The sequence below is a fragment of the Pagrus pagrus genome, assembly GCF_965226575.1.
Source record: "Pagrus pagrus genome assembly, chromosome: 18".
Classification (NCBI taxonomy): Eukaryota; Metazoa; Chordata; class Actinopteri; order Spariformes; family Sparidae; genus Pagrus; species Pagrus pagrus.
In genome coordinates this window covers 8,818,654-8,884,182 of record NC_140202.1, presented here as the reverse complement: position 1 = coordinate 8,884,182, position 65,529 = coordinate 8,818,654, and the positions used below count along the sequence as shown (strand labels likewise).

General features: G+C 40.3%; 1 protein-coding gene across 1 annotated transcript; it reads right to left on the bottom strand.

Moving 5' to 3' along the window:
* Positions 1–12,478: 12,478 nt before the first annotated feature.
* On the bottom strand, positions 12,479–55,774 carry lingo2b (leucine rich repeat and Ig domain containing 2b). The gene is made up of 2 exons (XM_084381583.1): positions 55,470–55,774; positions 12,479–16,034 (listed from the first exon to the last, which is right to left on the bottom strand). The coding sequence occupies exon 2, from the start codon at positions 15,989–15,991 to the stop codon at positions 14,123–14,125; it is 1,869 nt and encodes a 622-aa protein (XP_084237709.1). The 5' UTR covers positions 15,992–16,034; positions 55,470–55,774; the 3' UTR covers positions 12,479–14,122.
* Between the last annotated feature and the right edge of the window lie 9,755 nt (positions 55,775–65,529).

Genomic DNA, 65,529 nt, shown 5'->3' with positions numbered 1-65,529 from the left:
CCACCACCTGCTGCTCCACATTCATTCCCATACCTGCTAGGTATTTTGGTGAGTTAGGTCAGTGTGAGCAATTCTTACATCAATGTTCCTTAGTTTTTGACCAGCAGCCCAGCACTTATGCCACTGACAGAGCTAAGATCGCTTTTGTTATGAGTTTTGTTGTGTGATAGGCAGTGGCAGTTCCAGCTTGCATGACGCCCTGGGCAAACCTCACCTTCGCCCCCCCAATTGACTTTAGCCTACTAATTGCATTAGTTGTGCACTATTAGATGAATCTAATATGAATGTATACATAACTCATTTTGTATTTTGGTTTGCACTAACTGGGGGAATTTTCGTACTCATATTTATTATTTATTAATGACAATACACTGCCCACACTGTCCATAATTACACTGTTTATTTGTATGTATTATGTATATACAATTCTATTTCTATTTGTTACTGTTTTTATTATATTGTTTATTTTTTACTATTATTATTGTTTATTGTTGTATTGAACTTTCCTTTGGCTGCTGTGACGCACAAATTTCCCTGTTTGCCAGAGGTGAACCTTTCCCCCGCCCCCCTCCCCCTTCTTCCTCAACCTCTGTATATGAGACTTTCTCAGCAGCAGCAGACACGCCTTTACAAAACAGAGGGTGCCCAGCCGCCCACTCCCCAGCAACACGACATAATTGACTTGACGTGTAAATGATCAATACAAAAACCGGATGAAATTAATGCAAACAAATTTAAGGCAGCCGGTACGGGTCGGCATTGGGATCGATTCCGCTGAGATGACGAGATAAGCTCAGAGGTGGCTGCTACAGAGCGTTTTTTTTTTTTGCCGGCGCTCACACTGCCCCTCCACAAATGCCGGGGTGGCTGCCCATATTGCCCATATGAGGAACCGCCACTGGTGATAGGGCTCAGTGGGCTGTAGCTGCTTCCAAGTCTCAGGCCCCTTTTTGTCACCCATTCCCTCTGTTTTCTGCTGAATTGCTTAAAATATTCGACCACCCAGTGCAGGGTAAAGAGCTCTCCCTAAAGCAAGAGTCAGATTCCGTAGCTAATTTTGCTATACAGTTCAGAATTTTAGTGGCAGAGACTGGATGGGATGAGGCTGCGCTTCAGGGGGTGTTTTCAGAACATCCAGGATGAGTTAGCCGCCTGTGACGACACCTTCTCGCTTGAAGAACTAATTTCCTTATCCATTCGTCTGGACAATAGACTGAGAGACACGTAGGGAGAGGGCCCTTAGAGTTCCTCCTGTCATCCCTCAGTCCAGACCTCCCTCGATTGTGACCCCCAACCCAGCTGCTACGCCTCCACCCTCGTCCCCGCCTGCTGAGGAGCCTATGCAGCTTGGCCGGATGCACCTCTCCCCAGCCCAACGGCAGCGCAGATTCAAGAATGGACTCTCTCACTCCAACTGCCTTCACTCTGCTGCCCCCTCCTGTACTCAAGTTACTCCTGCCTGTCCAACACCTACTGACCTCACCTCTGTCCCCTCTCCATGACTTAGGTGACGTTTTCAGTAAGGACCGCACACACTCACTACCACCCCACCGACCTTACGACTGTGCTATAGACCTGCTTCCTGGTGCCACTCTCCTCTCAAGTCGTCTCTACAACCTCACCTATCCAGAATGGACGCCATGGAGATCTACATCTGGGACTCTCTCGCTGCAGGCCTAATCCGTCAGTCCTCCTCGCCTGTGGGGGTGGGCTTTTTCTTTGTGGGGAAGAAGGATGGATCACTCCGCCCCTGCATCGACTACAGAGGTTTGAATGACATCGCCATTAAAAACAAATACCTGTTACCCCTCATTGACTCTGCTTTTGGCCCCCTTCACCAAGCCATCATCTTCTCCAAACTGGACCTACAAAATTTGTACCATCTGGTACGCATACGCAAGAAAGATGAGTGGGTTAACGATGTTCTCCGCAACATGCTGAATCGTTTTGTTTTTGTATATTTTGACGATATTCTTATTTTTTCCCGGACCCTCAAAGAACACATTCAGCATGTCCGGACGGTACAAAGACTCTTTGAGAACAAACTGTTTGTCAAGGCTGAGAAATGTCTCTTCCATTCAACATCTGTGGAGTTCCTGGGATTCGTCATCGAGCAGGGGCAGGTGAGGGCGGATCCCTCCAAGGTGCAGGCGGGGACAGACTGACCGGCTCCAGATAGCCAAAAACAACTCTTCCTGGGATTTGCAAACTTCTATCGCCGCTTCATTCAGGACTACAGGTGCGTGGCTGCTCCACTCACTTAGCTCACCTCCATCAAACTCCCTTTCCTCTGGACACCTGAAGCGGAGGAGGCATTCGCTCACTTAAAGGAGCTGTTGGAGAAGTGCTGTCTCGATCCCCAACTAACCAACTAACCAGCTTCACCCCTGTGCCTTTTTCTCTCGTCAACTCTCCCTTGCTGAAAGGAATTATGATGTGGGGAATCGGGAGCTGTTAGCCGTTGTCCTCGCCCTCCAAGAATGGAGACACTGGCTAGAAGGAGCAGCTCTTCCTTTCCTTGTCTGGACCAATCACCGCAATCTCACCTATCTTCGTTCAAGCTAGGTCAAGCGTTCCTGGGATGCTTTTAATACACCATCACCTACCGACCAGGCTCCTGGAACACCAAGCCCGATGCCCTCTCTCGCCAGTTTTCCCTCTCTGATGAGGAGGGTGCATCATACCCCCTCAGTGTGTGGTTGCTGCAGCCAGGTGGGACATTGAGCGCTCCATCAGGGTGGTGCAGTGCACACATTCTCCCCTGAATGACTGTCCACCCAGCCGGATGTTTGTCCCGGACTCTATCAGGTCCTAGGTCCTCCAATGGGGCCATTCATCTAAACTGGCGTGTCACCTGGGTTTCCTGAGAACCTTATAACTCATACGTCAGCGTTTTGGTGGCCCACAGTATGCGCTGCCTGCTCTGTCTGTGCCTGCAGCAAAACCTCCCATCGTGCTCCCGCCGGCCTACTACGGCCACTGCCTGTTCCCCACCGACCCTGGTCACACACCACCTTGGATTTCGTCACGGGACTGCCTCCCTCCAAAGGTAACCCTTCAGCTTTAGAGACTGCTAACCATCTTGTCCTCCATGTGTTTAAACTCCACTGGATCCGAATGGACATTGTGTCGGATCGGGGTCCGCAATTTATCTCACAGGTCTGGAGGGCCTTCTGCTCGGCTATCGGTGCGTCGGTCAGCCTCACATCTGGCTATCACCCGCAGTCCAACGGACAGACGGAGTGGGTGGATCAAGATTTGGAGCCTGCCCTGTGCTGTGTTTCTGCCAGACACCCTGTCTCCTGGTCCACTCATCTCCCCTGGGTGGAATATGCGCATAACTCTCTGGTCAGCTCCACCACAGATATGTCACCATTCATGGCTGCGAACAGTTTTCAGCCCCCCTTGTTTCCCGAGGGGGAGGCTGCTGTGGTGGTCCCGTCCATCCAGAAACACGTGAGACGGTGTCGCCAGGTTTGGCAGGCTGCCTGCGCTGCCCTCCTCCGCTCTGCTGCACGGAACCAGCGCCTGGCGGACAGACACTGCTCACCTGCCCCTACCTACACCCCGGGTCAGAGGTGTGGCTCTCATCTAAAGATCTTCCCCTCCAGACAGACTCCCATAAGCTGGCACCCAGGTATATTGGCCCATATGAGATCGATAGGATGATTGATCCTGCGGTGGCCTGCCTCAAACTCCTGTCTGCCCTTAAGGTGCACCCCTTGTTTCATGTGTCCCTGCATAAGCCTGTCTCTTACAGCCCATTGAGCCCAGCTGAACCCCCTCCACCCCCCGGCTTTGGATGGCCATCCTGTCTACTCGGTTCATTGCCTTTTGGATGTTATGTCAGGGCAGGGGTTTCCAATACCTGGTAGGTAGGGGGGGACTGTCTAACTGCCTGCCTGCTCGCCCTCCGGCCTGTCTACCTGCCTAACTGCCAACCTGGTCATCCCACCCACATTACCACTTGAACCCACTATTACAAATAAGCCTTTTACTCCCTTAAGTCTGTCTCTGGTCTCTGCATTTGGGTCTCCGGAAAAAACTCCAACGTGACAATATTGACAATATTAATGAGATAATAAATCAAACTCAGAAATATTTATCTTTTCCATAACTGAATAAACAGCTGTTCTTGGAGAAAAACAGGTCCCCAATCACTGTTTGAAGCTAGACAGGTGGCAGGGTCCACCAACTAGAAACAAACAAAACAGTATGAAATTGTGTTGTCCTTTAAGGTCAATTTGTTTATTCAGTTGATTCAGTCATGAACACAACGATGGTTTGTTCATGTAGTTTGTTTAGGCGTAAAGAATCAGTCAATGATCTTTCCCTTCTGATTAAGATTTCTTCCCCAAAACTACACAGTGCACCTTTAATGAAAGTTGGCTGCATGTAGGTCACATCTTCATGTTTAAACAGACTTGTAGTACATGCGATTGGTATTAAACTAACTGCCATTGGCCAGCCCCTCAGAATAAACCAAATTAATTGGTGACTCAGTGCCATGAAAAGACGTCTGTGTCTTGTGAGAGCAAATTTCAGTTGAACAATGGGCCTATTTAAAGCTGACTGGAAGGCTTGTTGTACGGAGAATTAATGTTTGAATTAATCAGCACCTAGCTTTGCTTTTCTCCCTCTGTGATTTAGTATCTGCGGGAGCAAACGGGGCAGGGAGTCATAACTCACAAATTAATCATTTAAAATCACTCATCGCGCTGGCTAGCCAACTGTAAAGAACAAGACGATAAGATGCACCGATATGTAAATGACATGTTTCTCTCCATCCCTTATCCTTCATAACAGAGCAACACTGCAGTTCAGCAGAGTAGAAGTCAGTTCCAACACTTGTGTGTGGGCTTCACTTCCACTTGTTGGAAGTGAAGGGGGGGGAGTGTCTTAATTTTTTTTAAATAAACAAAAAAGAAAATTTATTAGGTAATGCAACATAAGACAAGTAAGGCGCATGACAGGAACAACAAGCTAAAATACAAGAGACAGTGTAAACAATGGGAATAGCAAGACAAAACTGGACTAGACAAAAAAATAAATAAGTTGGTGAATTGCATCGTATGTTGAGGGTGTTGAAAAGCAGTTTGTGTGTGCATGTGTATGTAGAAAAGGGGAGTAGGGATTGGAAGTAATAGGGACGACTGAAAGGAAAGGTGTAACAATAATAAGTAGATTACGGTTATATATATATATATATATATATATATATATATAACTATACCAGTATCTGCAATAATATTATCGTTATCATTACATCACCATTTCCAACACCGTCAACATTTCAATTGTATTATGCCATATGTAAAATTAACTACAATATTATGATATACTAAAAACTTAAGTGAGAATATAACAATGATAATAATAATAATAATAATAATAATAATAATAATAATAACAAAAATATCACAACACCAATAATAATGATAATACTGAAGAAAAAAAGGCAGAGGAGAAAGAAAAAATAATAATTATAATTTAAAATATATATACAAAAATAAATAAATATAATAATAACTATAACACAGGTGTGTGTGTTTCTGAGAAAAAAAACCAAAAACAAAAACAGAATAAATGGATAAAAATAAAATTATGAGAGGTGAAAGTGGATAAGAAGATGGGGTAGATGCAGAAATTAAGGATTTATGTTTGTTAGTAATAGGTGGGATACGTTTCTTCTGTTATTGCTCTCATCTTTCATGCACTGACACATTTGCCACAAGCACTGTTTTAAAGGGGCAGTTCCACAGATATGAGTGGTGCTCAACTGTGATGAGAACAGGGATAAATGGTAAGCTGACGGTGTGGTTTCACCTTCACTGACAAATGAGATTTGAATTCAGTGCGCTCTAGCTTGAGGCATTATTACATCTGCACAGAAAAGGAAATTGCTGCACTAATGTCACTGTGTTTCAATCCAACTGTTTTTATATACATTTTAAATTAGATGATGAAATGAGATGTGGATGAACAGCATTAAATGTGGCTACACAAAACTATTGTAGAATAATAGTACATGCTTAAATGTATAGAGCAAAAACCAAATGTTAGGTTGTGCTTTTACATATGCAAGTATGCAAGTAAATAGATGGATGCGAGTGGAGGCAATTTCATCCTAAACAACGCAATATGAAAGTGTCTCATTTTAAAAGGAGCCCTGTGGAACTTTATGTCGTTTATGTTAGCGGACTCCATTTCTACACTAACAACTGTTAAGCAACTGTTGCTATCTGTTAGCGAAGCGGCGAGTGGAACTGAGATGAGGCACTCGAGAAGTCACATCCTTTGGACTGTAGTGGAGAATCCAACCCAAATCCTTCCCAAATAAATCCACAGTCCAGCAGCATTTAAGGTACAACATGTAAGGATTGCTTACCTGTTGGACTCAGGGGGCAGAGGAACAGCTAACTACTGACTGGCTTGTACCTGTATACTAGCCTTGTACTGAGAGAGACGGGGAAGGCCTAATTTTTCATGTCACATTACAATCCGCTCACATATAGCCAATAAAAAAAGTGATCGTGATCACGTAGATTACTACAAATTGTTACACTGAGCCCATTTAATAAAAGTGTGCACTAATGCACAGATGATTCTTCATAATCATAGAGTGACTTGAGTAAATAGGACTAAAAACACAAAGACACACACCACACAAACACAATTCATGCATACATTGTTAGCTATCTTACAGCTAACGTCTGTACAGTCGGTACATAGCCTTTGGGTTGGGGCAAATAAACATGGACTAAAGTCAGTCAGTTTTGAGAACAACATGGCAAAACTCGCTTTGTGTTTGGTTTGAATAAATGTGAACACTTACACAAGTAGGGAAAGTCAAAAAGTTGGCCGACTGCAGTAAGTAATGTCAGTTACACAGCAATATCTAGGTCTACTTAAAGTTAGTTAAAATTAGCTACTGAGTTACTGGTCATACCAAGTAGGCTAGTTGTAGTAGCAAAGTCCTCAAGTGTATTGAGCCAGTGTGTGTTGTATTGCTCATTAATTTAAAATTAGATTTAAAAGAGGAATGTGTTATTTCTTAGTCTTTCAAAACTATCATAAAAGCCTCCTGAATGCTTTTAATCTTCTTCATTAAATCAGATACTCGCTTCCCGTCTGGTGTCTTTTTTATATGCTACAGAGAAATATCTGTGGTTGCTTCAGATGAAAACATTCCCAGCACTGTGAAAGATGCCAAGCTGCAACTTTAGGAGCTGTAAACACAATTATAAATCTGGGGCTCCATCTGTTTTACTTGTCTAAGTTTTTACACCATTAAGTGTATGCTTACTTCTGGGCTGAATATGGGCCTTCTATTTTTTAAAATATGGCAGTGAAAACTATCAGTGATGTTACTTTCTAAATGCTTCTCCTCCTTATTTCTAGGTTGTGAATCAGGTGGCCAGTAACCTGAGTATTTAATCTCTTAGTTTTTGATGAGAAGAATAATTAAAGTACTGGATGCATTTGCAGTAATGTACTATACATGATGTACTGTAAAAAGACTGCTCTTCTTCATTGATGAATGGTTGAGGAAATTAATTCAACAGAGTGGCTACAGTGCGGCAGCCTCTATTACAACGTTACAACACCAGCCCCGTCATAACCAACAGGCTGTAACATTACGACATTACAGCTACTTACCGAGGGCCCATGGGGTCCTGTATGGCATGAACCTGCCGTCTCTGCGGGTCTGCTCGATTAGCAACTGACTTTTCATTATTGTCTGTACATTATCAGCGAGACCCAGGGTGTTGGGAAGGGCCAATATGGCAAACTACAATATTTTTTATCGGTTCAGGTCACTTTGAAGCATGCCTCAAAACAGTACAGATGTCTGGAGCATCCAGACAGTGAAATGTAGCAATGATAATGATTGGTGACACAAGTGAGATGGTGGAATATTCGAAAAAGATTTGTATTTATTTTAAATTTGGTTACAGGACAGTGTAATTATTGATAAATTACAAGGCCTGGTGGTAAATGAACTAAGTCTAAAATATTAGGTTTTATAACTGCAGATACACATTGTCAGTTGTCAGTGACAGTGCCCCAGCAAATTGGTTTTGGGGGGGAACTTGTTTTGCATGTCGATAGGCAAAACATGTCCAACCAAAAGAAAACGCTGCTAGCTTCGATGTAACCTTAGCGACCAGGTTAGGTTTAGGATAACTTGCAATTTTCAGCGTTTGGGTTTCTAACTTGGAGGTTCTTCTTGTTCTTTCGTATAGAAATAGGAGTTTTGAAAAAACAAATAGATAGCAGAAGGGAGGAGAATGCCGCCCAAAATAGACGGCCAACGAGAGGCTTATACCATCACTCTTGGGTGAGTCAGAATAGAAAACAGTCAAATTTAAGTTAATCATTAATCACAGTATCTCCATCACGGTTTGTGATAGGATTTCATAAAGTGAATCCTGGGGGTACACCAAAATGCACATCACCTTTTTCCAGTTGTGCCCTGCCTACTTATAACTTTTCAGAAGAGCACAGAAAAAAACGTAAAAATAGAAATCTCTCATGTATATTAGCCAATACTGCTCTAACTTCGCCATAAAATGTTGCGCTCTTCTAGGATCCAAAAAGTGGATTGAACAAAAAAGTTCTCAGGACCTTTTAAAGGTGTAATTTGTAAGAAATGGCCAGAATTCGATGGTAGCTCCAAAACTAAAGTGGGCAGCATAGGGGGATAAACACTATTTGCTGCTCATTGTAATGGACTTCTTTGCGTAGCTATCTTTGGCTGTAGCTATAGCTGCCATGCTTGTTGCTTTTAGCAAGTAACTCAGTTAGCCAAGGAGCTAAGTGGCCCTTTAAGCTGACAGGAGTCTGCCCGCACCGCAAACTCAGATGACGCCACCGCAGTCAACGGGCCTCAGTCAATCGGCTTCTCAGTGAACACAACTGGACAGCAGACAAGGAGTGAAACAGCCTCCGAGACCGACAGATGCCAGTATGAAGACAGGGGATACAAAGTTGATTTACAGCAGCTCTGACCAGGAGGATGACTGGGGTGACGAGAAGACACAGCAGGCGGGGACAGGAGAGGCATGAAGGGCCAGAAGACTGAGAGAGAGTCGGGTATCAGCACTGGATGAAAATGGTATGTAGATCCGGAATATCTTTACATTTTACATGGTAAATTGAGGATTTTGTCCTACCAAACCAGAGGATATTGTTAAAAGATGAACTTTAACTATTTTGGTGAGTTTTATTTTGTTTATGTCAAGTGTGTTTTACGATGACTTAATGAGGCAATTAAGCTTGTCTTTCTTTGGTAAGTTAAAAGTACTAAAGTCAAGTTGGCTGTTGAAGAAATGATCTCATGAGAAAAAATGAGCTTATGAATGAGAAATTTTTTTCATTCCAATCACTGGCAGACAGGTCAAAGATCCCGCATTAAGAAAGGCTTGTCCATCTCTGGAAACCTGGATTTCTGGTGTGATGAAGCTTCTCTTAAACAACCAAGCTAAACTCCCACTGATGCAGCACCCAGGCTCGCAAAGTCTGGTCCACTTTGATTCATGCTCTTTGATGCGGTTACTAGGTTGTGACAGATTCTTTATGAAGATCCTTTATGATGTGTGAAATTATTCATTTAGAGGTGCATGGCCATGAGCATGAACACCTCTACTTGAGCACAACCAAACACTCCCTTAGTGCTGGCATCGTATATTTAGATGATGGTATAATAGATGTTTCGGGTTATGATCACAGGCATAAAACAAAGATAATAATGTCATGTTTTTACTCAGCAGGGTGATCTTTTAAATTTAAATCTAAATTACACACTGTCAACTGCTTGTGTGAGCTAGAATCGTTAAAGAACCGATTTTGAAATCATCCACCTACTAGACAGTAACTGATTCATGACATTACTTCTCCATTGTTTACAGCACTCTCTCAGTAAAAGGGAAGCCGTATCAAAAATAATAAAAGCCTATTGGAGGGACTTTGATCTTGTCTTCACAGCGCCACAGCAGCACCCTGAATATTCCCAGTGAGCTTTCACACACAAAAGACAGAGAGTCTTATTACCATTAGCATGATAGCATCAAGCACTGTCTAAAAAAGACACTTTACGTTCCAGCAGGATGGCAAATTAGCATTTCCTTTTATCTGATTTTCAGGTTAGGCAGCAAAGGCCACACAGGTTTTCTCCTTGACTAGGAGTCAGGTGATGTGATGTTGTATGTTTCACTTGCTTATGCAGGCTATTTAGGCTACATACTTACTGCAGCTCAAAGTGTCCTAATTCTGATGTTTTTCCTTCATGTGTCCCAGTTATGATGTTTTGATGAATAGCAAAAAGCTGCATGGAGACGCAGTTTTCCAATTCCCATCTGGACAACATGGATTTGTGGTGCACAATCACAGCCAGGGTGTGTCATCTCTAGCAGCATGAATATTATGCAATACAGAATTTGTCAGCACTGCTATGTCTTTGTAACCGTGTGAGAAGATGTGCAATGTCCAAACTAGAGGATGTACACTATGTGAATTGTGTGAAAAACAAGCAGGAGAGACTTGGGTTAAAGAAAGGAGGTCTTTTTGTGGCTAGAGTCTAACACACTAGCAGCTTATCGTTACCTGATGTGAGTAGCTGCCCGGTCTGAGTGATGCATGCGCAAGCATGTACGCCATCTTGAATAGCTAGCTTCAACAAGACCACTTGGACAAACCACATGCTGAACTTCATTAATACCCCAAATTTGTCAAGTTCCTAAATCTGCTAATGATTATTTTCATAGCATGGCATATTTTTCGATGTTCATATTGCTGTTATTTGTATTTTTTTTACTCTAAGGCAAGCGCACACCACTTGTTTCTCGTTTTGTGGTTCAGGGAATTTGGGAAATTTTAGAGAAATTGTACTTTTATGCTTTGGCTTTCGACTAAATGTTAATGATTTCCATGAATAAAAAAAAGAGCTATGCTATGCACCATCCTCTTAAGCAAATATAATCATAATCATAAATTAACTTAACAAATGTTATTGTTTTACTGCATTTCTATGTGTGGTTTGTCCGAGGTGTTGCCGTACCAATTGTCCAAGATGGCTAATTACAACAGATAATGTTAGCATGCTGATGGTTAGTAGGTGTAATTTACCATGTCCACCATCTTAGTTCAGTGTGTTAACATGCTAATGTTTGCTTAATAGCACTACACACAAAGTACAGGTGAGGCTGATTAGAATGTCATATTATTTTCACAGACGTGGTCATTTTTGACAAATTCAAATTTTAAACTGTTAAGCAACCAACTAAACATAGCACACAAAGTAAGGAAATTTGTGTTTGGTAGATTATTTCTTTGTTGTAACAATGCTTCTTGGCAATAAATCTTATATCGTTGGAAAGCCTGTTTAGTTCCCTTTTAAATAGTGCCACGTTTGTAAGGAACATGCATTTGTGGGATGAGCAGCAGAGCTGAGTATGTGGGATTCGCCCATGAAAAATTTGCCAAATCTTCCCTGCCAAACAGCTAATTCTGCTATTGGCTCTTGTTTGGTGTTGTTTGGTGGATTGGATGATTGACATATTGGCAATTTAACAATTTATTAATTTAACAAACAGGAGCCTCAGTAGCATGTGGAAGAACCATACAAAGCCACAACAGCCTGGAACCTCCTCATGCTGGTCATCAGCCTGGTCACACACAGAGCAGGGTTTCTCAGAGACTACCTACAGAATTTGGGAGTGGAGAGGATGGAATGGCCTGCCAGCAGTCCTGACCTTGACCCTATTGAACACTTAGGCATGCTGTTTGTGCCAGAGTGACCAACACAACCACGTTGGCTGACTTGCGACAAGTGCTGGTTGAAGAATGGGATGCCATCCTACAGCAGTGTGTGACCAGGCTGGTGCATGGTTCTTCCACATGCCACTGAGGCTCCTGTTTGTTAAATTAATAAATTGTTAAATTGCCAATATGTCTTGTTTCTTCAGACTTCAATCATCCAATCCACCAAACAAGAGTCAATAGCAGAATAAGCTGTTTGGCAGATTTTTCATGGGCGCAACCAACATACTCAGCTCTGCTGCTCATCCCACAAATGCATTACAAACGTGGCACCATTTACAAGGGAACTAAACAGGCTTTCCAACGGTATAAGATTTATTGCCAAGAAGCATTGTTACAACAAAGAAATAATCTACCAAACACAAATTTCCTTACTTTTGTGCTATGTTTATGTTGTTTACATTCAATGTGAGGGGGATATTATTTACCCAAGTCCAACTTATCTTCTGGGTATTGTTTGTTTGTTTATTAAGATCCCCATTAGCTTCTGTATTAACACAGACCCCAGGTCTCTATTATTTTCTTTAACAATATGTCATTAATAAAATTAAAATCAATTAAAGTTTATTGTATTATCATTGATAAATAATGATTGATAAACTATCAGCTATGAGTTACAACACAATGTTTACTATATAAATTATAAATAGTAAAAAAAAGTTGGATAAAGTCAGGACTGTAATACAGTATTGAGTGACAGAAAAATATGAGTTACAGGAACATCTTAGGGTTAGATTTTTATAATTATAACATATTATAATTTAGACAAAATAATTCATAGGAAAAGATTTCAAAAGAAATGTTAACATCTGTAAAGGCAGTAAATACACTTTTTAACCGATGTAACTCCAATTTTATGATGTTGTATGATTAAGATTTATTTCCTTTTGAAAATATACCCATAAATTTGCCATATGAAAACAATTTTACAACCTTGAACATTTTATCACAACAGGATCACACAAGTTAACACCCACGTCCCTGCATTACAAAGAATTGCCCTTAATTGTTTACTGTTTTTTTCTAAACATTTAAAACATTTGCAGCAAAAAAACAAACAAAACAAACAAACAAACAAACAAAAAAAATAACGAAACAATACAAGATTCCACTACAACTTTCAAATTGCCATCTAATAAATACCCAGTGCCCCAGGGAGGAATCCGGACACGCTAGCTTGAATTGGTGCGATCAAAGAAAAATGAGAGAGGGGGGAAATTCAACCCAAAAAACTGTTAAGCTCAACTTTGTCTGCCCAAAGAGGGCATTGGCCATTAAATCTTTGTCATTGTGTCTGGCCACCAACTCTTTTATTTCAAGGGATTTGTCTGGCAGGAAAATCTGCCCATGATTTATGATGTTATAAAATAGGTTTACAATGCCATTTCTATAGCTAAAAGCTTTTCCAGAGTAATAACAATACTGACCACTGCTATTTCTCAGGAGAAGTGTTGCTAGAAAGTGAACTCTAAGACAAAGCTCAGACTTCACATTGTAACTACTGTGTGTGTTTAACATATCCTTGAGTTTAGAAAAATCCTCATTGAATGTTGGAGTCATTCCAAGGAGGATCCACTTCAAAATGTATGCAGCATTTCTCTTGAATATAATAATTGTGATTTTGCATACAAACATAGATAATTCTCTGTTTTACTCAACAGTGACAATACTGTCATTACAATGACCAAACAAGAACAAAGGCCTGGAAAAATGCTTTGGACCCTATCATTCATTTTAATTGTTCCATCCAACAAGAAAGGCAATGCGTGCACATGCACAAAGAAATGCACGAATGCAACATGCACTCACACATACACGCACGCGCGCACACATGAACACACCTTTCGCACTGCAGCTAATATGGGTATTAGACAATTTAGTCCCGACATGTTGCAGTGATGATGCCTCTACTGCCATGCGAAGATGTCCCCTGTCACTCCCGGTGGCTCCCTCCGTCACCTTGTTGTCACGGTGAGCCGACAACATCATTACTCATCACATCACCATTGAAACACATGCCTAGTGCAGCACTACATCACTCCCATATTGATATGTTGGTTATAGTATTATACTCTATGTACTATATGAGAACATTATTTCATATGAACACGTCCACGGTTTCACTTTTATATTCACATGCCCACTTTTTCACTAGATCACTGTCATATTGACACCCACTATATTAGTACATCACTTTCATTTGTCACAAATCCACTGTGTCATAGAAAAAAAAAAATTCAGCTGATATGTGGGCATTTTGTTGTTTTTACTTTGCTATCGTATGCATTAGTCTGCATTATTTTCAAATCATTTTCATGTTGACCCGTCGTGGGCCACTGCTTTCTGTTGCCTCTGCTGATGCCCCGTTGGATTTGCGAGGGACATACTCAATATCAAAGTTGCTCTTATGGCGTCCTTTCCCTCTGCTCCAGGCAAACAGAAGCAGGAAGCAGAAGATGACCACGCCCAAGAAGGACAGGCAGCCCATGGCTGTAGATATAATGATAGTCTTAATGTCTATAGGGACTGTCATGTTGTACAGTACTGTCCCATTCCCCCATGTGCTGTTAGAGTCTGTCAGATAGTTTGTGCTCCTGTTGATATAGTGTGATCTGTCCCCAATGCCCAGGCTCTTTACAGCTAAAGAGGCTGATAGACTTGCGTTGCCAGCAGGGTTACTGGCAATACACAAGTAAACCCCACTGTCATGTAACTCTGCTGCCTTGATCTCCAGGGTACCATCTGGTTGGACTTCAACCCTACCACTGCTCTTGGCTGTGATGTAGCGTCTGTGGGGTGTAATCCAGACCACTGAGGGCCGAGGAGCTCCCTCTGCCATGCAGCTCAGGTGGGCGGGCTGACCCTCATCAGCCATCAGCAGCTGGGTAGTGTTGGGTCCAATCCTTGGTTTGGTGCAGGTCATGTACCTTGAGACCAGTGGTTCCTTGAGGTCACGGAGAGTTTTCCCCAAGAGGTGTTCAGGGGCGCTGCACTCTGGCTGGTCATCCACAACCTGCAAAGAAGGCGGCTTGTGGCTATTGAGCAGCCAAAGCAATCTGCAGTCGCACACTAATGGGTTTGCACCCAGACAGAGCCTTTGGAGGCTGTCTGGTGAGGCAAACACTCCCCTCTCCAGAGATTCCAGACGATTGTGTGACACATCCAGGAGTTGCAAGGATTTGAGGCCTAGAAATGCAAAGGGCTCAATAGAAACCAGATGAGCCCCTTGGAGGCGGAGCTCCACCAGGTGTGGGAGTTGACCCAGCTCTCCCTGATGGATGTGCTGGATGCGGCAGTAGGACAAGTTGAGATGTGTGAGGTAGAGCAGGTTGCGCAGTGCTGCACCTGGGAACACAGACAGGTTAGTGTTGGTTATGAACAACGTTGTGAGGTTGAGGCCGTGCAATGAGTGGGGAGGCAGTGTGTCCAGCCAGGGCCAGTAATCAATGTCTAGTCGGCAAAGACGTGATAACCTCTTAAAGGAGAATGGCTTTAAGAAACCAATGCTCAAGTAGCGCATGTGCAGTTCAACCAGGCTGTGCAGATGTCCTAGAGCATCAGTTGGGACCACAGTCAGATTGGAACATTCCAGGGTTAGACTTTGGAGTCCAAGTAATCCTGTAAAGGCCCGCTGTGAGATGAAAACCAGCTCATTATCACCCACCTCTAGGGATGACAATTTGCGCAGATCTTGAAAGGCATGATCCAGGAGAACCACCAGTCGGTTGTGGCTGAGGTCAAGGCGGGTGAGATTGGACAGGCCTGACAGCACGCCAGCAGGAACCAGCTGAAGCAAGTTACTGCGAAAGTTGAGGGAGCGGAGAGCAAGCTGAGAACGAAATGAGCCTGGCTCAACCACACTGATGAGGTTGTCGCTAAGGTCCAGGTCCTCCAGCTGCAGGAATGAGGAGAAGTTGTCTGGTGTGATGATACGTAGCTTGTTCTTGCTGAGGTCCAGGACGCGCGTCTCAATGGGGATGCCTTCAGGGATGGTGGGCAGGCGCTTGCGGTGGCAACTGACTGACTTGCTTTGGGCAGAGCACTCACATCGGGCGGGGCAGCCCAGAGCCGGGCTGACCAGGAGAAGCAGCAAGGCCCCGCCCATGAAGAAGTGGCAGTGGTGCAGGGCTGGGTGTCGCATGTCTCTTTTACCCACGTTGCCCTCTATCATGGCATAGCTTCTTTTCCATACAGAGCACCATCACGAACAAGCCCTGCAAGACACAATACATGGACAAGAAAGGTTAGAACAATCCGCACTCCACTCAGCTCAATTTGCACCTCTCTGACCCCCGCCTTACATTTTTCAACCTTTTACACTTTATGTCTCCTTAAACTGCCAGGTCTTTTCTCCCTTAATGAACTGTCCCTTTTCCTGGCAGAGATGAGAATTAAACTCACAGCATGGAGAGAGAAATACCAGCTGCAGAGAAATGTGAACGTTCATCATCACTGTGTTATCACAAAAGGTTGCAGGCTAACTGGGGATGTTTCACAAGGATGTCTCAGTCCAATGGCGAGAAATGACCCTCGCTAGAGTGCAGCGTTGCTAAATGCCCATGTGGATTTGTTGTTGCTGCATGTGTGGAACTCTGTGTTTTGCATCAGCGATAATGATGTGTATGTGCCTGTGTTTGAGTGGGTGGGGTGCTGAATGGACTAAGTGGCAAGTGTTCAAAATTAAAATACAAACTCAATATGAAATGAGTTTGCTTCTATAAGTGAATCCACAGAGTTTACAGCCGTGTTTGCCAGGTGCAAAAACCCAGTGGGATGAATGTAAACTTGATAATGCTTAATAAGTAATCATCATAGTGACTCATCTCACTGGCTCATTGTTTGCTTTCGGACTGAATAGACTGTGTTTCTATATTTATCACGAACCTGCTTTGTGCATTTTTATATAGAGGGTGCATCTATTGCATAGTTTATAAACATTAGCAGTTTATGTTTGCTTCATTGCTCCATTTGTGCTTGTTACTGCAAATAACAAATTGTATTTTCTATTTTGCTATATTACTTTTGTTCCTGAAATGACCTGGCTTTTCGAAATCAATGAGTACATTTTTATCTCATGTTGAAGCCATTAAGTGTTTAATGTTTGCACGCTAAATCCCAGTCTGTACAGTATAGCAAAGGCACATTACTGCAGTCTCTGTGGCAAACAGTTACAGCTCATGATGATAAAAACCATGCTGGCACTTTTTGCGTTATGTAACAGGATAACTGCAACTTTCCAATAACACTGAATAACACTGAAAATTACACTAAGGGACATTAATCCTTATAGGTTTATATATATATATTTATATACATATATGTTTACATGAGGAAATTAATCTGTAAATTTTTTTAGGTTTGCTTGATTGAGTTTTGTTTTCCTTTTGCGTATTTATTTCACATTTTATTAATTTACTCAGTTAAGAGTAGCACCAGTTCCCAGCCCTAAAGGGTAGTTCTATGGGAAAGGAAGATAACGACGAGGGTAATGAGTGGAAGGATGCAGAGTTCAACTGTAAAACATTGTGTTCTCTGAGAGCCATGCCTCTGCACACAGGACAGAAAAACACCTTCCAGAAGCCACAGGTTGTTGAATTGACGGATGGCTAAGTAGACAGAGAGGCTGACCATAATTGCCTCACTACCAGCAGTATCTGCATTCTGCCGTGGCTCTCTTTGCAAATTAGGTGTGCAAACGTATGATATGTCAGTGGTGAAAATTTGAATGCGCTATCATAAAGGTATAATGCGAGAAAAAAGAAAGGTGCCTTTAAGAAAGCGTTTGACTGCCTGCAGAGTTCTTGTCAATCACGGCAAAATCCTGCCAAGGTAAGCAGATGATGAGCACACAGACAGTAACGTACCTTACTTTGATAGTGAAGTGAGTGACATTCAGAAAATAGCCTAGATGAGGCAGAAGGAGCCGGAGAGCAGACACACATGCACTCACTCCTTCTCTAGCACTCACCCCGGCTCAGCAGCTGCACTGCTCACATCTCCACATCTCTCCCTCTCTCCCTCTCTCCCTCTTCTTTCTATCACTGTTTTATCTCCCCGTCCTCCTGTTCACACATATTCCACCTAACTCCTTCCCTCTCCCCAGTCCTGCCTGGCCTGGCAAAAGCCCCGGTCCGTTCATCAGTCCCTGCAGGCTGGCTTTTTTATTGATCGCAGCGCAGAAACATCAGATGCCAGGAATGTAGCCTTTAACAAAGAGCAGGCTGTTGCCACAGCAACTACAAACCCTTACTCCCATCCGCTCTGTTTGGTCTGCCATCAAATTAATGAAAGAAGGAAGAAATAGAATAAGGAGGCTGACATTTTTTCATATTCCTTTAGTCCTCGTGTTGAGAGAACACACAAATTGAATACATTGCTGGAAATTCCATTTCAGTGGTATAGCGGAGCCTAGTTTAAGGTGTTTCCAATCTGTCATTCTGGCCGCCTTGCTATTTGTCGACCTGTCTTGTTGCCCATCCATCTGGTGCTCTTGTAACCATCTCTGTCTGTCTACCTTATTATCCGTCCACAAGCCTGTCTCTGTTTTTGTGTATTTATCAGTCTGCCTTTACCTATCAGCCCCTCTTCCTCGCTGTCTCTCTGTTTAATAATTACAGTCCAGTTGTGTGTTGCTGCAGTGGGGGAACTGGTCTGGTGTGATCTACTGGAGAGGTGTGTGTCAGGCAGCGCGCAGTCTCACTGCGGAGCCGCTCAGAGAGTTGGCTCATACACAAAAACACGGCAGCCTTGTAAGATATTTAAGCACTAATCAGATGATGCAGACCTGATTTTGCTTCCACTGGAGTGACAAAAACAAACAAATTCAGCTTCTCTGAAAGGGAACTGATAAAAGGCTGATTTTTCAACTATGAATATATTGGATTTTAAAGAAAATTCTCTGCATTTTAAAGCTGTAATCTTTTTATAAAATCTGCCACGTTTACAGTAAATGTCATAAATCAAAATCTGTCCAGATCCAGGTTTCACCGTACACTTTGACAAAATAAAGGTGATTCCTCAAAGACTGTAAATCATTTCCTTGAATTAAAAACTAATTCAGTACTTGTACGAGTGCATAACCTTGAAAAATGATGTAGCTTTGATTCTGCTGACGACCCGTAGTCTGTTTGATGTCTCAATCATGTCTAAGCCCTCTGTCCTGTAACTGCTTTTTATTGCCTTTCAGACGTGTTTCTTCCACCACAGAGTGACTGAATAGATAGTTCAGATATTTGTTTATATGGCAGAATGTGGTTTCTAAGAATATAAAATTATGGAGAAACAAATATCCAAGAAAAAGCAGCTCTACAATGGCAGAAAATCCCTACACTGAGTCTTTTTTTGTATTAATTAGAATCACCAAATCACTTTTTCAAACAGTGGCAGGATTCAAAGAAATAAGCGAGGTCATTACTGAAATCGTGGCTTCTGCAGGTCAGATTTTCTTTTCTACTGCATGGCACCTGTTCAGAATTAGCTGGAGCTTATAAACTAGTTTAGTAGCTTGTTTGGATGAGGACACAGCTTTTCCAGCAAAATAAAGCTCAAGCTTTTCAGATTTTCTGGCAATGGCAGATGGTGGAGGGAGTGAAAGGCAGATGGGGTAAAGAATCACTTCCAACATGTTAAGGAGGAAAAACTGGAGGCTTCTGGCTTCATGGGAAATGTGGTCCCAAATTTAAGAAATGTACAAGTAACAAGAAACATTTAAATTATAGTTAAATTGTGATCAGTAATTTCATTGATGTGGGCTCATTAAACTATACTGTCACATCTAAATTGAACATATATGAACTTTTCCAGCTGCACCAGTATTTTAATATTAATAAGGAAGAACATGAGTGTAATGTGAAAAGTGTTGCTCATAGTGTTAACCTACAGATAGCTGTCACCTTCTCTGACTCATCAGATGTAGACTGTAGGTATAAGCCTGCCAATGGATGCCTATTTCAGGAGGCATTTTCCTTCCATCTGTTATTTGTGTGTTATTTTTTAAGTTCACATCTCTACAGCAAACAACAACCCCCAAACTAACAACCAACACACTGAAAATAGCAAGTTACTCTGACACTCCTCTTTGGTTCCCCTCATAGTTCATTAACATTTTTTCCCTGCCCAGTCGCTTCAATCCGCATACAAATAACATGACTGTAGACTTTCAAACGGCATGCAGTGCATACGCCAAAGTCCAATTTTGCATGCAGGTGATAAGCCCATCCTTCCCATTAAGTTCTGTGGAAAATGGATTCTTCCAAATACCATGCATAACAAATGTCAGGAGGCATAGAAGATAAAGAGCAAGACAGTTCAAGCAGAGCGGTGGCTAGGGTTGATGGATTGGTCAAACAAACAGAAAACTTTCACCCAGGAGTCACAAGTCAGCATGACTTGTTTTAACTTGCATCATTAAGACATTTAACTTATGTTATACATGTAACATAATCTTTTCCTAAACATAACCAAACCCCTACCTTTGCATGTTTATTTTTGATAGCATTTGAATGATTATGGTTCTGCTTCCTACAGAGGTTAAAGATATAGTATGTAAAGCCTCTGCATTAAAATGTCTAAAATATTTTTGTTGAGCTGTGTATGTACATTATCCTTAATGTTTCAAAAATTGTTGAAACCCAGAGAAATTCACAAATTTACTTGAGGTAACATTACATTTGGTTGCCTGTCACTTGGCACTTGGCTTAAAACTTAAAAAGCTTTCCTCGCCCATGAATATTTCTGCCTGAGTTACGTAGATAGATTTGGTGGTTGTTTGATAAAGAAGACACCAACTCCCATGTATTTAAAAGGAAGGCTTTGCGTATCAACGGCAAGCAAAATTGGACTTTGGTGTATGCACGTCACCCAATTTGAAAGTGTTATGTGCAATGTTATTTGTATGCTGATTATTGAGACCAGGATGTTGTTTCCATTCACAGCAGGCAGCTGTTTTAGTGAACAATTTCTGATGAACCCACTATAAACTACCTGCCCGGCACCAAAAAGCAAGCCACTAAAGCGCCAGATATTTCCATCTTGAGGTGGTGGAGACCAAAACAGAGATAGGGGAAGAGTAATTATTGTACTTTTTTATTGCCAGTTATATGGAAACACAACTCCAAATAAATGCTAATGTTCGCATATTGACTTTACAAGGTTATCATATAATTTCTGTATATATTATGTAAAAAGATTAATGCAAATTCAGATAAAGAGTTGAAGGTTTATATGGCACATCACTGGCATATGAGTCAATACCCCCTGTGGCCTCCTTATGTACATCTATATCTCTTGATAGCCTGACCCAGGCTGACCGAGGTGGCAAACATTCAGTACTCTAGTGGCCATTACTTGACTCCCTTAGAGCCCAGTCATATTTATAGAAACTCTTGGGCTCAACTGTGTCACTGGCAGAATTGAAAACATACAAGATCCCTAAGAATTCTGGGTAAATGTTAATGGTGAGGGGGGTCATTGCGAAGGGCAGCCTACAGGGTTGAACGTTTTGGGATTTGGTTCTGAATTAGATTAGAGTCAGTGAAACTGTAGAAAATCTGACAGCCGAAAAGGAGCTGTAGGGTGATGCATGAGTCACTGTGAGGATGAGAGCGAAAGAGAGAAGAGGGAAAAATAAAGAGAGAGCAGAGGATAAGATAAAGCAGTAAAACAAGAAGAAATGAGGAATGCCTTGCTTATGAGATTAGATAAAAAACCTTGTTTGCTTGAATTAACTGTGATTTCTAATGTGATTCTAACCTAGTAAAGCTCGAGAAACTGATTACAGCTCTTCCAGGAGATCTCCGTTATGCTCAAGCAATGCTCGTCGCACATGTTGATTTTAATCTGTGGGCTGATCTGTCAAGACGAGCACCATTAAATCCCTGTTCATTATCACACAACTTCCGAAATATGTGTTATTTGGATCAGGGCAAACATGTTTTAGACTGTGAAGGACTTAATTGGACTGTACCGATGAATATTTAAACTACTCTGAATTACAGTATTGATTGACACAAAATTATTTATGAGTTCACAATGTGTGTTATTGATGGAATGTGTGCCAGACACTTTTCTTTTTGCCTTTAGGTGTCCATTAGATCAATGCATTGTGATGCATCTTTTTGAGAGGTACAATCCATTATACTGTGTAATGTAGTTTTGGGTAGGAAATTTTAATTGGAATAGATCTTCATTGAACGATTTTTATGCGGTAACAAACTAATTAAACAAACTCTCTTCGTTTTCATGACTGAATAAACTGAATAATCAAACTGGCCTTAAACAACAACACATTAGATCTTTCATATTTCTAAATTTGTATTATTACATCATTAATATTGTAAATATAAAAATTCTGGATTTGAATTTCTTCTCCAAAACTACATAGTGTCCGTTTCAGCTAAAGTTATTAGCACAGTTATCTCAATATGTGTGTTTAAAGGGGTATTACATTAAAGGTATGGGTCGTTTATGGTTGCTGTATGTAATAATCTTGTCTTTAAATCCTTTCTCTTTTGCTCACAGCCTTGCAAACATGAGGCTTTGAATTCTTTTACACGGCTGCAATTATGTGGAAAGAAGCCATTATTACTTCCCCTCAACGTAAATCTAATTCGGTTTACTCCCTAGACAACCTCTGCAAAGAACTTTAACGGACATTTTACCCCAGTTTTCTCATTTTAAAGAAACATGTATTTCTTAAAATGTTTCAACTGTCACTTTGGATTACCAGTCACAAAACTTTCTGGTAATCACTCTTCCTATTGTTTTCCCATGAAATATTAAACATTCGCCTGACTGTTCCTTCCATGCTCGTTTCCAGATATAATAGTCGCATGAATAATGGAATTATTTCACATGAGAGAGTTCACATGTAGGCGATTACTGCCGCGCTGTGAGCACATAACATGACACACCCTGCATGATAATTGACCTGAAAGGACACGCCATTAAACCCATCGGCCTTTTTGTGACATCATGTTGATGCAATAACAAACGTGCGTGCAAATCATGTTTTTTACGACACGCTGGCAGTGTTTTACACGGAGTCGTATGCTGATTATATGAAGGAACTTGTTGTGATGCGGTGAATTAACAAAACATGAGGGACGCATCTTGTAATCGTCAAGCTGTCTGATAAAACAAACAAGCAAAAAATCCAGAGGATGTAGAGGAAGAGAAGCAGTGGAGCTGCAGGACTTTGAGACAATTTAGATGTGGCTTGTGTAAAAGCCACATAGCACCCTAATACTTTGTACTGTCAGTGCAGTCCCAGCTCAGCTTGATGATACAGTAATTCACTGTGCATTCATCACAAATACAAACAAGCCAAATGCACTTTCTATTCTGGGAAGTGTGGCACTCTGCACACCCACTGACCACCCTGCAGAGTGCAAAATCTCAGCAGAGTTTTCAGGATGCAGTTGGGATTCGGAAGTCGAACCATGTTCTTCTTGGCTAATTAGTGCTTGTGCATTCAAACTCTACTAATTAAACAGCTCCTTTCTGCACCACTGGCCATGTTTCCTCTGAAGCGGTGCCTTGTTGAGCCATCAACAGCGTATCCTGCCATCCACCATGTGGCTTGTTGTATGTCTGCTGTGCTGTAGGCTCACGAATAATGTTGCTTTACCCTTCAGTCTCTGGTTTTAGTAAAGTCCAGTTAATACTTAGTCACTGTTTGCTCATACTGATAGACGACTGCAGTTGAAAATTAACCTGTATGGCTAAATCTGGCACATTTACATGATGGACTTTGGTGTTCATGTTAATTAATGTGCATTGTCCCTTTTTTAAATAAAATAAACAAAAATGAATAAAAAATAAAAAAACAGAGAGAGGGACGGCCTAGTACCTCTAAACTACAGCCCCCTGAGCTGAAACAAAGCGCACAAACACTGTGTAACAGAAGAGTCCATGCTGTGGATATATATAATGTGAATGTTACGCTCCTTTCAGATATGCTCCTTGTTACCTAGATATGATGGTAACATATTGGTCTAATGTCTGAATAAGCACTCTGGTCGCTTCAACTTAAAGATAATCAATCTTTATAGATCGGACCTGCTAACATTTCTGCATCACTTTTAACACAGCACAAGTCTGGGTAAATGCTGTCAGATTAACCATGCAGCATTACAGTTAAGGTTAAAAATGGACAGAGAGAAATGAATCCATATCGTATTTGCCTTGTTAGGATCACTGTAAAACAAACAAACAAATGTAAAATAACAATAATAATCAGATTTCCATCTACTTTCCAACCACATGCACACACAGTACATTAAAAAGAGCATTAGCAAATGCTAGCAGTAGCAAATTAAAGGTGATTAATTTTTTTTGTTATTAAACGTGATATTAAACGTGATTAAGTGATATTTTCTCATTAAAATTAGTTTTAAATAGCTCTGTAGTCCAACAGTAATCACTGTTATAGAATGTTTGTCCAGTAACCCATGTCTCTCCCCCGTTTTTGCAGTACAAGAGAAAAGACGTTTTTTGGTATCCCTGCCCATTTTATCAAATCAGGACAGAGAACTCAATAAAAGGTGATCCTGAATGCCTAAGCAACGCACAGAGTGCTCTGCGGTAATGTGGTGACATAGTGAGGAGGGAGGGGATTGCTCACTGCAAAAAGGACAGGAAGTTAGCTAAAATAATGACAGCAGAGGGACACCTTACGTATCTTACTTAAGTAATTGTAACAACAAAATCTACTTAATTTTTTGGTGGTTTTGGCTCAAGGTTTCTGTTGAATTGACTTTAGTTGGGATTTTAATTTTATCTACTCAATTTTAAATATGCCATGGTACTATTTTTTATTTATTTTTTACTGATGTTGATCCATTCAAGCATATTTGAAAGATTTCACAGCTTTTAAATGTACTCAGTATTTTAACGTGTAAAAATGTTTCGCCAAAAAGAATGAGCATGTTAGTTTAAGTTTGTCCATTGTGCAGTAGGCAGCAGTTTTCATCGAAACAAATCTAAAAACCCACAGTGCACTACCTGCCGAGAACAAAATCTGAACAAAGTGTAATATTTTACAGCTAAAGCTATCTCCCTTAAGAGTAAGGAGAGACAGAAACAGAGCTAAAATGAGAGTCAACATCAGTTGATTCAATCACAACTCCAAATGAATGCCAATGTTGTTCTGCTATATGTGTAAATGACCCCCTAACTATGAGGTGATAATGTGCTGATGTTGGGTTTAGAGCTTGTTGATCAGGACACAGGTGGCCGAAGGAAAAGAAAAAGCAGGTTTATCATTTTAACAGCGGAATGTGTTGAGATCCAACTGCAATGCAGCCTTTGAGAGAGCAGAAAACATGCATCAAGCACCAAATAGCGCACAAGCACTGTGGCTTTTTCTTTAACGATCAAACATTTCTGGAAGTGACACCTATTTCTCGATGACAAAAAGCCTTTAGTTCCTGCTTTTGACAACAACAAAAACTTCAGAGAAAGGTTAAGGCTAGTTTTTGAGTTACAAATTTACAGTATGAACAAAATAGCTTCAATTAAAACCCATAAGAACAATCGTGAGAATGGTGAATGAGCATTCTCACTAATTGATAAGCCATTGAACCTGCACTTTTAAAAACAGTTTTTTGCTACAGATGTTCTGCAGCATTCCTCCTGGTGCTAAAGGACCAACAAAGTAAATTAAAGCTCCCCATAAACACTACCATGCACTTACTCAAATCTGTAGCTCATGGCTCTGACAAATTGTGTATCAATATTCATTGTAATCACAGTAATCATATTGTGTGAAATGATTGCCTGAAAAGACACCATTGCTTCATTTCAATGGCTGCTTAGGTTTCCCGCAAAAGGAATAATCAGATTCTCCACGGTGTGTCGACTGGCATTTCATTTCCCTACCTATCTTGGCAAGTGTTTCATAGAATAGCAGATTTTTCTCAGCTGCTGTCTCTTGTTGTTCCTTATAAATCAGTGTGTTACTTGAAGGACACTCTCCATATTAGGTTCCTGTCTAATTTTAGTCTCCGGAGGTAGAGCTCATCCATTTTTCATGGTATATGCATACCACCGACTCACAGGCCCTTTCCCCATTCACCAAAATGAGATTTGTTATAGCATATTACACCAGTTTTTCCTGCACCCATTCTAATAATGTTATCTCTTGCAAACAAGTTCGATATAATGGGTTTTTCAAACTGCATTATTGTTCAGTTTCAAGTTGCAGCAGTTTTTAGTGTGTGCCATCGAGGAGGCTTACTGCAGCTGGGATAGGGGTTAGCCCACATACAAGGTGTTACTTAGCTGGAATTAAACTGCACACAATGTAACACACAATTTTCTCTCTGAATAGGTGAGAGAACTCCAGTGGCTGCCTTCGAAACTTTCTCTTTTAATTTAAACCAAACCAAACCACAATGTTAGAGTGGCATCGCCACTTTAAAAGGTCACGTGTAACTTATATATATTCCTTAGCTCTACAAATAAAGAGGTAAAAGGAGCCCTGGTGTAAGACAGTCTCTTGTTGTCAACATTTTTATGTATGCCACAGAACTCAGGGGAGGCATTTGTACTGTCCTAGTAGGGGCCTGTTGCAATTATATGGTGCCTGCATCGATCCCATGTATTGATTAAAGTCTGTCCTTGATTTTAAGATTCAACAGATGCTTCTCTGGATTTAAGAGGAAATGAGAACAATGGACAGTACTTTCATTTGAAAACAGCAAGTAACCTCATAAATAAGGCAATTTTACTTACTTTAGTAAGTGGAAGGTAAATGACTCACCAAATCTTGTGTCTGTGTTGTGTTCGTAAGAATGGAAGCTTTCATAAGAGTCAGTGCGACTGGATTAAATTATTGAGAAAAATGAGGAATGAGAATAATATTATAGCGTTTTTTAAATTCACATTTATCATCCACATAGTATATTGAAAGGAATCAAATTGTAATCCATCATAGCACTAAAACTTGATTCAAGCCAATATGTATTGCCACAACCCAATTGCCAGAAGTAATGTTTGTTTCTGCAAACCACAGATATGTTGAAACTTTTTTCTGTTGCAACTTTACATTTCTTTAGGTTAACATTTCAGTTTTATCATGTGACAAACTCAGTTTAAGAAAAGATCATATTCTGGCTTCCTGGTTTTGGTCGCCTCAAACATGGCTGGAGATGTCCCAAGTTCCAACTAAAAATATCCAGTTTTTGTCGCCACAAAAAATGTCCCAAGGTCTCCTTAAAAAGATCCACTGGTGTCAGTTTTACAAATGTTGAAATGCTGTGGTCCCTTGTCAAAAATATCAGGTGGTTTCCTACTTACAAATTTTGAAACACAGTCTTGAAGTGCAGTCACTGGCTTGGCAGCCTTCTCGCCTTAAACTCCACCACCATCCCCTCCACCTCCAGATATGAATGTCAGGTCATTAACATGTGACACGTATTGTAGAAATGTCATTATGTACGTATTCGGTACGTAGGCCTACGTCATGTACAAATGTGAACGTATTTATGATTTATATACGGTTTGCAGAAATGTTAACTGCCAAACAGTCATTAATTTTCACATTAATTAAAGGACTGGTAGAACATTTGGCTAAAAACACTATATCACTTTGTTACTGAGAGTTAGATGAGACGAGTGATGCCACTTATCTATCCAGGAGCCAGGAGACGTTAAAAAAGCTACTTAGCTTAGCATGAGGAATGAGAGCAGAACAGCTAGCTTTGATCTGTCTATAGTTTAAAAACTAAATAGCGTAACAGCTCCTCTAAGTGTTCACCAATTAACACCATTTATCTTGTTCGTTTACATTAATCATGGGAGGTTATGTGCCAAACTATTTCTGTTGGTGATTCCTGAAGTCTTGGTGTCAGCAATTGGTTCCTGTGGCAGTCATACTTGAGGGACACAAGTAAGTCACTGCTTTCAGCCAAAAAATGGTCCCGTACAGAATCAATAGTTGTTTTTACACTTCAGTTTTTGTATGAATCAAACCAACAAGATATAATGTGTTAATTATTGAGCTTTGGAGGTGAAGGTAGGTGGATTCTAGTGGATTTTCACCTGATTGTAAACATTAGATCTAGCTACATTAGGTGAGTCATTTTCTATTAGCTGTCAAAGCTTTCGTAATTATAATATGCTCTCATACCCAATTTCTCTCTCTGAGAACCTAATCTCCTCTCAATCCCTGGAAAGTCCCCTCCACTTACGAACTATGTCAGCATGGGACCTGATATTTTCACTGTGTCCGGCTCCACATTTCTAGAAGTAATTTTGCCTGTTAGCAATTATTAATAGCAAGAATCTGATGAGAGCTCGAATGCTAGGTGGATCAGTAGAGCAGCTAGCTTCCCAGCTTCCCAGACAGATGTTTTAACTCCTATGCCAAAGCAGCAACATGTTCACACTGGCTTCAGATCAGATTGTATTTAGACGGGGAGTGAGAGAAACGAGCTGCAGCAGCTTCACTGCCATTTTAGTAACTTTATTTTGAAATGTAAACCAAGTAAACATTTTGTGAGAGAAAAATCTATTTAGACAAATCCAGTTGAGTTTAGCTTTTAATCAAAATTTAGTTAATCACATATGAGTGACATTTTCAAGTTATGTTTATTCAGGGTTGAAATCATATTTGAAAATTTAATCAGTTTCTCCGCTGAAAAAATACAAATTTAACCCTAAAATTTTTCTTTTAATTCCTTTCAGGTTCCTGTGCATTTTAACCAGAAGAAACTCCTTTCTGCACTACTCCTAAACACGTCACCATGTCATACATTTGCATAATTAATGACTAATGGGTAGTTTTGCTCATAAGAATTGATTTAGCGCAGCTGCTCTGTTATTGTTAGTGGTGTTGGCTCAGACGTGTGTGAGCTGACCAGTCAGAGCAGACTGAGTATTCACAAGGGGGGCCTTAAAGAGAGGATTTTAGACAGAGGTGGAATAGAATGCAGTTGCACTGGACCGTATGAGAGAACTCATGTTTTGTGAGCATTAAAGGTGCAATACATACATGATGCAACGAGAATTTTAGTTCAAAAATATTTTCAATAGAATGTTAAGAAATAAAAGTTTTGACACTATGTCAAAGATCTTTTGTGATGAAGATATATAACTGAAATATGGTTATATCTCACCTGAAAAGCTCTTTCTCCCTGTGGTCCAGATCTCTAGTGCTAGTGGTGTAAACACCAACACTCCCCTGGTAGTCTGGCTACCTGCATGGCTTACTGAGCTAACAAGCTAACAGTAGCTGCAGTCATGGATGTATAAAACAAATAGGGTTAGCTGCAATTAGCAGTTGAGGATATGCTGCCCCTATTTGTTGGGAGTATGAATTCAAGGTGACCAATTTTTTACCTATTGCACCTTTAACGCAACAAATGAACCAAAATAAAATTTTGAACCTGAGAATTAGCATAATATGTCTCCTTTAAGACACTTATCCGAAAGGTTTTTAGATCCCACATAAGCCAATGTTTTCTCCACAGTCATGATTCCTATTTACCTGAGGAACAAATTATTTTCTCTCTGCTGTCAGTCATCACACGAAGTTTTTGGCTTTGCATCAAAAGATATTTACAACAAAGCACATAGAGCAGCAGTAAATATTGGCTGTGCTAATATGAGTGTAGTGGAAACGTGCGCTTTTCTCCCAGTTCCTCTTGTCATCTTCCTAGAGAGTCGTTTCGTCATCTCTTTTTACATCAGACCCTCAGCGAGGGATTAGGCAGTCCTCACTGGCACTGAATGACATGGGAGGATTAGCACTTTCGCCTGTCACCAAATCATTCTCACGGATTAGCAATCTCCACTGTCACTCCCGAAAATTCACTCCAGCTCAAAAACTAATTCAAGTTGGCGTGACAGCCAAGGTGACATTGGAGTGAAAGGGAAAGAAAGAGTCATTTTCATCAAGCCTTTGTGACAGAGAGTCTGGTACCTCATGCTTAGCATGGACTATGTTGGCATGACATGACATTTAGTGGGAGTTATTCGTCAGCAGCCAGTTGGGTTTACATGTTGTTGAATGAGCGAATTAAGAGTTACTTTTGTCAGCTGCACAAGTTCACATTCAAATAAAAATCCTGTATCTGTTTCTGTGAGGGTTGTTGTAACTCACTGATTACTTCTCACATTCACTTCCTGAAGCAATCAATTCTAGCACAAATGCTCCCTCCTCAGTGGTGTGTCATCATTCTCTAGCCCCCACTAAACTACTCTCCTGTATTTTTAGAAGCTCTACCAGCTGGGCAAAACAGACAACTGCCTCAGGGCCCAAGAGCCTCTGGGACCCAAACAACCCCTGCTTCAACTTGTTTCAATTGGTTGTACATAATTTGAGTAATTCCAAAACAACCTGGAAATTTGTACTACTTAAATACAATATCGACTTAAGTTGGTCCTGCATTATTACCTCATTTATTTTACCCTGTGTCAAAATCTTTAGTTTATTTGGTTTCAGCATGGTGCTTATTTCTAAATAAAGTTGTGTGAAATCACAGTGCCTCAAACCAAGTGACACGATAAGTGACGACAAGATAAGGCCATTAAGTGCTTCATCATACAAGTATTTCTTATGTTTTTGGACTGTACTTGATGGGAACTCGGAGGTGACAGGTGATGGAGGGATTAAAAGCAGGCCGATAAAACATTTTTGCCCCAGGCCCTAGTTAATCCGACCAAGGCTTGGCACAACACAAACACATTTCACTCCAACAAGCTTAAAAGCTTTGTTCTCTAGCCAATAAACAAAAGGTAAATCATTTTTTTTTTCTATTTTAAGTATTTTTCAAGGTGATAACTTCTCAGGTACTCTTTACTACATGTTTCTGTTCGCCATACAGTCACAGAGGATTGTGTGATGTCTTTCAGAAAGTACATATTTTGAATCATGCTCTTATAGAGTTGCAAAATGGGAGGAACTGCTGGTTCCAAAAGAGTTTTTCCTCATTCTGTATTCCCATATCAAATTAAAAATCTGATCTAAGCTGCAGTTAATAAAAGCAGGCTCTCCTTACTGTAACGTTCGGAGCCATTGGTGATGTGCATGATTTTAAGCCTGGTGACTGGATGTTTCCTAATGTACTGCACCTTGGGTCATAGTTAATTTCTGTTGGAAATGTTAATGTACACAGGCTGTAGTTTTTAATATTTAATATTTAGGATATTAATGAAGTAAAACTACAAACTCAGAAATATATTTATTACCATAATTGAATAAACAAGCTGTTCTCAGAGGAAAATAAGGTCCCAAAAAAACTAGCCCGATTCACACTGCCCTTTCAGTGTGGGAATCATGCGCCGATTCTCCGCATCGTTGTCTGTGTGAAAGTTACAGATGCGGAGAGGGGGGTACAGTTTCGTTGCAGCACTGATGCGCCTCCGGAGGTAGTATCAGAGCCGTATCAAAGGCGAGCCGGCGTCTTTGTGAATGGAAAAGTCAGAGGCACGGATCAGGGGTGTGTCGATCTGATGGTGTTCACAGTCTGACAACTAAACAGATCCTTCACTCATCAAATAAAAGAGAGCTGTCCCACACTTCAACCCACAAAGCAACGTTACAGGACCAAACAACAGTAACAGGGTAATTGGTAGTGTCTTTGGCAACTTATATGAGGAAAAAAATATCGCAGTTATACATGGTAAAGCCTCTGTCATCCTGTCTGTCCTTTCGACTCTAATAACTTAAATGCAGCAACAAGCTGCATTTAAGTAATTAGAGGTCAAAAACTATTCACCTTCCGGGAGGAAACACCTGCCCCCACAAAGGTGGGTTCCTACTTATAACATTTGGTGCTAATTACAATAGTACCACCCGATTACATAATTCACATTATAGCAACAACATTATATACAAACATACAAACACTTCAATACAAAACATTCAAGGAGCCAAATGTGCATCCCTAATTAACATGGAAATGCAACTTAACCTTTCAAGTTACACCTCTTGTACCAAACAAGTTTAGTTACAGGTCTCTCAATAGTATTGCTTTTGGTCTGCACCTTGACTGAACGTACCAAGCCGCTTTTGTCAGGAAAAACCTCTAATACTTAGGCGAGAGGCCAGGAACCATGTGGAGCTGAAGAATCCATGATGACAACCAAATCTCCAGCCTCCTTTTCCTTTGGTTCCACTTCTGTCTCTCTTGCAGCATTGGCAGGTACTCCCGAACCCATCGCTTCCAAAACAAATCAGAAATGTATTGAACTTGGCACCATCAACATTTCACATACATGTCAGAAGGTTCAAAAAGTCCAGGTGGCAAGGCTGGTTTTCCCTTTAACAGCAGAAGATGATTTGGTGTGAGAGATTCCAAATCATTTGGATTGTCTAACGGCTTGGTGATTGGACGATCATTAAGAATGGCTTCTACTTCACACATGACTGTGTGGAGTCCATCATCATCCAACATCTGCTGGTGCAAGACTGAATTGAGAACATGCCTTACTATGCGTATCAGGCGCTCCCAAACACCTCCATGATGTGATCCCACTGGTGGATTGAAACTCCATTGAACTCCAGATGACCTAAGAGCTCCTTGAATCCGCTCCTGGTTCAATGCAATGAGAGCCTCCTTCAGCTCTCTCCTTGCTCCGACGAAGTTGTTTCCATTATCTGATGGACAACCTGACCTCTCCTGCTGATTAAACAACGTAGAGCATTTATGCATGCGTCAATCTCCAGTGAGTTTGCCACCTCCAAATGAACTGCTCTACTTGCCAAGCAAGTAAATATCACTCCATAACATTTGCAAGTTGTTCTGCCTCTCTTTATTTCCACAGGTCCAAAATAATCCACCCCAACATTGGTAAATTGAGGTAGATCTGGAATGATTCTCTCCCTTGGAAGATCTGCCATCTTTTGCTCCATAGCTCTTCCATTATATCGTCTGTAAAAGCTGCATTCAGATATGATCTTCCTCACAGCACAGTTGGCCTTGGTAATCCAATACTTCCTCCTCAGTGCAGATAGTGTATGGTTTTGACCACTGTGACCCAAAAGTTGGTGAATTTATTTAAGAATAAGCATAGAAACACGCTGATCCTTGGAGAGGATGAGGGGATGTTTTACCTCCAAAGGCATTGCTCCCTTGCTTAATCTTCATCCAACTCTTAGAAATCCATCTTCCCAAATAGGATCCAGCTTGTAGAGGGAACTTTGTTTGCTTACTGTTCCCTTTTCAGCTAACAGGGCAGAAATTTCATCCTGAAACCTTTGCTGCTGACAATAGTGAATGACAGCCAATTCAGCTTCTGATAGATATTTTGGTGTCAAGATGTTAGTCCTTGGTGTGATTGTGGCCTTTAACCTTCCGACTTGACCAGCTTGTGCATTGTCGGCGGCCTTCAAACAATTTCACATCCAGCTGTACCAACAAAACAGTTTTCAGCCTGAGAAACCAGGCAACTGACACTTTGAGCCGTTTCCAGTCAGAGAAGTAGCCTACAAGATGGTCAGTGTCACTGAGTGGATGGTAAGAGACAAGATTCACAGAGGTGTCCTTTCTGACCTCTAGATCATCAAAGTCCACTTTAACATCAACAACGTAATTTTCAATCTTTCTCAAACTTCCAAAGAAAACTGGGACCCTCAAGCCAGCTGTGGTTCTTTAGGAAGTCAGGCACTTTTGTTCCTCTGAAAGCAGCATCAGCGGGGTTGTCTTTGGAACCAATGTGCCTCCATTGGGAAGGGCTTGGAACATCTCTAATGGCAGAGATCTGATTTGCCACAAACATGTGGAAACGCTTGTCCTCATTGTTGATGTACTTCAAAACTGAAGTACTGTCTGTCCAAAACACCAAGTCATCCAACTGAAGTTACAGCTCTGTCTTAAGCTTCACATCCACTCTAGAAGCCAGGACAGCAGCAGTTAGTTCGAGTCGTGGAATGGTTTTAGACTTAAGTGGCGTGACTCTGGCTTTACCCAATAAGAATGCAATGTGAATGTGGTTTCTGCAGTTCATCAGCCTGATGTAAGTCACAGTCCCATAGCCATCTTTACTAGCATCTGCAAAGTGATGTAGTTGGCTATGTATGGGCTCACCAAAGTCCTTTAACTTTATGCATCTGTCCACCTTGAATTGTGCCAACAACTCAATCTCGTCCAACCACCTTTTTCCACTGTTGTAAGACATCTGGTGGTATGGCATCATCCCAGTGCAGAGCTCTTGCTGCATCATCTTTGCAGACAAAGTGACTGGTGCCACTATACCTAAGGGATAATACACTGAGCTGGTTGTTGACAACATGCTGCATCTGGTTAGAGACTGCTGTTTCACTTCCATCTTGAACTTAAAGGGGTCTGACTCGACATACCAAAGCAGACCTAAAGCTCGATAGACACTGTGGTGTGGAATGTACCACACTTTTACACTTTTACACTGCAACTGCTGCTGAGGTACTGGTTCTACATAACCTTTATCAATGACCCCAGTGAGATAACTTGAATATTCCTTGTGAACCTGTGGGTTATTCACAAATTTTCTCCTTAATCCAAGTATCCTTTGTTTGGCCATTGCAAAGTTGTTTGGTTGGCAGATATCAAGTTTTGATATTTGATATTAAAGGACAACTTCAGACAATACCTCTTGTCCTGTAGCGTTGCAGAGGATTCCATGATTTCCATGAATCTGATGTCTTCTCTAGACATCCCTTTGTCCTCTAAGGTCTTTTCATTAAAGCCATGGTTATACTGATTTTTCAGCATGAGCTCCAGTTCGGAGACAGATATCCTATTCACCACAACAGACGGAAGCTCCAAATCAAAACTGCTGCTATTTCCAGTTAAAGGACCATTGACGACCCATCCTAACACTGTTCTTATAGCGTAGGGCCCTTTTTACAACTGTAGACAACTTCCCAAGGTTCCAATATCTTTGGAGCGTTGGTTCCTATCAACATGTCAACGTTGGCACTTATGTTGGGAATATGAATCTTGCAAATAAGGCCACCTTTCCACATCTGAAGCGGTAACAATGTCACCTGTAGAGACTGGCATTTGCTTCTGTGTGAAGACTTCTGGCAAAGGATAAAAGTAATTTCTCTCAAGAGCAGACAGCTCCAACCTCAATAAAGAGTATGCTGGGACGACACTTTCATGTTCCATAGTCTTCAAGAGAAAATGAGCTCTTCTTCCTTTAACTTTCAAGCTGTACTACCAGGATCTAGAAATGCATACATCTGTATGATGTCACTTCCTTCCTCATAGTCATGCTATGCGGGGTCGAGGTGAAGTCTGAACAAGTGAGTCTTGAGTCTTTTGCGGAAGATGGCAAACAGAGTCGTGACTTCACTGAGCGGCCTTTGTTTGATCTTAGCGCTGGCGGTACCAGCCAGCCAGCTGATGTAGTAGAGTGTTTTAGAGAGGAATGAGAGAAGAGATACAGGTGTGTAGTTTCGGATATCAACCGAGTCTAGGGTGGGTTTCTTTAGGAGTGGCTTTACTGTAGCTGTCTTGAAAGGAGCTGGAATACGGCCTGAAGTGAAGGCAGGATGTCGTATGAGATGTTTTTGAGAAGAGAGGAGGGAATCGGGTTGAGGGAACAGGTGGTGGCACGGTTAGACATCACTAGTGTTTGAACATCTTCAGAGGAGAGAGGGCTGAAGCAGGTAAGGCTGTCATAGGTGAGGGTTGGGGGAGGTGCTTTCTGGGAGGGCATAGGAGTAAATCAGGAGCTGAAGTCTTTTACTTTCTTGGTAAAGTAAGTTGCAAAGTCATCAGCAGTGAGGGAGGGGTAGGATGGGTGAGGAGCAAAGAGAATATGGAGAATAGTTTCCTGGGGTTGGAGGCAGAGGAGTTGATCTTTGACGGGTAGAAGGCAGATTTGGCTGCTGAAACAGTTGATGTGAAGTCGGAGTGGAGGAGGCTTCCTCAGTGGACAGTAGGGAGAATTGTTCTGTGGATAGTAGTGAGGAGAGAACAGATCAGGAGAGAATGGAGGGAGAGAGGGATTTCAGGTTGCGGTGGGTGGTGACCGTGCGAAGTGTAGGGGCAACAAAGTGGTGGTCGGACACAGTGAGCGGGGTAACAGAGAGTGCCGAGGTACTACAGGACCTTGTGAAGACAAGGTCAAGTTGGTTCCCGGCCCGGTGGGTGGGTGGATAGGGGGAGAGTGTGAGTTCAAATGTGGAGAAGAAGCTGATGAATTCAGATGAGCGCAGCTTCTCTGGGGGGATGTTGAAGTCACCAAAGACGACGAGCGGTGTGCCATCGTCAGGGGAGCAGCTTAGGAGGGCGTCCATCTCATCATAGAAGTTGCAGAGAGGACCGGGAGGGTGATAGATCACCACAATGTTGAGCTTGAAAGGGAGGGTGACAGAGACAGCGTGGAATTCAAATGCAGATCTGGGTAGGTGGTCGAGGGTAAGGACCTAGTTGGACCACGTGGGTGAGATGAGAGGTCCAGTTCCTCCTTCTCGACCTGTTTGTCTCGGGGAGTGTGAGAATGAGTAAGCAGTTGAGAGGGCAGCTGGAGTGGCAGTGTTTTCTGGAGTGATCCAGGTCTCCGTAAGGGCCAGGAAGTGGAGAGTCTGCAGGGAGGCATAGGCTGAAATGGTGTCTGCCTTCTTGACTGCAGACTGGCAGTTCCATAACCCCCCTAGTACGTCAAGTTCAGTACCGGTGGAGAATGTTGGGTAACAGAGATTGGCTGGGTTACAGCCTCGAGCAATGGGTCTCCGGTGAAATCTTCTCCGGTTTGATGTGCTGACTGGGATTGGGTAGGATTCATGGCTGCGATGGGTGGTGGACAGCGAGTTACTTGGACTTCCTCGATAGACTCCCACAGAGAGACTCCCTAAGTCTTTGTTCGGCTGTCCTGACGCTGCAGCTGATGCTGTAGTGACTAGCCCATATGTGCTAGATTTACCTCATGCGGACTTAGCTCCGCCCTGCAATCAAGCCTAGCTTCCTTCACCTGGACAAAATGTATCTGAACAAGAGAGTGCTGGCTGCCCCTATATGCAGACTTGGCTCTGCCCTGCAATCAAGCCTATTCAACACACCAGACTTGGCAGAAACTCACTGATAGCTACTTATGGTTTCACAACAATTGAAACAAAAAGTATCTAGACAAGATTAAATATTTCAACTAACTTTCCTCACAAAATGCCTAAATACTGAATCTACAATTTCTCCTTACTCACCAGCAGTAGTTCACACCTTCCTTCACCTGGACAAAATGTATCTGAACAAGAAAGTGCTGGCTGCCCCTTTATGCAGAGTTGGCTCCGCCCGAGTCGGACAGTTGATATTCTGACCAAAAGGGTGCGTGCCTCGGTGAAATGTCGCGAGACAGTTGTAAGATTTCCCACTTTGCAACTCAGGCGGGTGGTGTCCCAAAGATCTGGAATGCAGCATAATTACAATAGTAAGACCCAATTACATAATTCACATTACAGCAACAATATTATGGCTCCAACAGACTCTTTGTCACATTTCTGCCCGAAAAACAGCGTCTGTCCCCAGCAGCATAGGCAGGCAGCTCCTACAGTTGATCGCGATGATTATGTGACGCGATTCAGAGCATAAAACCTCAACTCGCCATGTTTTTGTCACCTTACGCTATCGTGTTGTTGTAGTTACTGTTGCACCGCAACGGTCAGCCCACCTGACCAAGACTACAGTGAGCTTTCCCCCAGAAAACAGCATCCCTCCCATGAGTAAGTCAGACAGCGTCCGCTGTTTACTGATGGCGATCATGTGATTATGCAATTTACGTTGTAGTGGCATTTACATGATGGGTCAGGATCTCAATCCGATACATGTTTAGATTAACAGGTAGACTACGGGGGAAACACCTTGGAAAAAAAACCCATAGATCTCAACGTCATGATGTGTACTGTCACACCTCTTTTGAAACCACAGCGCCGGCATGGTGTATGAATTGGCACACTGGTGCAGCTTTACACAGGAGCTGCTTGTTTCAGTGTGAACAAACAAAAGTGGAGAAATGGCGAGCCTTCGCTGCGCCAATAAAGCGGAGTCTCTTTGTGAGAAGGGCTACTGTTTGAAGCTAGAAAGATGGCAGGGTCCGCTAAATAAAGTAAAACAGTATGAATTGTGTTGTCCTTTAATGTCAGTTTTTTAAATTCAGTTTATTAAGTCATGAAAACGAAGAGACTTTCTTTAGTCTGTTTAAGCATAAAAAAAATCAGTCGGTGAAGATCTTTTTCTTCTGATTACAATTTTTTCATTCAATTTTTTCCTCAAAACTACATAGTGCACCTTTAAGACAATATATGACTATTACAAACATACATCCTTGGATATATGGAGATATAGGTCTATAAACATATATGACACACGAATTATATTTTTTGTACATTCATGAAAAATGTCTATATGTAAAATTTTAATACAGTATTACATGCTGTGGCCATACATGTTAACAACATGTTATTGTAATGTAATAACTTAAAGTGGAGTATTTACATGTTTACAAGTTACAAGTTTATAACAACTGAATTACCCATAGTAAAATTTCTATATGAAGACATATGAAAAGAATATATCAAGCAAATATTCACTGGTTCAGACTTCTTACATGTGAGGATTTGCCGCTTTCGTCTGTTCTGTATCATTATAAGTTGAATGCCTTTGGATTTTGACCTGTCAGTTGGATAAAACAAGCTATTTCAAGACGTTACATTGGTCTCTGGAGAATCATTTTTGAGAATTTTATTGACCAAATAAAACAGTTTAATACATAATTTGTTATGTGAAGAATCTATGGCACTAAAGGCAAATGTATGCTCAAAACAAAAAAGTTAATAATTATATTTCTGAGGGTGAGTGTTTCGAGGGTCGTGTCTAATTGGTAACCTACAAACTCTCACAAGATCTGGAACATTACCACAAAGTCAGGGATGTAGTATGAAGAGTGGCAAAGCCGATAGGGAGGACGTTGTGATGGATGAATGGGCCAAACACAGCTCTTTCACCAAGGAGACTGAGGTTTTGGTCCCATTTTTTTCATTTCAGACTTAGTTAAATTTCAGTTTTCAGGCACTGTTTGGTCAGGTTTAGGCAGCAAGTATACTTTGAGCTTTTTTGCAATTATAAAAAGAGTTGTGTCAGCACTATTTTCAATAGAAACTAATTCCTCATACGATCAGGTTCCTCATTTTGGTCTTTTCTAGGAATGACTTCCACCGACTTTGTTGCAGTTTGTGCTGGTCAGCAGTAAAGTCAATAATTGCTTAATTCCCCAATGGTCTGTATCTCTCCTTTAGGTGAAACTGCTGCTGCAATAAAACCACTGATTGCAATATACTGTTTGTGGATTTCTTACTCTTACTGTGACAGAGGCCTGAGGGTCACTGTGACTGAGACGGAACTTGTGATTTGTTTACACCTGAATGTGGATCCACAGAATTAATGTAGTGGCATAAAATTAGTGTGTGTGTGTGTGTGTGTGTGTGTGTGTGTGTTCCTCGATGCTTTCACCGGATATTACCTACCTGCTAAATGCACTGTTACTCCTATGCACATGCATGCGTAATTATTCCCAAAAAATTATGCAGTCTGATATCCACTTGAAAGCCTTGTGAGTTACTGAGAAGGAAAATTTCTACCTCCGCACAATGACTCGAATTCTCACTGTCTCTGCTGGAAGGAAGTGTGGTTTGGATAGAGCTTCTGTTAGTATGTTAAAACAGTTTTTCCCATATGTAGTTGTCTAAACGACTGGTGCCCCCCTCAGCAAATCTCCTGGGGAAGCTAATTTAAAGACCTTCCCGGTGAGAAAGTATCACAGAAAATAATTTTTCTCGACTCATTTGTTAAGGTGGCAAAGTGAAGTCTTGCATTATTATCCTCCTGCAGACACCACCTATGTGCAGTGGCTAAGCTGTCCTAACATTATGAATCTGTACCATTCAGGAAAATCAAGCATATGCCAGAAAATCAATACAGAGGAGCAGAGGACAAAGGGACCTCTGTAGCAAACCTAATGTCTAACATGATGGAGAACTAGTGGTGGCATGCATCCATTAGCACTTTGTCTATTTTCTGCTGCTTCTGGTACCACACACAATTCTAAGCAATGGATAACAAGTCTTTCGAGTATTATTATAAAGCTGGACCTTACCTTTGTAAAACTTTTATATACCAGGGCCCAATTCAGGTCACTGTACAGGTAATTTTAGGCAAGGGAAAGATGTGTACTGTGCAGAGGAACCTGGGTATGACTTTTCCTTACAAAAACCATACATTTTTTTGTTCCTCAGGTATTGGTAAAATTCATTAACTTTCTTTCTTATTCACTCCCTATTGGTTGTTGAGGCTAAGGATGATAATGCTCAGCCCATCATCAGAAAAAATTACCATCTAGGTCGACTGTGAAAGCAGCTTCTTACTACCTATTTTTGTGTTTCTTCTTGGGCAGTGATCCCTAGTGGCCATAGCAATTATTACGGCAGCAAAGGAGGAAGTCAGGTGAAATAGAAAAAAGAGCAGCAAAGTCTGTGTGGGGAGGAGGTCAGGATGGATGGATAGGTAAAACAGGCAGGACTTCCATTGAGTAGAATGCTGTTTGTGTCCAATGTGAAACCAAGATAAATGAACACTTGTTTTAACTTAGTAATGTACTAAAGTGACAACACAAAAATAATGTAATTGAAGTTACGTACATAACATAGGAATGTTCTTAAATTAAATTACATAAGTAAGATAGTTATTTTAATCCAAACCACAATGTTGTCCTAAACATATCCAAGTTGTTTTCTTGCATGAACCTAAACCAAACTGTGATGGTACGACCTGGGCAGGATCTAGCATTCAATCTAGCATTGGCATTCTAGGCACATGCCTAGGGCCTTAATGCCACTAAAGTACCCAGACAGAAGAGAAAGGAACTGCCTAGTTTAAATTATGTTCAACATACATTTTAAAATATTTTTAAAAAATCTAAAAGAATCTCCAGTCCTAAACTTTATGTCAATGTTTATATATTATTTTATTAATTTCTACACACGTGTTTACGGTGGCCGAGACCCGCCATCGCTGCAAATAAAAGAAATGCTGCAAACAAAAAGAAAAGCCGCTGCAAATAAAAGAAACGCTGCAAACAAAAAGAAACGCCGCTGCAAATAAAAGAACAGCGATGCAAATAAAAAAAGCCACAACGGAAGTGAATTACCAGGGACTATTATTGCCGGTGCACCGGTGTTTTTTATGTGAGAAGAAGACGAAGACCGAGAGAGAGAGACAGACAGAGAGAGAAGAAGAAAAACGAAGAAAAACGAAGAAAAACGAAGGAACAAGTAAATGAAAAGGTTAGTGTTTACTGTCGCTACGTGATTGTACTTGTCAATGTGTTATAGTTAGGCTATGTAGCCCCAGGTTTGATATGAAGCTGAACTGGATAGTAATAAAATGCCGGAACTATGTAGCCATCAGTTGTTTCCACTCAGGTGTGTTTTCGTTCCGGACTCTCAAGTCCAAACTCTGCTCTGGAGTGAGAGCGTGCGGTGGTACATGTAACTGTGTTTTGCTGCATATTCGAGTAAAGTTACCAAACTCGATTCTCCTCTCGCTCGAAGCTAACAATACACAGCATCCTCCAATTCAGCTTCATATCAAACCTGGGGCTACATGGCCTAACTATAACACATTGACAAGTACAGTCACGTAGCGACAGTAAACACTAACCTTTTCATTTACTTGTTCCTTCGTTTTTCTTAGTTTTTCTTCGTTTTTCTTCTTCTCTCTTTGTCTGTCTCTCTCTCTCTCGGTCTTCTTCTTCTTCTTCTCACATAAAAAACACTGGTGCACCGGCAATAATAGTCCCCGGTAATTCACTTCCGTTGTGGCTTTTTTAATTTGCATCGTTGTTGTTCTTTTATTTGCAGCGGCGTTTCTTTTTGTTTCCAGCGTTTCTTTTATTTGCAGCGGCGTTTCTTATATTTGCAGCGATGGCGGGTCTCGGCCACCGTACGTGTTAGCTTTATTTTTCCTTTAAGTGGATGACTGACCAATTGCATGTGAATACCGAAATTTAATTGATAGATTAAAATATATACTTTACAAAATGAATGCATATGATAATAATCTTGTGGCATTTAAGTAGGTTTGTTAATTTACCAAATATCAAAATGTGCATATAGGGGGGCCCCGAAAAAATGCTGTCTGCCTAGAGTAAAATCTGTCCATTTAATCTGGCCTGGGTACAACTAGGCCTGGGTACAGTATGTATGACTTTCACTGATACTTTGAAACTGTCCTTTTGTTTTGTAAATGGTGACATATGTTGTTTTGGGATACACTGGCCATCGACCTATCTTACTTTTTTAAGTAAGTGTTATGCTCCTTATTATTAATTGTCTATTAAGACCCTGGTGACCCCTCTACCTTACATTGACATTTTCACATACCTCTTTTTTTTTAAATAGTTTTATATTGTTCATTTTTAATTATTATTTAATTATTAAATGATGATGATTAATGGTGTTTCTTTTTTATATTAGGACAAGCCCTCATATTTCTGTTGTGTGGCTGTTTTGCATGGCGGTTTTGTGAATCTTGAATAGAAAGAACCAGCACTTTTGATATTGCATTTTTTTTTATGTGTGAACTTGATATGATGATTAGGATGTGACTGATTTCACTCTGCTAGCCACCAATCTGATTAAATGAACTGTAGAGTACTGCAGTGTTGAAGCTTGGTAGTTGTTCATAATATATTAGCTGATAACACTTATAACGATCATTAATTAATTGTACATTTATCGTTAATTCAACTTAAGTTAATAGTAATTTCATGGTTAACAAATGCTTCATTAACAAATGCTTTTGTAAGCCATTGTTTATTGTAAAAGTGCAACCGATGTTTAAAATACTTGGTAAATGTTCAATAAATACTGTCTAGTTAATATAATTATTTGGATGGGCATTATGAAGTTGCAACTGATGTTTACAAACCTTCACAAATGGTTATTAGGTGGTTTATTACATTTTCCATCTATTAATGATCGTTATTATAAAGTCTTACACTGTTTTGCGGTTCAATGGCAATAAAGTTTCTTGAACCTTCAACAGAGACCACTAAGCCTTATAGTATGCAACTTGTACGCAGGACTTTCTTATTGTAAGGAGCACTGATTAGAAAACCGCACCATTGAGATAGATTAAGAATTCAATGACGACAGAAACCCTATGATCACTTAGTCGCTCACAGAAATAGTATTCTTACTTTTCAGAGAGTGATCAGCAGCAAATTGGTGTGTAGCAAGAGGTTAGTGTATAGATTTCTTTGTTCCTATCGGAATAGTGCTCAGACACAAACAGTAGCCTCAATTGCCGTATAATGCAGTATTTTTCTCACAGGACATAACAGTGACTTTTAACTACGCAAGAGAAGTGTCAAAAGGCATTCTGCGAAATTAACATAGAACTCACTAAATACAGTATATGAATTATGAAGTAGAAAAGGCAGTTTAAAGGAAACTGGGTACAACAAAAGGGTGCATTACAGCACTCTGTCACAATATCAATCCCTTAATACACCTAAAGAGGTTGTAGTGACAAACTGTGACACTGCAAATATCTGAGGGTGGAATTACAAGCAATTTAATCGTGAGAATTCTGACTTTAGGAAGATTTAAGTGAAGGAGCAGAACTGTGTCTCCAAACATCTAACATCCAAAATAAATCTCTCAGTTTATGAACTTATGGGTAACAGCATTTTGTAGTTGAAACTTTGAGTGCTCTACACTCTGAGTTCTCTAATACATTCTGTAATCAATGCTTTACTAATACACCTTTGCCTGAACACCCTGATCACAATTGCAGTTTCACTCTTGGAAGTAAGCTATTATAACCAATTTCTGATCTGCTGACCTCTGAGCATCTCTACTGGAGCGGTTGGAGTTAAAGGTCTTGTAAATTTAAGCTGTACAAGCTAAAAACTTTTAACAACTTACAATTATTGGTCTACTTTACTTGGTAGTTGAGGTAATCGGTTTCCTCAATTCTTTGAGGAGTACGATCATTTTGTCCGATTTTACAGTATGCTCTTACCTCTCAATCTGATACAAGGCTGCCCAAAGTGGGGCCCATGGGCCAATGTTGGCCCGCCATAAGGTTTGATTTGGCAAGCCAGATGATTCTCTTTTAAAAATTATTATATCAATCACTGTTTCATTTTCATGAGGCAGCATGCTCTTTAAATATGTAGGAACCCTAATTTTTATTAATTTTTTCATTATATGAGCACCGTGGGCAGAGTGACACTGTGCACTAAGTAAGTCAATTAACGGAACTTGGGATCCTCATAATATGTAAGTCCTGAGGGGCAACTGAAAAAAAGAAAGTTTATTCTGGCAAAACATGTTTTTCCACTTTTTCAAACACAGAAAATGGATAGGTAGATTTATTTTACTCACTACCCTCTCAGGGCTTCCGTATAGTACCATTTTGCATCTTAACAATACAATACAATTAAATAGGAGGTTGCTTTTAGCCTATGATCCACCATTAAGTTACAGTTGGGCATTGTCAAGTTTGGGCATTGTCAGTGTTAGAGTAAGCCACTACTGGTGCATTTAAATGACTCACAGAAAACGGGACATATCTTGTAATTTGTGCACATGTCAGGTAATGACTTATAACCTGGAAGAGCCAAACCGCTAGGCATCTTTTAGAAATAACATATTTAAATTGGTACAAGTATAACTATGGTACAAACCATGGTTGATGACTAAATGACAGACAAGCTATCTCTGCAACACAATACTTAGATGACTTTTACACGATATCAACACTGTTGTTTTTTCACATTCTTTTGATTATTTTAGTTACATTTTTGAATGTTTTAAACTAAAATTCTACAGATTGCACTGTTAAGGAATTATGACGATACAAGAACCTCTTAGATGTTTCAAAACCACTAAAACACCTAAATTCTATTTAAAATGTAAAACAAAGCCTTGAGCAGCTTACTGCTTCTGCAAAGACGAAGATATTTGAGATTAGCAAAGGATGAACAGCAATAATAGTAATGAGTGAGGAGAGTGTGGCACCAAGCAATATCACTCTTGAGCAGTAAGGCACCTTTGCGATCTCTAGCCGTGAATTTCAGTGCCACACGTTTAACAACTGTAAATAATTAACACTATGGTTTCACCTCATATTTATCGTGGATACCAAATGCTTAACAGGTTCATAGTGTTGTGATTAATATGTGTCAGACTAGAAACACATTTACATTTACTCTCATACTTTTGCACTTGACTTTAAAGGTTTCAGTTTACTTCAAAAAGAAGTAAAATGAAGAGACAAAAATATTACATGTATCTGTTATTGCTTTATTTCATTGCAGCACAGCAAGTATTTTAAGAAGAAGCAGAAAGAGAGGCTGTGGTATTATTTTATATAAAGGAGTCTGCAGTATTACCAAGTGACATTTGCTTGTTTGACACAAGTAGCACCTTGCTAAGTGTAGTATGCACTGTTAATAGTCTCCTTCTCTCAGTGTTTCCTGAAAAATGAGCTGTCTACTCCTGTAAGACGTAAGAAGTGCATCGGCCCACGAACAGTGTGTGAAATAAGGGACAGTCTTCTCCTGCAGTGGATCCATTTCCAACACTGCTATGCTAATTAATCCCCAAAGCAGCTGACAAACACAGTGAGAAAGACTGCTCGCACATTTTGCAAGATTAGGGAAATGCAACACATTCAGGATGTTCTCTCGTCAAATTGTCACTGTCCCAGCCTCAGCACTCCGTTTGTTCGCTCACCCACTCCACTGAGTGTGTGTGTGTGCGTGACACTTGGATTGCTCCAAAATATTTGTTGCAGAAACTGGCTCTCACCAAACACTTTCTGCTCTAAGTGCACATTTCTATCAGTCAGACTATTTCATATCTCATTGTGATTCATCCAGCTGGATTGCAGCATTACAGCGAGTGCATTTAGTTTGGCAAACAAGCAGAAAAAATTAAATATTCAAAATCTGCATAGCTTGCATTAAAGTTGCTCTCAGCAAGATGTTTATGTATAAACTCATATAAATACAGTAAGAGGAAGACACAAAACGCTCAACTCCTGATTAGACCTTCTGGGTGCTGGATCCTTAAAAAAGTTAATAAAAAAGCAAAGAACAGCACTCCAATTTGACTTTTTAATCCTGCCACATGCGCGTTTTGGGAAAGATGCTCGTTGTCTGCTTGTGTTCTTGCAATTTTACATTTACTGGCACAAAAACAATTTTGCTTTAGTTTTTCAGATACTTAAGATAATTTTAATCATTTTGATTTATGATAGCACCCGGAGTTTCTGAGATGTCTGCTGCAGAAATTTCTGCCACCACTGCAATGCAATGAAGTTGAATGGAATTTGTATTAAATTACTTCTACTGCTCCTTTGTCATCCTCCTGTGTGCTTGTCTTACACTGTAACTATGTTTTCTGCACAGTCAGATCCAATTATTGATGACAAGTCATCTGTGGTTGTCTCCAGCATCTGTGATGTATTCAGGCAAACAACCCAAATCAGTGCAAACTTTTGTGGAACAAGGTTGCAGTCAAATTCATCTCTGCAGTGAACTGTGAAACACATTTTGTGTATAATATAATAGATCACACTACAACATGATGTAAAAACACTCCCCTCATGTGACTTTGTCAGAGGCAATCTACTAACATAATTACATAAAGCCTCCCAAGTTAAATTAACTCTTAGGTCACTTACTCATCTCCAGGGGGAATCAAAACAATGCCAGATGTTAAGGACAGTTTGGTGCTGGTTCTCGTCTGAAGTCCTTTGTACATGTGGCGAGTCCACATTTCACAGTGACAATATACTTATTCAACACAAAATGTCATTTAGTGTATCTGAGCTCACTTACTATTCTAACCTTAAAGGATAAATTCACCCAAAAATGGTAAATTTTGTAGTCACCAAAAACATACTTAATTATATACTATACGTTCAAATCAAAACCAAACTAAAATTATAATTACCCTGACACCTCTGGATGCTACATTCAGTTCAGATGCTCAGAGCTGCTGCAGCACGGAAGGACACAGCTCTTACAGGGCTTGTGGCGCTGATGCTGTCATCCTAAAAAGCCACTGAAGCTGTGGCTTTGGCCGTCAACCAGCCACATGGCCCCACGGCAAGGAGTGTGCTCTCAGACAGAGGATCAGCCAGAGCACTGGCGCTCACAATACAGGACAGCTGAGAGGCCACAGACTCCACCACTGGTATCTAGCTTGGTGCTACACTGTCCGGTTAATGGCCTTTGTGTTCTTTGTGCTTTATAATGAGGAGGGGCTGAGTGCATTAAGACCACTACTCGCTGGGCCAGTCATATTGACATGGCAGTTACGACAGTACAGCAAGTATTCCCTGGGAGCTCTGTTTTCCCATTGAAACATATATAATCCGTTTTTCTGGCATTATAATAATTTTGACTTTTTGGTATATAATATGTCTGCAACTCTTAACCACGTTTTTTTTCTGATGTTATAGAACTTGCAGTCAGCAATTGTCTGAGTTCAGGTATTGTTGTTATTGATGTTAAAATTTTCTGAGCACGAGTGCACATTTATGATTTGTCTCTACTCTTTTTTAGTCAACGTTCCCACTCACCTACCACTGCTCTCACTTTCATTTTCTCCATCAGGTTCACTTTATTCTACTCCATGCACTTTAGATGACATTCAAAAATGCCTCCCTCTTGACTTTTGGCATAATTTCTGCTCTGTTATTCAATTCATAAGTTCTTTATAACCTTTCCTTGCTCATTTCTGTTATAAACCCCCTCAGGGCTTTCACTTCTATCACCTGAACAATGTGTTATCTATTTCCTTCTTATTTGTGTCTATTATTTTTATCGTATATGTGACTAAAGTAAATTTGCAGTAGCAGAGATGGAGGGAGGCAGCAGGAGAGAGGTCAGGGGAGCTAATGATAGAATATGGGCCAGATGCAAGGAGCACTCCTGCAGATGCAGGGTTACAGGCCTCACTGTTAAAAATAAATACCGAAATGGATAAAAATTTAGGGTGAGGGCAGGAGTGCCGGCAGGTACGCTGACATTCTGATATCAAATCTGGCTCTTGGCTTATGTCACATGCAATTCCCCTCCTCTCCTGCCTCTCTTTCCACAATAGTTTGTCTGCTGCAAAACCCACTGAAACGCAAATATTTTGCAGAATATAATCTGTTTTTCTGGCATTATATAAGAGTTGACTTTATGGTATATAATCTGTCTGCAACTCTTTACCACAGTATTTTCTAATGTTATATAACTTGCAGTCAACAATTGTCTGAGCAGAGGCATTGTTGTTATTGAATTTTTTAGTTATTTCAGTGCTAGCTCAGAAGAGACAGTGCTATATATACTGTATATATATATATTATGTATAGGGACTCTGTGTAACAATTTGTATGTATCAATCACTTTTATTGGCCATATATGACCATTGTAACATGACGTGAAAAATGTAAGGGTAGCTAATGTTAGTTTAGAAATGGCGTCTGCCAACATAAACTAACAACTGGCTTCTAGCATAAGACATAAGTTCCACAGAGCCCCTTGAACATTCGGTTTCAGCTCAGGTACTGTTGTTGCTGTTGCTGATGTTATTTTTTTCAGTTATCTAAATGCTACGTCAGAGAGAGTAAAAAAAAAAAGACAGTGCTACTTTTCAGCAATATATAAGCAGCTAGCAGGTTCCGTAAACTAGCCAACATTACACAGACACCAAGCTGCTACAAAGCCAGTGCTAATGTAGCTTTCAGGCTAATGCTGAAGTACCAGAGCTGTCTCACGCAGTGACCGTGAGAGTCACGCAATTGAGCATCTTCATATGGTCACGTGCTAATCCTCCTATTTCATGTGGTGAGAATCATAATTTGGCCATTTTTATTTTTTTCCCCTGTCATATATTTCCTCACTTGCTTCTTGCCGTACTTGATGTCCTATTCTGACTCTGATTGGCTTACCCATGTTTTACCTTAATCTAACCAACCCAGTGAAAGGCAACGAGTACAAACAAATCACAGGCAGAGTAGGGTGGGTCATGCTGTCACCATCTCAGGAGAAGAAAACAAACGTTGGTGCAACAGGCTTGCAAACAATTCAAAAAATACTGTGAGCTGAATAATGACGTAACCAATGTTGTGTGATAATACCAGAGGGAGGGAAGCACACCCTAACTTGAGTCCAACCAATGTGCTGAAAGGCTTTTTCCCATTTTACTGGCTGGAGTGTGTCCTCCAGAGACCTAGCCTGTTGCTTCATTTTCTAATTTCTCAATGGGGAGGATGTGTGCTATTATGTGCTCTAGAGATTGCTGAGAGCTGAGCATCTTTATATATAGCAGCGAGAATGACAGGCACTTTCAAACATTTTGAGTCTACTTCCTCTAGTATGTGCTACACAAGATACAGAACCACAGGGTCCCCACTGACTTACATGAACTGCAGTGGTTCAAGGCTTTACAGAGCAGTGTGGACACTGTGTTCTTAAAAGGGCAATATCTATTTTGGAGAAGAAATCCAAAGTCAGAACTTTAATATTAACAACATTAATGGGGTAAAAATACAAACTCAGAAATAGTTGTTTAACTACCCCATTTTTACTGAATAAACAAGCTCTTCTCAGAGGAAAATAAGGTGCCTAGAATACTGTTTGAAGCTGGGAAGGTGACAGGGTCCGACAAGTATAAACGACAAAAGTACAACAGTATGAAATTGTTATCTTTTAGTGTCAGTTTGTTTATTCAGTCATGAAAATGAAGGGTTTGTTTAGGCATAAAAAATCAGTCAATGAAGATCTCAAAACTACATAATGCACCTTTAAAGACTCAACATGTGGCATTTTAATGAGAACACATTGATGAGAAACAGAAGCTCTAACAATACACAAATATCTAAATTATAATTATGTATTTGATAAAAAACATACAGATCTTTTAAAATGCTGCACATACTCTAATACATTCATAAAAATATGTGATGTAGCTCTTCCTCTATCAGCAAAATCCTATCTGTACATCATGTTCAGCTGTGCAGAAGAGTAATGTGTGTGCACATAAACAGGAGGTTACACCAATACAGTATATTGATTTTCTGACGAATGGCTCCGATGCTAGACACCGTCATTTGGAATCAGCTTCTGACCGTTGTCTACAGTAATGGATACGAAGCAGTTTGATCACATATTTATTTGAAATGGATCAATACAACACTGGTCGTCTGTGGGAGGACCTTAACCTCAATTGATTTTCTAATGCTTCAGCTGCATTACATAACAATGAGTATAGTAATTTGCTATGATTATCATTATAATCTTTATGATTATAGTTATGGCAATGGTTTTGTCTAGTATTACGATTATTGTTATGTTTATTATTAGGATTATGGCTCTGGAAATGTTGATGATCATGACTTCTTAGCAGTGTTTCCACGCCACCTACAGATGATTCCTTTGTCTTTTGTTTCTCAAGGAGCTTCACGTGCTTCTCATTTCCAAAAAAGTCTCCCTTCATCCACACATTCATTTTCGATATTGAATATCCTGCAGAAAATAAAGGCTGTAGGCAGCTTTGAGACGACCCCGGCTTTGCCATTGAAACACCCCATGTGAGTCGTGGGTCGAGCCCTTGTATATATTTATGTGGTAAAAGAAAAGGAGGAGGTGCAACATACCTGAGTGAAAAATAGAGTGTTGGAGCATAATTCTGCTCTTGTGAATTTCCCACGCACGACTATTACATTTTAATCATGCACTGGAGATGGGGGAACCTTGAGTTTGTTGAAACTGACGCCTACAGAAATTGGCATCTGCAATGCTAATCACACACCAGCAAAGGGCCCCACAGACCAGCCTTGTCTTCCTTGTCAAACTAAAAATTGGTCTCCAATAACAACCAAGTACTCCTTATAGCACGCTGCATTGCTAATGTGTTACGTGGCTACATCTGGAGAGAGCTTTCACTGTCCTGTTACTCTGGCCAAATCTTTATTCTGAATAAAAACATGGAGATAAAGAAAATAAAGAGTGAGACTGCTATACTGTCTGCATTGTATAATTTTTCCCCTATATAGTGATGCATATGTTCTAATGCTGTTCCCTTGTGATGCATGTACTGTATGCATGTTCTTGGTGCTTTAATCTTAATCGAGACATCTGTGAATCCCTTTATCTGCCTCCTCTTCCACAAAACAGTGAAGTTAAATGAAGTCGAAACATTCACAGGGATTCTGAGATTTGTAAATTCAGTTTTTATGGAGAGCAGTCTCTACGCTTTTCAGCCGTTTTGGCAAGCACCTGGGCTGCACCCTGCGTTGGTGCCTATTTTGAGAAGACTCTCAGAGAGCTCTAAATGTCACCTAAAATCCAGTTCCACTAAAAGAGTGGTTTCATCCCTGCAATTTGAAGCACTTTATCACATCTTTGTGACTTTATGTAGGGTTTTTTTCTTTCGTCTCAACTTGTTGAAGCCACGCGAGCGACATAAAAGTCCATCCTGCACCTCACAGGCTTTCTGAAGAGCTGAGATCTATGCATTCATGATAGCTGTTAATTTTACTGTGATTTAAGCCTTTAAGGAAAATGTCTCAGAAGATGTCATATTTCTGATTTTTTATTTAACCACTGGGGGCCAAATCTTTGTACTCAAAAGCTTTGCAAATATGACTCTTTGGGGGTGATCACATGTTTTGCAATCAAAGCGAAGCTTTTCATCTAATGCTTGTCTGCTGCTGTGCAGTTAGCAGTTGTCTTCTCTTGATGACTTGCAGTACGTTGGAAAAAGCTCAACTTTGAGCACAGTTGGTTTCTCCACTACTCTCCTTTCACAAAAAAGTGAAGAATTTCTGTGCTGACTTGTACACACAATGAAGGCAGTGGATCCTTTGTGTCATTGACACCCGATGACCCGAAGACCTAGTTACCGAAATCTACACTGGAAGCTGAATTAATGATATATACTCTCAAGGAATGTTACTGAATCTGAATACAACGCTCTCCAAAACACAGTAATTACAATCTACACGTTTTCAAAACCTTGGAGAAAACACAGCTGTTGCCTTCTGTTCAAAACTCAACTGTTTTTGCATATTTCAGTCCCACATATCAGATATTCTTGGCATTACTTGACATGCTGTACATTTTCCATTTTCCTCAGACAGCTGAATGTGTTTTATCATCATCCAAGCAAATGGACTTTTTATGGCGCTTCTCTAGTTTAGCGATTACTGAAAGCGCGTTACACACAGCCTTTCACACACGTTCGCACGCTGATGGCAGAGGCTGCCGTGCAAGGTGCCGCCCTGCTGATGACCATTCACCCACACACACACTTACACAGCGTAAAGGCCATCAGGATCAGAGTCTTGCCTAAGGATACTTCGATGGAACCCCGGCCTGCAGATAAATAGACGACCTGCTTTACCTCCTGGGCCACAGCTACCGTGACAAGCAGCCACCAGTTTTAGGGTTATCTCACTGCTCTGCTTTGGTATGTTGACATGTAATGTGGGAAATGCAATGAATAACTAGACATATTTTTGGTCTAATGCAGACTCCAGGAGTTGGTGTGAAGCTCCAAAATCTGGGATGTGAGAGTTGGCCTCTGAACAGCATTTCACTCATTAGTTGTTGCATAGAAAATTTCAACTCAGAATATAATTGAAAAAGCAATAAAAGTTGTGTGTGTGTATTTGCCAAGTCCTTGCATTACTAATGCTGCTGTTCAGCAGTCAGCTGTCGTTCTATTGTGATAATAGTTGAGAATAATTACCTAAATGCATAAACCATAAGCACAGCTCTAATTTGTCCGAATACAAATAAGTTTAGGCTCTGATTTGAGCAATCCATGTTCATTCTTATTTTAACATCACAATGAAATAAGGATCCTCAGCAATATGTCAGTGCAGCACACCCTGCATTATGTCACTTTATCCTGCATTCCCACCATATGAGAAAGATACAGATTCTTAGGTTGATAACATTTGCATCAATTTTCATAGAGGTTTTTTATTAATCACTTTGGTACAGCAGCTACATTTTTAGTCACGATAACAACCACAACCACACAAAATGTCCCACACTGAAATAAGACACATCTATACTTGACACAATGTATTAGAAATAAGAACAAGTCAAGTATCTGATTCCATTTTTTTAAATATGCAATATGTAGGAATTGACCACCTGTTGAACTCATACTCAGAACAAATAGGGTGCTGCTCCCTATTCATCACAGTAACATGCTAACTACTGCCAACTGAAGCTGCTGTTAGTTTAGTTAGCCCAACAGCTAGCAGTCCAGACTGGGAGCTCAATGCACCTGTTGCTGTTTAAACTGCTAGCACAGGATTATTGTACACAATACATAGACGTCATTCATTCACATTCATTGATAATTTTAGTGAAGTTTTGAACCTTTTTTCAACCATAATTCTTACACATTGCACCTTTAAATGTGAATATTTTCTGGTTTATTTATTCTTCTTTGACAATAGAATGAATATCTTTGGGTTGTGGACATCATCTTGGTCTTTGGGAAACACTGATGGACATTTCCTAACAGTTTATAGACCAAACAACTAATCAATTAATTTAGAAAAAAATTGACAGACTAATCGACAATGAAAATAATCGTTAGTTGCAGGCCTACTTTACAGTTTGCTGTGGGTGTGTCATATGGACGTAGCCATAAGTGAGCTGCAGAGTGGCTTTTGAGTTAATAGCCACAGAGAAAGGAAGTCCTCTAACAATACCAATAAAGATAATCAGCAGAAGGGAACGGAGAGAAACACTCGGCAGATAAAAGCCAAACACTGCTGCCCATTTTTCACATTTCTTGGCACCATCTGAGGGAAATAAAAGTCCCAACTCATTAGTTTGGTCATCAAGAGGAGCAATAAATGCAGAGGGTTTGAACTTGACCAGGGAGGCTGTGGCGATCAAGAGTTTGGGCATGCGATAAAGACTAAGAGAGTCAACGGAAAATGTCCACCACCCGTCAACCCTTTCATGTGCTCGATAATAACCATGACACAAACATACATAGCCATGACGAGCCCTGCGAGTTACTTCCAAATGAACAGAGGAGGTGGCGTGAGGAAGCCTGCGAAGAGAACACAGCAGGGGTGGGGGAGGGGGGAGGAGAAAAACAAACAATAGGAGGCGGTGTGTGGAGGGTGAGGTGAGACAATCCTGCCTTCCCCTCTTCCCTCCATTATCTCCTTTTCCCATCCCCCTCTCACCCTTAACAAGGGATAGTTTTCTCCTCGCCTCTCATCTCTCTCTCCTCCCCTCCGCTCCCTCACCGTCTCCAGGGACCAAACACACCCCTGACAGGTTGCCATGGAAACGCCTCACACACACACACACTCACACTCACAAGCTCTCTCTTTCTCTCTCCCTCTCTCTATCTTGCAGCGGTAACGCCTGTATCCTCTCTTTCCCCCATTAGCATCCCTCTTGCTTGGAGACAGCTGGGGCGGCGGAAAGTCCCCTGCACCTGAATTAATTTGTCACAAGAGGAAAACTTATAGAAATCCACTTTTATATTCCAGATGTCAGGCACAAGGTGTGGGAATTTTTGTGATAAATGATTTGTCTCAGCTCGCTAAGCTGTTCCTTTATAGTGTTTTTTCCTTTATAGATATGGCTTACAAATGCATTTCTTCCCTGAATTTTGCCCTCCATTAGAAAAGATAAGAACAAGCAGATCAAATTTGTACGCAATTACCGTAGCGATGCCGTACTCAATTAATGCCCACGGAAGTCAGACAAGAAACAGGAGCCAAGTCCCTCGGCTGGAGCATAACTCATTTATAATTCAGTCCTATTTCTCATACTTAAGCTCAGGATGGGAGTGTGTAAAGTGAGGTTTTTTTTTTTTTTTTACATGCACTCATCCGCATGAAAGGATATATCTACACTATACCTCACCCCCGCAGGCTTTTAGAGGGCCACTGTGAGGGGTGGTGGGGTGGGAGGTTGTGGGGGGGTTCTCTGCTGCAGGGCCACTTTGACTCACAGCAGAGCACCAGCCACCAACTTCATACAGTGCATGTCTCATCCCCTGCTGTGCAGCTCGGGGAGGGTTTTTATCCACCTTGTGAAGTGTGTTGGTGTCATCATGTCATCCAGTGTACACATGCGATCTCTTTGCTCCATCTATCTTCAGAACTACAGTAACATCCACAGGCTTCACCAAGGCAGACACATCTTTTTTTGTTTTTTTTTACGTTAATACCGCTTAAGTGATGAGTCCCTTTTTCATCCCACAGTGCTGAAGGGAGGGAAAAGTGTCGTCATTCGCCCAAACTCGCACAGTGAATGCACCACATATTCTTCCCCTCAACACCTACATCACTCCCCAAACTGAGGGCAAAGCTTTTTATCTCCATTCATCAGCACAGACGTCATGTAGAGCCCACCACTTAAATTCTTTTCTTTTTATTTATTCATTTATTCATCAATTTGCTCACTCCTCGTGCCCAGATTGAGACTACGCCTATAGTCTGCTGATGAAACCATATGTCAATATCTTTTTAAGTTAACAGTCAGGTGATAGTGAGTGGCGCAAGGAAAAGATTTTTCCAGTTTTATCCAGGCAACAGATTGAAAGCACATGAGCTCCACGCTGGAGTGTTGAAGCTGTTCAGTGATCAATAAAGTGTCACAAGCCTTACCTTTTACCTGCTCCTCCACATGCCAAAATCCACCTTCACGTTTCACATCACTGAGTGGGGGGTCCGAGGCACGCACTCTGACTGACACACACTCACACACCTGCACACACCGGGAAGGCAATCCTGCCACTGAGTTGGCCTCCTTTCACTCTGTCTCCTGTAGAAAACTGGCTTCAAAATACAAAAACAAAATACGGTCTTTGATTTTTCTTAATTCTGTTCAAATCTGACTTTCTCTCCGGTGAGCAGGCGGCTCATCCTTCCAGACGGCGGCTCCAGGCTGAACGAGGCAACGGCACCCACTGCACTGGATGACGGTGGAGAGGAGAGAGAGAGAGTCAGAGAGAGAGAGAGAGACGGGGAGGAGAGGAGAGGAGAGGAGAGAGAAACATAAAGCCGGCAGATGCAACTATGGCAAGGCTGATGAGGTTCATGCCTTCAGAATAAAAGCCTGAAATTGAATATAAAGATGAGTTTAATCGACATAAAAACATTACATAACGTAAAACAAGGTGGCTGACGTCACTTGAATGTACTGCGACTGTTAGCATGGACGACCGCAGGAAGAACCTGCAGAACACTGGTTAACAAGTGTCCTTAAATGAGATTTCATAGATGAGATGTTCCTGCTGCTTTTATATGGAAGGAAATTGATAATAAAACGCACAGGCAAATAGCCTATTTCATGAAATATAATAATTCTCTATATTTTATAATACGTTTGGATAACATTTTTTTTTTTTTTTTTTAACATGCTATATAGTATAGTAATCTGCTTAAATGGCATATTAAACTATCTTGTGCATATAATGGGTGTCACGATACATCCCTAATATTGATGATAACCAAGACATTTAAAAAATGAAATATTGATATTGTGTTAACTGTACACATATGATAATATAGTGTAAATAATACACCACCTTGTGAATTGTTTCTATTTCTTTCATAGATGTTAGCACGTTTAACACCTTTTGTACGCTTCTATACATCTGTGGTTACAGACTCTTTTTACCTCTCTAAACTCTAAACAACACAATAAATGAAGTTAAAGATGAATTTGACAAATAATCTTCCTTCACACTATAGATATCATGATATCACAAGTTATTTCGGCCACGATAATCATGGTGTCAAAATCTGATATCATGAAAGCCTTCATGGACATTGAAGATAAAATGTATTTGGAAGATTATTGTCAATGTAAATATAAAGCTCTATTCATGCTACTACTACCAGGGGAATTCACAGCACAGCTGTTGACTGCTGTTCATTGAGCCATGATCATATTTCATACTTGTTCAGTTGTCTGACAAAATAAAAACAGAGGTTGAAAAAAACATGACTCCAAGTCACTGAAAATAATATTATTACAGCAGCTCTGTGTTTGGTGAAATGTAGCGGTGGAATTTTCACTCAGCAAATTATAGCATGGCTGATTTGCACTGGATTGGAATCACTGACTATCACTGCAATTATAACAAATTACTATGGATCCGCCAGGTAATACTAGTCCAGTGTGACTAGAGCTTCAGTAAAGAAAGTGCTGCGGAGTAAAACAAAGTTCCCTGAGATTTGAAAGAGACAAAACAATTTGAAATTATAATATTGATTGATTGATGAAAATGATAATTTCACATTTCTCAGGATGCAGACAAAAAGGAGATACATAGAGGTTCAAGAAGTCATTACTAGTACATCAATTGAGAGTAGAAGTACTAGAGATTAACAGATGAAGGTCAGAGGGCTGTAGAGAGGGTCGAAGGTGCAAACAAACTACTAGGAAATCCAAATTGTAGGCAATCCCTGATCACATGATACCTCAATTCGTTTAGATCTATTTCCTGATTTATTTGTCTGTTTTAGTTCTTTTATCCATTTATCATGTGTCAAGGTATTTTTATTATTATATAAATTATAATTATTATTTTATTTAGTTATTATTATTATTATTATTATTATTATTATTATTATTATTATTATTATTATGTATTAGACACCTCATTCAATCTATCCATTTCTTTATTTGTTCATTCATTATCAAATAAGTCAGTATTGGTCCTCCATACAGTGGAACATTTGACCAAGGGTGGACAAATACAACACACTGGCACTCACTAACGAGAATTTAAATGACAAACTTACTCGTATGACCATAGGGATACTAGATGCAAAGAAATAGAAGAAAACACAACATCGATGGTGAAAACTGATTATTGTGTGTGTGGGATCAGATCAAAATGTCAACTCAAAGGCTTTTCACAGACAACCAGCACTGATCAATTCTCCAATCAATTCCTGTTGAAAGAAACGCAGCACTATGTCAGAGGTGGACAACGCTGACTTGAAGATAAGCTTATCCGGGTTTAAGAACGGGTCGATACCTGGCTCATTTATCAACAAAACCCTGATCAAATCTCTCCTACAATAAACATTGGATCTGATTTCATGATAGCAGCAGTCCTGTCATCTTAAACTAGTTACAACTGTAACTATGTGCCTCAAGAAAAAAAAATGTTTTCAGTATCATTTTATTTTATTAAATTTTATTTTGTTATTTTTCCAAATGTCTGAAATGATTTTTGTAAAAAATAATTTATTGTTTTATTTTGAAAATTTTTTCAGGAAGTTCTATTTCATAGGTTTCATAGATTTCACAAGTCTTCCAAGTTAATCAGTCTGCTATTACCAGTGAGCAGCAGCTCACACCATGGGGCAAAAAAGAGAGGAGTGCCTGTGGTATGTAGTTTGTTTTTACCTCAAGTTCCTTGATTATTATTTAAATAAATAAATACATTCTTCTGTATTTCTTACTCTGCTCTGTGTGACTAATCCGAGATCAGCTTTCATCCACTTTTGCCCTTTATCCTTGTTACAAACACACCACACTTCCCCTTATCTTTCCCTTATTTCAGTGTTCTGTGACATACTCTCAACCGTAACTAAGTCACAGGTCCATAACAAAATATTCTGATGATGTTTTCACACCTGTAGTTCGGTTCATGTGGGCAAGACCAAGCGGAAAAAATTATGCATTGTTGCATTTTAGTTCTGGTTTGGTTGCTGTCCACACTGACTTTTTACAAATGAACAAAGAGGAGTAAAAATGAAGTAATACAGACTGACAGGTTACCTGTTGATTGGACAGTTCTGATGAGTGTCATCCTGTATCATCATCACAACCCATGTGGGGAAATCAAACCCCACAGCAGTTTACAAAGCACTTCACTTCTGTGTGTATTCATGTTCTTCGGTGTCTCAAAGATAAGATTATTAGCATTATTAGACTGTAAATCAAATGTATGTTATGTAATGACTAACAGGTAGAGACGAAAAGGAGGCGTCTTGTACACAATAATGATTCTGGGATTATTACTTTGGGATCGCTGTCACACACTTTTTAATGAACTGACAAGGGATACAACACAGCAGTTTTGAACACTTTCTACCTATAATCAGGGCGATAACCCACGATGACGTGCATACATGTTACCATTAGAAATGATTTTATAAATACACAGCCTATAGGCTGGGCCTACAGATCGATTATAAGAACACTTCCTGAACAGTGCACAATCAGCAGATGTAATTACAGGTAATTTAGTTTATGAAATCTTGCTAAAATCAGAAATCTTAAAAAAACACACAAAAAAAAAAAACAACTGTGGTTGGTCTGCTTACTTTCACACCACAAACAAACTGCACCAGAGTTTTGTTTGCAAGTCGACAGTGAACTCACCTTTTCAACCGTCTTCATCCAGTTGTTGGGTTCACCTAAATTCCATTTAGGCAAGTCTTGCCACACAGCAGCCATCTTGGCAATGGCCTCAGGCTGTTATTTTGGGCAAACAAGACCAGGCCCTGATCTAAATGAATGGGGAGAGAGCCATAAATTCGCTTTTAATGGTCTTTGGGACATTAAAACTGTGCGTATAGAATCACCATATATAAAACCCTTAAAAAGTGTGGAGACTTTGCCACAAAATAAGGTTTAAAATGCCTTTTCCCCACTGGTTACACTTCTACCTTGCATGCACACGGTTTCACAATACCAACTTCTTTTACCCACCCATTAACTAATCAGTGCAACAACTTTCTGGAAGAGGGGTGGGGTATGTGTCACACAACATCTTCTTCTTTAGCAGACTCTGGCATAACTTTTTTATTCAAATGCTTTAAGTGGTTTGTCTCTTCTCTACAGTGTCTCTGGTTTACACCAGGGTCCAATTGACAGCTCTCACACCAGCCAAAATGACTAAACTAAACAAACCAACCAGAAAAACACACCACGGTCCGTTTTAACCCAGTAAAATAGGTTAGGCGTCAAAGCACCCTAAATGTGTGTTCAGACAGATTGCAAGGCTAATTTTAGAGGCAGTGTGATGGAAAGTCAACGAGATAACAATGAGCGTAGCCACATTTAGATACAGATTAGGCTATTGCTAGCTTAGTTTATCTTGATTTGTTTAGCCTTATCAACACAAAACTATAGAACTAAGTTCTATGATGAGTTTTACGAGAATGTGTTAAGCAGTGAGTTTTTAAGGTGCTGGTAGGTGAATTTTGTAACTTTGGAGAAAGCTAGGCTCGCTGGCTCTTCCTGTTTCCAGTTGTTCAAGCTAAGCTAACTGTCTCCTGTCTCCTTTAACTCTCAGCATGCATGCGTGCGTGCGTGTGAGTGTGCGATTGTGTGTGTCGCTGTGGGGAGGATGGCAGGAATATTGATTCCGCTGTCTTAATTAGCATGTACCTGTGGGGCTAATATCTCTATGGGGTTCTGGCGAGACAACCGAGCACTCCAGTTTTTCTCCCTGTGGTGAAAGTCTGGCTTGCCACTCCCCTCCTGTGCCGCCTGACACTTTGGACTGAGAGGGAGACCAAAATAGAAGCAGTGAAGACAGAATCAGAGACCAAAGAGGAGCAGACTCAGCTCTGGCATCTATGACAACCGCGCTCAGGAAGAAATAAAGCGTAACCTAAAATGTCTGCAGCTATTCGCACTCCTTTTATTGCTCCGTGATTTATTACTCTGCCATTACTCAAGATGTTCACATCAAACATTTCCTCCCTTAGTTATGTGCATTGTCCTCGTCTCAGCCCGTCTGTTGTAAAGCAGGTCTAATTACATTAAGTTGTATTAAATTCACCAGGCTCTTTGAAAACATTTCATTCGATAGATTGAATATTAGTGAAACACCGCAGTTAAAAAAGGAAAAACAAAACAACCACATTAATTGAGAGGAATTATCCCTCCATTAGCTTATTTTTGTTTTCAAGACAATCATTTAATTTAAATGAGATTCCAGAAATTTGTATTTTTCTTCTCAAATGGTAGCAACAATTAGTTCCCCATAGAAGCATGTCTGTGATATACAAAATCAATTAAAGCAGCATTGACGTACTGTATGCTAAATAGAGTACATCAGAAGTCAAAGAATGTTTTCCATTATTTTCTGTGTGTATTTGTGATCGAGATTTATACCTATGTGTCTATTTGAGCATGTGGTATTTTCATATATCTCTGTTGGACTGTCATGCCTGAAATATTTGTCATGGTAACACATTATTCCTCTCAAAGTAATATGGGCCTTTTTCATATCTTTAGCCAGCAGTGTGGCTCTAGGGCTCAACAACTATTGAATGATGAATTGCGGTGAAATTTTGTTGGCGCACAGAGCTGCTATTGTCTTGTTTATTGATGTTCTTCATTTTAAGTGGTTTAGTCCTCTGATATAAAAAATATTTTTTTATTTCTGAGTCATGCAAACATTTTGCCAATTCCACATGGGATTGCAAGAAATCTCTATGTATCAAACATTAAAATATAAGATGAGATCTTCCACTAACACGGATACAAAAACAAATTAAAAAAAACATCAGTAATGAGATTATATATATTCCAAATATTTCAAAGAAGTTATGTTTATGCAATAAATATCAAATATATTGTGGGCTGAATATCAGAAGAAAGAAAATACTTTCATTTTAAAAAATGATATCCTGCCAAAAGAAAATTCTATCTAGTGATGGGATCACACCAGCTGTGATGCCTGTCAACATGTTGGCTTTCTGATTTACTAGCGACTTACCACATGACACAACACCCATCTTTGAACTTGGCCTTCATTTCTATCTCAACTTTGACCGAATAAGATAGGATGTCATACGTACCCTGTATAAACGTTAAGGTATGGATAAGGGCATAGTGACGTCTGTTCTATGAGTTTTTATCCCTCATGATATTTGCAACTCAGCGATTCAAAGCTACTGTAGATATGTTTATAGAAGAAGATCGCCGATAAACCAAAGCAAAGCTGATTGTTTGTGTAAACAATTGGTCCCCCCCAAGCCCGTCACCACAATATATTGACAATAGCCATCGGAAACATCATCAACAGTTTAATTACCTCTCAAACAAAAACACAGAATAAAATAGACAATGCCCACACTAACATACAATTAACAGAACTCACTTGCTTCAGGCTGAGTTTCGCTGGAGGTAGGTGGGGTGCTGGATGTGATGATGGTGCTGCTGCTTGTTGCCTGACCTGCAGCTGTACTCAAACATACAGTACATACAGTTACACCACTGCATTAAGTCTGTCGTGTCATTCTACTACATATAAAGTTGGCACTGTACAAATAAGCTTTATTTAATTTGACTAAGACCGCATTTAATAAGTAACAAGATTTAACTATAACATTCAGTAAAAATAAAAATAATAGCATCAACAGTAAAAATAATAATAACATAGCAGTGTATCAGAGACCACAAACACGTTTCTGAACATACATGCTTCAGAGAGTGGTGTGCATGGCAGATTAGAAGGCCCTTCTCCAGTGCCTGTTGGAGGCTTCTGCAAAAATGTCCTGAGTGCATCTGGACAGTTATAGAGTAGATTGGCCTGATTATTATTGTACAAGCAAAAACATGTGCAGCTGCAGCAGACAGAGGACAAACAACTGCTGCAGACTGCACACTGCTACTTGCACCAGTGGTTCAACATAACAAATTATTACTTACTTGTGATTACGCATTAGTAAATTAAAAGAGGTTGCCCTACAATTAAATAGTTACACATGCCCAACAATATGGGTAAATATTTATCCGTATTGTTCAGCGAATTTCAGCACAATGTCTAACATTTTAGGTAGGAGGAGGAACATTAAACAGCAACAGCAGTTAACCAAATAAGTTAACAGGCTTGACATTCAGATGATGATTAATAAACATCCTTAGCAGCTAACATAGCTTCATTATCTAGCATTATTAGCTAGTTTTGCTTTACTTTAATTTAGGCTGGCTAGTACAATACTGTGTCTTCAACACAGTATTGTTTTAAAAAATTACAATAAAAAACAACAGGCTCATGAGAATTATGGGGATAATTACAGTGGGAGACATGTAAGTTAGTCTGTAAATGACCAAATATTACACCTCAGTTTTATTGCACAACCCATTTTGTTAATGGCGAAGCTAATATAGCTTTATCTTATATATACTTAGTTATAATACTTTCAAAGTATTCCACTCATGTCTGCAATTGCAGACTCTTGCCATCAGAGAATATTTTCTTGACTGATGGCAAATAATGATGGAGACAAGACTTTAATTATAAGCGATGTGCATTTTGACATTTTGCATTGGTAAACAAGAAATATTTTTTCAGTGTTGTAATATCTCCAGTGATTAAAACATAGGGTACATGACATTTCAATTTCCTTTTTCTAATCTGCCTGAAAAAGGTCAGATAATGAGACTGTAAACTTGTAAACAAAATTTTAGACTGACAGCCCTTTCAGAAATGTGGAGCACATGCTGCCAGGTCTGGATGACAGTAATTATGCCTTATGAAGTAAAAGTCACTTTTGCAATCATCTCATTTGTCCTGAATCAATACCTGTTATGATTAATATTTGTTTGCTACACCCGCTCTTTGCTTAGATTCCCTATGAGGGAGAAAAAAAACACATGAAGGCAAGAAATGTGAGAATGTGAAGACGAACAAAAACCCAAGATGCATTGTCATATTTAAAATGTAGCTATCAAATTGTGCGAGTGTTTGAACTTGAACATTTATTGTACCATAATAACCTTCATTTTCATTGCTTACCATAAAAAGTGGAACATTTTATCACCACAAGTAGAAAATGCATCAATTTTTTTTACAAAGACAAGGATGCAGATATTCAATATAATCCCCAAAATGGTTCCAATTCCTGCTGATTGAGCATCTCCTCTGTTACTTACATCACATGCTTAGGTTTTGGTTTGCTTTATAAGTGTACGAGACAGAAAAAGCTAAACAAAAAAGCACCACATGGTTAAAAATGGGGGACTAATACAAATCCAGTGTGAGTGTGTAAAATTTAGTAGAATATAGCCATGAGGTTGTAGATTGTAACCAAGTGTACAACCCTCATCTCACCCTCCCTTATAGGGTGGCTGTTAAAACAGCATATAATGTGAAAGGCCCTCTCTAGAGCCAGTGTTTGGTTTCTCCATTGGTCCTTACTTTCTAGTGATTATACTCTGATTAAAACATAATTATGAATATCATATTCTATTTCTCCCCCTAAATCCTACACACTTGGGGCATCATTTATAAAAATGTTTGTAGATGTATATTTAAACTTAGTCTTAAGAGTATTTCCATTGGTGTGCTTCCATTTAATTCATAAAAAGATGCTAAGCATAAGTACCCTGTAATCTATCAATCCCAAATCAATTTAAATTGACGGCACCTACCTTGCGATTGTCTGTTTTTTCTGTTTGTTGAAGATGAGATCATTTCCATGTCAACATAGGGTTTTATAAATTACTATGTATACATGGTAAAGTCTCATGTATACATATACACTGCTCAAATATAATTGATTGTTGAGTCTCATTCTCCAGATCGTCAAATACAGATGCTCTGGATCAGTATTTGGCCCGAAATTCTGACCCAAAGCGTTGATATTAGACGACCTGGGAATGAGACTCAACAGGATCGCCTTTCCTACCTTTAATAAAATAACCTAAGTGAGTACCTTTTGTGTAACCTGAAAAGAAAACCCAATTAGAAAGATCTAAGCGACATGCTGCAGGTTGGTCCCTCCTCTTAACACGCGCTCCCTCTTAATCACTGTGCCAGAGTCGGATGTCAGCAGAGCTTTAGGGTCACCTGGCTTACATGTCACCTGTACTCGTGCAGAGGCCGTGCAGAAAGTCAGAAACAGCGGCAACATAAGGCACACCATTTGGTCTCACCTCGGATGCCTTGAAGAAAACAATCATACCGTCTTAACTTCATTGTGCCAAAGGTGTTCTGTGCCTGAGAGAGCCCTGGGACCATGTACAATGTTGGTGTCATGCTGAGGTATTCAGTACATGGCTATCCTCTGGGATTAACAATGCTATGCTTGAGCAAACCTGTGCTGTGGACAGATCTTGGGTATAGCTCATAAGAATGAATTCCTTCGCCATCAATATGCATCAGTAACTGTATGCATTGAGGCAAAAAGGGAGAAAAAATTACATAAACCTTCCATCTTCCACAAGTCTGTCTGCCCTCCAATGAGGTAGCAGCATGTCCCTGGTTGATGTCTGACCAGCCTCCTGGTGGTTCTGAGAAATACAGTGTGGTTGCATAAGGCCTCAGGTAACATGTTAGGTTGTGTGACAGCTCGCCTTTAAACAAACAGAAGCACCACCAGCTGATGTGCTTGGGGTATTGAGTCAGGTTGTGTATCACCACTCTGAGCAGTTAGAAAGCTGCTTAAAGGTCACACTCCAGAGTAAATACACATAACAGAGATATTTGACTTTGGGTGGCTCACTTCCCTTCAAAAACGTCAAATTTTAGTTACACTACCAGTCAAAAGTTTGGACACACCTTCGCATTCAATGGTTTTTCTTTATTTGTATTATTTTCTATATTGTAGATCAATACTGAAGACATCCAAACTATGAAGGAACTCATGGAATAATGCAGTAAACAAAAAAGTGTAAAACAAGCCACCTTTTGCTTTGATGAAAGCTTTGCACACTCTTGGCATTCTCTCAATCAGATTCATG

Coding starts and splice junctions, on each gene's coding strand:
- lingo2b (XM_084381583.1), bottom strand. CDS start 15,991: ATGATAGAGGGCAACGTGGGTAAAAGAGACATGCGACACCCAGCCCTG.